This window comes from Schistocerca piceifrons, chromosome X (genome assembly GCF_021461385.2).
Source record: "Schistocerca piceifrons isolate TAMUIC-IGC-003096 chromosome X, iqSchPice1.1, whole genome shotgun sequence".
NCBI lineage: Eukaryota > Metazoa > Arthropoda > Insecta > Orthoptera > Acrididae > Schistocerca > Schistocerca piceifrons.
The window spans coordinates 846717504-846789592 of NC_060149.1; the positions used below are offsets into that span (position 1 = coordinate 846717504).

General features: G+C 42.6%; 1 protein-coding gene and 1 pseudogene across 1 annotated transcript; one reads left to right on the forward strand and one right to left on the reverse strand.

Annotated features, from left to right (window-relative positions):
- The first annotated feature begins 17302 nt into the window (after positions 1-17302).
- LOC124722074 lies at positions 17303-55934 on the forward strand. The gene is made up of 3 exons (XM_047247272.1): positions 17303-17577; positions 38569-38756; positions 53956-55934. Exons 1-3 carry the CDS (start codon positions 17433-17435, stop codon positions 54166-54168), a joined length of 546 nt encoding a protein of 181 aa, XP_047103228.1. The 5' UTR covers positions 17303-17432; the 3' UTR covers positions 54169-55934.
- Positions 55935-58472: 2538 nt separating this feature from the next.
- On the reverse strand, positions 58473-58591 carry LOC124723521 (annotated as a pseudogene).
- Positions 58592-72089: the final 13498 nt, after the last annotated feature.

Below are 72089 nucleotides of genomic sequence, written 5' to 3' on the forward strand. Positions count from 1 at the left end.
ACACAGAAGGCGATGATCTCTGGCGCGCGAATGTTCACTATGCGTGTGCGAGTCCGGGGACCTGCCGAGAGAGGAGGAGGAGTAAGGGGAGTGGGAGAGCGAGAGGGGAGATCAGAGATGCCACGGGCAGGGGAGATAGGGGGGAGGGAGGAAGGGGGAGAGGAAGCCCGGGGGAAGAGGGGGGAGGGAGGGGACGGGGAAAAGGATAAAGAAGGGAAGAGAAGAGAAGGGAGGGAGGATGCCGAAAGGAAAGGACACCGGAAGTGGGGGGCAAGGCAGGGTCAAAGTTGATAGGAGGGGTAGATGGAGGGGACGAGGACAACATCAGGGAGAGGGAGCTGGCGGAAGCCACCTTGGGAGAGGGTAAGGAGGGTGGAGAGATGGAGACCGGGCGGGACGTGGGAATACAGGCGCGGCAGCGGGCGGGGGTGGGAGAGGATCGGGGATACGAGTGGGTGAGGAGGATCAAGTTTACGGGAGGTGTACAGGATCTGTATCCTTTCAAGGAAAAGGAGGAGGTGGGGGAAGAGGATGAGATCATACAGGATCCGCGTGGGGGAGGGGAGACGGATGCGATAGGCAAGGCGGAGAGCATGGCGTTCAAGGATTTGGAGGGATTTATAAAAGGTAGGGGGGGCGGAGATCCAGGCTGGATGGGCGTAACAAAGGATAGGGCAGATGAGGGATGTACAGGTGTGGAGGAGAGTGGAGGGGTCCAGACCCCGCATACGGCCGGAAACGAGCTTGAGGAGACGGAGTCGGGAACGTGCCTTGGCTTGGATTGTCAGGAGATGGGGAGTCCAGGAGAGGCGACGGTCGAGGGTGACACCAAGGTACTTAAGGGTGGGAGTGAGGGCGATGGGACAGCCATAGACGGTGAGATAGAAATCAAGGAGGCGGAAGGAAGGGGTGGTTTTGCCTACAATGATCGCCTGGGTTTTGGAAGGATTGACCTTGAGCAACCACTGGTTGCACCAAGCGGTGAACCGGTCATGATGGGATTGGAGAAGGTGTTGGGAGCATTGCAGGGTGGGGGCAAGGGCAAGGAAGGCGGTGTCATCGGCAAACTGGAGAAGGTGGACGGGGGGGGGGGGTGACAGCGGCGGCATGTCCGCCGTGTACAAAAGGTACAGAAGGGGGGAGAGGACGGAGCCTTGGGGCACACCGGCGGAGGGGAAAAAGGTGTAGGAATCTGTGTTATGGATGGTGACATAGGAAGGACGGCGGGAGAGAAAGGAACCGATCAGACGGACGTAGTTAATGGGAAGGGTGTAGGTTTGGAGCTTGAAGAGGAGACCGGAATGCCATATGCGGTCATAAGCGCGTTCGAGGTCAAGAGAGAGGAAGATTGCGAGGCGACGGGAATTGAGCTGTTCAGAAAGGAGATGAGTGAGGTGAAGGAGAAGATCGTCGGAAGAGAAGGACGGCCGAAAGCCACACTGGGTAATGGGAAGGAGGCGGTGCTGGCGGAGATGCCGGTGGATGCGTCGGGTGAGGATAGATTCCAGGACCTTGCTGAAGACCGAGGTAAGGCTGATGAGACGGTAGGAGGAGACGGCGGACGGCTGGTTTGCCAGGTTTAAGGAACATCAGGATACGGGAGGTTTTCCACAGGTCGGGGTAGTAACCGGTGGACAGGACTACATTGTAGAGCCTGGCCAGGGTGGCGAGAAAAGAGACAGGAGCTTCACGAAGGTGACGGTAGGTGACACGATCGTGACCAGGAGCGGTGTTGCGTTTTGTGCGGAGTGTAGCAATGAGATCCCGTGTAGTGATAGGAGTATTGAGGTCCGTGTGTGTGACATTGTCCAAGTACTGGAAACCAGGAGCGAGGGAAGGGAGAGAGGTGTCAGTTCGATCACGGATATCCGGGAAGAGGGAGTAATCGAACTGGGGATCATCGGGGATAGAAAACACATCGGACAGGTAGGAGGCAAAGTGATTGGCCTTACTAAGGGCGTCATGGAAGGGGTGATCATCATGGAGAAGAGGATAGTAGGGGGAGGGCTTAGTTCCGGTAAGGCGACGGAAGGCGGACCAGAACTTGGACGAGTTTATAGGGAGGGTAGCATTTAAACGGGTGCATGTCTGTCGCCAGTCCTGGCGTTTCTTAGCCGCGAGTAAATTACGAATGTGTCGCTGGAGTTGCCGGCGGCGTCGTAGGGTGTCCGGGTCACGCGTGCGGAGAAAGGCACGGTAGAGACGGCGGGATTCACGGAGGAGGAGGACGGCCTGTGGGGGTAAGGTAGGACGGTGGGGGTGGATGGCAACAGTAGGGATGTGGGCCTCCACGGCCTCACACAAGGTATGCTGGAGAAAGGAGGCGGCATGGGTGACATCATCGGGATGGTGGTAGGTGAGATGGTGGCTATCGACCTGGGTGGAGAGGGTATCCCGGTAGGCATTCCAGTTGGCACGGGAATAGTCATGGATGTACTTAGGGGGAGGGTCATTACGAGGGTCGGGGCGGGGGCGACGACCGTCTGAAACGGTGAGGAGGACAGGGAGATGGTCGCTACCAATAGGCTCCAGGACATCCACTGTAATGCGACCAAGGAGGTTGGGGGAGGAGAGAATAACATCGGGAGTGGAGTTGGATTCGGGACGGATGTGCTGGGGGATGGGGATGAGGTCGCCTTGAAGGGAGGAGAGGAACCGATGCCACCACCGTAACTGGGCAGCGGAGCGACTATGGATGTTGAGGTCGGCGGCGATCACGTAGGAGGAGAAGGTACGGTCGATGTGGGAGAGGAAGTCGAAAGGAAGAGGGGCGTTGGGGCGGACATAGATGGTGGCACAGGTAATGGTAAGGCCGGGGAAGAAGAGACTAAGGATCAGGTGTTCGGTGGGGTCGGGAAGGAGAGGTTGGAGCCGAACGGGGATCTGGCGGTGGTGACCAATGGAAACTCCGCCACGCGCAGCTGGGAGGGGATTATCGGAGCGGTGGAGGAGATAGGGGAAGGTGTGGATGGAGTGGTGGGGTTGGAGGAAGGTTTCATTGAGGAGGAAGGCATCCACATGGTGGGTAGCAAGGGTGTGCAGGAAGAGGTTCTTGTTGGCGGGAAGGGAGCAGATATTGTTGAAAAGGATACGGTGCTGTCGCACCATGACAGGGATTTAGATGAGAGTGTCAAGACGGGAGAAGGTGAAATGGGCCTGGTTGTTGGAATAGGTGGCATACATTTTAAGGTGGAAAATGGAACAGGCGGCGAGGGAGATCTGTTGGAGGGTGTGGGGGCGCTGAAAGGGATGAACATTCTGGAGGACGATGGTGAGGAACCTGATGATGTCCTCAGCGGTGGGGGGGGGGGGGGGGGAGGACGAAGGGAATTGCCAGGAGGGGTGGGGGCGTCCAGAGGACGGACAGGTACGGTGAGTTCAGGAGTGGTTGGAGGGGGTCGGGCTTTACACTTTTGGGAGTAGGTGGGATGGGGGAGATTGCAGGTATTACAGGAGGGAGGGGATTGAAGGTTAGGGCACTGCCAGAGGAAGTGCGCTTGCCAACAATGCGGGCAGGTGGGGGCCTCGCGGCACTCAGCTGTTGGGTGCGCATTATAGCGCAGACACCTCTGGCAGCGCAGGGATTGAGGAGGGGAATGGGAGGGGTCGACCTTGTACCGCTGGTTGAAGAGGAGGGCACCCTCCTTCAGGAGACGGTCAATGGAGGGGGTGTCCTCAGAGAAAACCCGTATAAGGCGGGTGGGGCCGCCCGAGTTGAAAATGCGGCAGACCGCCCGCACCTCCAGCGTGGCATGGGCCTTGAGCTCCGCCAACACCTCCTCCTCTGTGATCGATGGACTGAGCCGAGTGATCATGGAGGTGAGGGTCGGCGGGTGACGCGGGGGTTGGGGTTGGTGGGTAGGAGATGGAGAAGGAGCAGGGGTAAGGGAGGCGTTGGGGCCAAAACGGGTGATGGGGAGGCGGGAGAGGATGTCAGTATGGAGGGTTGGGCTGGGGGAGGAGATGAGAACAGAATCCCGTCTGGGAGTAAGGAGAGAGATGGGGGCACCAGGGAAGTGTTGGCGGAGGAGGAGGGAGAGATTCCGGGCCTCGAGAAAGGAAGGATCGGGATGGGACACGAGATATTTGTATAAACAGGGGGGGGGGGGAGGAGGAGGAGGAGGAGGAGGGAGCAGGGCCAGGTGGGGAGACATCCATGGCACCCTGGGGGGGGATGGAGGTCGGGGCGGGGCCTTTTTGGGAGCGGAGGAGGTGGGGGTGCCACAATGGGGGGGGGACGGCGGCAGAAGGGCGGGTGGTGATATGAGGGACAGGAGCTATAGGGAGGTGGCGGGAAGGGACAGGTCCCGGCGCGGACGCAGCAGTCGGCGCCGGAGATGGTGACGGTGACGGTGAAGGCGAAGGTGAAGGCGACGGTGACGGCGACGATGATGACGGTGGTGGCGGTGATGGCGAAGGCGACGGGGAGAGCTGGGCGTGGACAGTGGCCCGACGGGCCACCACCCTAGCCGGAGCTGCAGTGACAGGCTGGGGGAGTGGGGGGAAAGGATCAGAACGAGAGGAGCGAGAGGAAGAAGCGGGAGAGGGGGCGACAAAGAGCGAGGGCGAAGGGAGAGTGAGGAGAGGTGGGATGGAAGGAGGGGGGGTGTGACTGGGCACACCAAGTTATAGTGGTGAAGGCGGCGGAAGGGGATGTATAGACGATGGCGGTGGTGGTAGTGGTGGCGGTGGTGGTGGGGGCGGACATGACGACAGAGAGAAAAATCGCACAGCACGAAAAGGAAAGGACACAAACTGGGAACAGACGAAGACGCAGACGGACGAAGACCAGGGTCGGACGGCGACGGCGACGGCGACGGCGACGGCGACGGCGACGGCGACGGCGGGGTGGCAGGAACGCCGCTGCTGCTGCTGCCGCGGACGGGGCCGGGGCTGCTGCTGCTGCTGCTGCTGCTGCTGGCTGGACCGCTGCTACTGCTACTGCTGCTGCTGCTGCTGCTGCCACAGGAGGAGGACTGGCTGGCTGCTGCCGGTGGGACCGTTGCTGCAGGCCGGGAACGGGACCGGGACCGGGACCGGGACCGCCGCTGCTGCTGCTGCTGCTGCTGCTGGACCGCTGCGGCTCTGCTGGGCTGGCTGGCTGGGTGGCTGGCTGGCTGGCACCTGTAACACCTAGCACTTCGATGAGCGCTGGAATCGCACTATCGAAGGGCGGTAACCTTTCGGTGTACCGCCGGAGAAGCGACTCACCTAATCGAAAGCAGAATAGTTTTATAAGTGGTTAAAATGTCAATGCTGCCGGGAACGTGATCTGCTACCAGTGAGTGTACGACACTTCTTTGTCGTCATGGTGCCTTGCACGAGCTCCACTTGTCTCGTGGATGCCCATGTGAAAGTTCTCTAAAGCACGCTCATCCAAGAGTTGCGCCCAGCGGGCGCAAGGCAGTGTAGTTCAGCGCCCCGTCCGCGTCCGTGTGTTGCTAGTGTCGCCATAGGAGCGAGAGAGACAGCTGAGGAGCGAGTGAGACCGCACAGCTCTGCTCTGCGCTGGACTGTCCCGCGGTCAGATCTAACGTAAACAAAATATTCTATTTTAGAATTAATTTTATGTAAGGGATATAGAGTCTCATTCTTACTGTTAGTAGTTACAAGTAAGTATATTTTGTTATACTTCGTGCTACAATTTTTTGTATCCCTTTTCAGAGTTTAGAAATCGGATCCTTAGTTTGCTGTTTTGTACGTAATCGTTTTAACTGAACAAGTTTGAAAACCTATTAAAATAGAATTAAGGTTATAAAGCTCTTCAATTCTTACAGGCAACATTGTTAAAGAAGACAATTAACATTGTACATGTTTTTCTTTTTCGAGGAAACGATTTTGTCTAGGTTTGGTACAATATTCCGTGAGACTGCTAACCTCAAAGAATTGGTCAAATTTTTATCGCCAAGGAACGACCGGTTCTTAGTTTTAGAAAGCTTTAAAAGAGAGAAAAAGCGCTCACAAATATATGTGGAACCAAACAATGAGAAAACTTTGGCCGCGTGCTTGTGCAAAAGAGGATATTTCTCTCATGGAAGACAGCTGTTAAAGTCATCCAAAGTTTTACACATAAGAAAGCGGTCCTTCAGGCGGATATGGCACTGTACGTCAATCAGTTCTAGTTGTAGCATTTGTGAGACGTCCTCTGCCCGAAGGGAAAACGGGCGATCAAATATATCTATCGGCTGGCGTTTGGGCGGTCCACACGGCCTGCTAAGCGGCACAGCTCGGCCGCTGCAGCAACATACGAATTCGCCCGGGGCGCTGGCCGCGGGCGATCGCGGGCGCTAGCACCCAGGGGCACAGTTTGGACGAGCCTGCTCTAGAGCATAAAACTGCAGCCGGTAGCTTGTCACCGTCCCGCAGTATAGGTGTCAAGGAGCTGTTCCCCTGAAAGGCAACGGATTCACGCCCTCCCATCGGCATGATGAAGAAGGTATCGGGATTCATAAGACCATGCAACCCTCTACCACTGCGTGAACGTACAGTGCCGATGGCCACGTGCCCATTTCAGCATTATACAGGGTGTTACAAAAAGGTACGGCCAAACTTCCAGGAAACATTCCTCACACACAAAGAAAGAAAATACGTTATGTGGACATGTGTCCGGAAACGCTTCCGTGTTAGAGCTCATTTTAGTTCCGTCAGTATGTACTGTACTTCCTCGATTCACCGCCAGTTGGCCCAATTGAAGGAAGGTAATATTGACTTCGGTGCTTGTGTTGACATGCGACTCACTGCTCTACAGTACTAGCATCAAGCACATCAGTACGTAGCATCGACAGGTTAGTGTTCATCACGAACGTGGTTCTGCATTCAGTGCAATGTTTACAAATGCGGAGTTGGCAGATGCCCATTTGATGTATGGATTAGCACGGGGCAATAGCCGTGGCGCGGTACGTTTGTATCGAGACAGATTTCCAGAACTAAGGTGTCTCGACAGGAAGACGTTCGAAGCAATTGATCGGCGTCTTAGGGAGCACAGAACATTCCAGCCTATGACTCGAGATCGGGGAAGACCTAGAACGACGAGGACACCTCAATGGACGAGGCAATTCTTCGCGCAGTTGACGATAACCCTAATGTCAGCGTCAGAGAAGTTGCTGCTGTACAAGGTAACGTTGGCCACGTCACTGTATGGAGAGTGCTACGGGAGAACCAGTTGTTTCTGTACCATGTACAGCGTGTGCAGGCACTATCAGCAGCTGATTGGCCTCCATGGGTACACTTCTGCGAATGGTTCATCCAACAATGTGTCAATCCTCATTTCAGTGCAAATGTTCTCTTTACAAATGAGGCTTCATTCCAACGTGATCAAATTGTAAATTTTCACGATCAAAATGTGTGGGCTGACGAGAATCCGAATACAATTGTGCAATCACGTCATCAACACAGATTTTCTGTGAACGTTTGGGCAGGATTTGTTGGTGATGTCTTGATTGGGCCCCATGTTCTTCCACCTACGCTCAATGGAGCACGTTATCATGATTTCATACGCGATACTCTACCTGTGCCGGCCGTTGTGCACGAGCGGTTCTTGCCGCTACACTATGGATCCGCGCGACCGCTACGGTCGCACGTTTGAATCCTGCCTCGGGCATGGATGTGTGTGATGTCCTTAGGTTAGTTAGGTTTAAGTAGTTCTAAGTTCTAGGGGACTGATGACCTCAGCAGTTAAGTCCCATAGTGCTCAGAGCCATTTGAACTCTACCTGTGCTGCTAGAACATGTGCCTTTGCAAGCACGACACAACATGTGGATCATGAACGATGGAGCTCCTGCACATTTCAGTCGAAGTGTTCGCACGCTTCTCAACAACAGATTCGGTGACCGATGGATTGGTAGAGGCGGACCAATTCCATGGCCTCCACGCTCTCCTGACCTCAACCCTCTTGACTTTCATTTATGGAGGCATTTGAAAGCTCTTGTCTACGCAACCCCGGTACCAAATGTAGAGATTCTTCGTGCTCGTATTGTGGACGGCTGTGATACAATACGCCGTTCTCCAGGGCTGCATCAGCGCATCAGGGATTCCATGCGACGGAGGGTGGATGCATGTATCCTCGCTAACGGAGGACATTTTGAACATTTCCTGTAACAAAGTGGTTGAAGTCACACTGGTACGTTCTGTTGCTGTGTGTTTCCATTCCATGATTAATGTGATTTGAAGAGAAGTAATAAAATGAGCTCTAATATGGAAAGTAAGCGTTTCCGGACACATGTCCACGTAACATATTTTCTTTCTTTGTGTGTGAGGAATGTTTCCTGAAAGTTTGGCCGTACCTTTTTGCAACACCCTGTAGATTGATGTTAGTTCCACCACTGTTCGCCGCCTGTCCTATTTTACCCACAACATCCGAAATGTGTAATTACGCTTGGCTTCCCAACCCCACGACGTCTGGACTTGGTTTCGCCAAGTGTTGAAGACACTCACCACAGCACTGCTCGAACACCCGACAATTCGTGCATTTCGCGAAATGCTGTTTCCGAACCTCTGGGCCATCACAATCTGCCCTCGGTCAAACTCAGGTATATCGCACGCCTTCCCCATTCTCCACACGCACAGCATGCTTACTGATACTACATGCAACGTGCGTGTGTTTCACTACCAGTCACTCCTCGCCAGGAGACGCTGCTATCGCTTTGACGGGTTTATATCGATAGTAGGTCGGTGGTCATAATGTTCTGACTGACCAGTGTATATTCTATGAAAAGAAGTTCGTCGACTATCCGCTTTTCGTATGGTTTTTTATTTCCGATACATACTTCAGAGCGAACGCTGCATCGTCACAATTTCGAAATCACCTGTGGCTTTCGTCATGACGTGGTGAAACATTCGCGGTAGGTCACTACGGAAACTCTGACGATGGAGCTTTCACTCCGAATTACGTATCGGAAAGAAATGAAATACAGACAGTAGAAGTATCTTTATTTATTAAATGTAGAGGATGGTCAGAAACTGTCTGAAAAGGATGTAAGTGTGTTGCGGGGTAAGTTGTGCTGAGAAAGAATTGTAACGAAAAAATTCGATACGTTCCGGCATTTCCGAGTTAATTAACACTGAAATTATCCAATCAGTCCGTTGTACGCCTAAACTCAAGAGGCCCGGCAGATAAAATTAGTGTCACTTCTTCTCATAGCGTAGATGATAGCGCACAATACTGATCAGCCTTTGCTCGGGTTCGATTCTTACTGCCGTCCCACGTCCAATTTTTGTATCGCTGCCGGCCGCGGTGGTCTAGCGGTTCTAGGCGCGCAGTCCGGAACCGCGCGACTGCTGCGGTCGCAGGTTCGAATCCTGCCTCGGGCATGGATGTGTGTGATGTCCTTAGGTTAGTTAGGTTTAAGTAGTTCTAAGTTCTAGGGGACTGATGACCACAGTAGTTAAGTCCCATAGTGCTCAGAGCCATTTTTTTTTGTATCGCTCTCTTGTTTCTTTTATGAATCAAGACGAAGCACACGTTTGGCAACACTGTCACTGGCGAGCCATTTGAATGTGCTAGTGCAACGGCCTGATTGGTAAACGTAATTAACTCGGAAATGGCGGAACGCATCGAATTTTCTTCTGAACAATTGTACGTAGACTTTCAAATAAATGGAAGTGCATTCTAACTTTTCTAAATCACTTTTTATTGCGATAAATCTCTAATCTCTCGTTCAACAATGGGGGTCTAACCAAAGCTCCACCTAACCATATAACTAGTTCTCTCATGATAAGAATCGTAATTAATATTCTACTGCATGATCCTACCTGAGAGGATTTTCATTCGAGAAGACAGAGAACATTGACGCACAACTCAAAAAATATTTCGTGCAGAGTACAACTTAGATAGAGGGTTCACCTTAAGTACTAAATTGTAATAAAAAGTCCATATTTTAGATAAATTATTGCTTTGCCTTCCGCAAAAATTGTAAGTCTGCCGTGACGAGTTGACAATTTCCAAGGTAAACTTCCATATGCCTATTCTAAAAGACGTGTAGGAGAGTACGTGATGTATTTTTTTCCTTATTATTTCATTCATGGTTGATGAGTCGGAAAGAAGACTGGCGCTGCCGCTATGGGTCGTCTATGTTGTCCTTGTGCTTATAAAGGTTGGTGTGATATGAAGGAAGTAATATATTTCGTTGCTTGCCTTAGCTCCTGACGCCGTAGTGTTTCGACACTAAGGCACTACGTGATACACGGACCCTTTCTTGTAGCTTTTTCCGTTGTAATTTATTGAGTTTTTTTGCGACGCACTAGCTCTAACTAAACAAATATATGACGACGCGCACAGCTCCTCCTTCAGTCTTTCTTTTCTCTCTCTCTCTCTCTCTCTCGCTCTCTCTCTCTCTCTCTCTCTCTCTCTCTCTCTCTCTCTCTGTGTGTGTGTGTCTCCCCCTCCCCTTCTCTGTCTCTCTCTCTCTCTCTCTCTCTCTCTCTCCCCACTATCTATCTTTCTATCTATCTATCCATCTGGTAGTGCCCCTGAGTCAGCCTCTTAAATGTTAGAAGGTTACTATTGATTTCAGTTCCTCCCGTTTGTATTACGTATAACTTCAATGTTTTTCCTCATTTATATTATAGTAACTACAGCAACTACTTTTTTTTTTCATTTGCAAATCCGTTCAGAGTTATAAGTCTTATTCAAGCAGCTTCGCGTTAGTGTTCTTGGCATACGAGATAAGTTGTGGCTGAGGGTTTTGACGTCATGGAACAGCGCAGATGAAACTTGAAAGAATTCTTTCTTCCAGCCACGATCCTCGCGCGACCTGGAAACATGTCCCACAGACATGTACTAGATAGCGTGATGCGTGGGACACAGTTTTGCTTGACCTCGTCTCTTATCGGTGTTGAAGCAATAATGAGAGCTTGTTCCATTTGGCCCGCTAATGTCTTTTAGAATGTTCCGGCCCGTATCTAGCGCTTCCTGTTATATTTCTAAAGCGATCTCCCACTAAATGTAAAGCCTCTGACTTCGTGTGGCCTAATTTCTGAGCCGAACTGATGGTAATGTCAAGTTGATGTTGTTGGAGAAACTTCTTTTCCGCCAGATATTCGTACCTAACAAATGCAAAGGTGTCGTGAGTTACAGAATCTGATCTAGTCATCAGTGCTAACCGTAGTTTCCACTACTTTAACATCCGTGAACTGTGTAACTGAACTTGGGATGATAAAACAAAAATTAGGCCTACGAACGTTAGAGCTTGCAATACCAATACCGATAATTATATTTACGCTAGTTGTGCTTATGCTGTCTCGTTACTGTAACTGCAGCGAGGTGGAGCAGTGCCACATGTCGTTCAAGAAGGTCCCTTGTGTGCTTTCTCCGGATCACTGGAAGACCTGCCAATGGAGAAGTCTATCAGTTAGAAGGCCTCGACGCTAACTGCTTTTGTTTATTTACATTTTTATCGACAGTGTACCAGAGCTGTATATTTGTTTGATATTTACCAACAGGATCACACTGTAAGTAGAGAAATATTAAATTTAGAATAATATTCGAACTTTATTATGAAACCGTTAACACAACGTCGCGGGAAAACTCTTAATGTGCCTGCTATACAGTTCTGGATAACAGAGTGTGGTAACACGAAAGTTTACACCATTTGTTTTGAGAAATTCTGGCAGTATATTTACTGTTTGCAACTTTTTGATGTTAATAACGATATTTAAATACCTCTTCAGTACAAGCCAGAGTTCTCCTTCTCCATGAACGTAGGCACAAACCTGTTCGACAAAATAATGGATTGTTGGTAGTAATGAGCCACAAAGAATATGTAATAATTAGGATGGAAACACGAAACGAACAATCAATTCTGATGAATGGTGACATGTGAACTGGAGAAACAGTAGTCTGTGGGACAGTACAGAGCTTATTCACGTTGAAATTTAAAATAAACCAAGAGTTGTCTTATCTTCTTACTGTCAGATACTAGTTAGAGCATTACTTCCTTTACATGCATCTAATATTCAAGTACAGTTGTGAAGTTTTTGATTCGTTGAACTGCATAGGGAAATTCTACTGTGGTGTCTTCTAACATACGACTCACGTTTTCAGGTAAGGCCTTACAGTTTTTTATGTATCTTTGTGGCTGTGGAAGATCATATATCAGTGGAAATTTAAATGATAAAAAACATTATTAGTAATTCTGCAGTTAATATGTAAACTGACAGAATTATAGGACAGTAGAGAATTTGTTAATCTATTGAATACGACTAAAGCAAATCGGACACAATATCATACCACAAACTGACAATTCTACCTCGCGACACTTCCGGCAACGTATGGGACAGAAACGTCAGTTAATGATCGATACGTTTACTGATAAATTACAGACTGTTACCCTTACCTCAAAATACGGTTTTCCTGCGCGACACTTACAACAGTGTAGTACGACATACACTTAATGAACTGATGGATACGTAATTGCGTGTTGTATTATTGCTATACAACTCTGTATATTGTGTTGTAGAGGAGATTTTACCAAACTCAGTTTTAACGAAACCATTTTTATTATTTCTTAATTTTCCTATGGACGTTTAGTCACATGTTTGACGTAGCTACATCTTTACCAAAGGGAGGTAGACTCCCTCTGTCTACATTCAACCTCGCCTAAATTAACTTACAGGATGTATCTTATATAAAAATCTAAAAGATTAGCTACCGACTTAGCGCTATCGAACTATTAATACATTTTGAACTGCAATGGGGTCACAAGGGCATAACTGTTTACACTCTAAATCGTAATACACTTAGGAAACAACCTTAAAGCTAGAATCTCCAATTCAGGACGTTCACAATGCTATATTGCCACAAGAGAAATAGTATATTGTTGCGACACAGTTGTAAGCATCACTTTAACTTAGCTCGTCAGTAGGAAGAGATTATACAACAGCTTCTGTCGATCCTTATTGTCTTGCGCATTATTTTAAGAAAATTTTCTGAAGTGAAATGTTCCGTCAAAATCGGTACGGAATGACTGGCTTATTTAGTATCAGAGTTCTACTTCAAAACTAGTCTTCGGCCAGTTTCAAACCTTTAATTGTAAATAATGCTGCTCCAGCTTAACAATGCACAACGGTCGGTCTTTCGAATCCTTTACTTTTTTTTTTAAAAAAAAGGGTACCAATGGAGTCAGCAACAGGAAGTTCCAGGGAAAGCTATTTCATCCACTACATAAATAATCAATTCACGTTTTTGTCATTCCTACGGACACAACTTCCTGACATAGTGCAGATACGATATAAAAAGAACTCAATATTTTTGCACATGTATTACTGAAGATTTTTAAACTAGAGCTTCTAAAACTATTAAACGGAAACTTTGAGACACATAGAACTAAGTCCCTTTTTCAAATAAAAAATTCCGGGAAGAGGAATATAAAGTAAACTAAATTCAACTTTGTTTTTATTTGTGCCTTGAAGAGAAAGTGTGTCGTAAAATATGTAGCGTATTTTTATTGTCCTACGTGGCACACAGAATTAGCATCAACAGACAAACACCTGAGTTCTTCGAGAATGAGATATGCTACGTTAGAAACGTGCGGAAGCCTCTTGTTTCTATGTGCCGTCGTACAAACTTCAGTGCGGACGAATTCCCAAACGCCTGTAAGTGTACTCCAGTAGGTACGTCTTCTCCGGCTTGTTACTACACGGGTAATGCGGTTAGTAAAATTCGGTGGCACATTATTTTCTAGACGAAGAGAATCCCATTTCTGGTAGTTTGAAAACGGTAGCTGAATATAATTCATAAGACTAGTGTCAAAAGTTCATCACGTTTGTTCGGAGATTTACTCATGATTTTAGTTCATTTGCTAAAAATGTTTGTTCTCATTGAAAAACTATAGGCACGAGGAAGGAAGAAAAATGTGTAAAATATATGCTTGCAGTAATGGACATGCGTCTCACGAAAATTTTGATGGTGTGAATATTTTCACACAGAATATTTCTGGTTTAATACAAATTGTAAGTAAGTAGCACTCTTTAAGGCTACTGAATAAAAATTTCGTTTTAAAATAAAGATTTTTTTTTCACTTCGCCTGCGTAGATCCGAAAAAGTGGAAGGAAAATGATTCTGACATAAAGCAGGTCTTCCATCCAAATGTTTTAAACGCAGTATCAAACACGTGTGATGAGCCGTAAATAAAAAAGAGCACTCTGAAAGGTAAGCCGACGGATGTAGAACTACGGTCCTTTTGGGGGGCGAATAATCTTGAGACCCACTTTACACGTTCTCCCTAGCATAGCAGCAAAAACGCGTGGTATCGTGTGTAGCTGCCTGTTTGTTATCAGTAAAGCACCGGCCTCCTTGCAGGGCTAACACACTGGATGAAGCCTCCTTGTTCCTCTGCGGCCCACGGTTATTTCGTTTCGTATTACCCTCCGTGTTCATCTTTACTGACAACATGTTACTCCTTGTTTATTGAAATATTGTGCAAAAGGTAAATTTTACAAAGAGTATTATCCAAACGGGATTGTACCTGGTACTTGAAGTAAAAAAAAGGTCGTTTCTAAGATAAGACATTTCTTCTTCCTGTTATTATTCTCACTATTATTGGAACTTTTTAGGGCGATCTTTGTTACATGGTTTTGCCGTTTTAAACTATGGTTAAGAAGTTGAACAAACGCGTGCGATGTACGCTAACATAAAATAGATATTGTCTGTTATGTTGTATCACATAAGCGATCCGAAACCTATAGAGCTCAAGAGTTCTTTTGGATAAAACGTTATTCATTGGCTATTATGCTGATATTGAAATAAGCTGGTACCGTATGTTTCCTGTGCTGGTAACCTTTTCTTCTGAACGCTGTCACCTTACTTGGCGAATTGTTTATTTCATCGGTAGACCGGAACACTGATAGATGAATGCTTAGATAACACTTTGTCAAACCAATCCAGCGAGGTCGTGATGGCGTGTTGAGCGGAAGTCTCTGGATACAATGTCGCTGCTGTACAAAGATGATATAGTACCTCCTAGCCGTAGGGCCGTCATCGTGTTTGGGGTTATGTCAGTCCGTGACAAGAAAACAATTGATTGCTGCACATAACGTTTCATAAAGACAACGTAATCCTGTTGCTGTCTTCCATTGCGGTCGAAGTTATACAGTGATTACAAATGGAGGTGGTCAATGTAAAAAAAAAAAAAAAAAAAAAAAAAAAAAATGTAACACAACAAAAACAATGAAAAATGTAATACAACATATAATAGGCAATATCTTTTTTATGTTAGCGTACATCGCACAGGTTTGTTCAACTCGTTAACCTTAGTTTAAAAGGGCAAAACCTATGTAACAAAGATTACCATAGAAAAGTTCCGCTAATAGTAACAATAATAACAGGACGAAGAATAGAAACGCAAACATTATTCTGTTAAAAAATTCAAGAAATTGAAACTGCTCTCATCGAAATTACATGCTGGGTTTCATTCTCACTTCTTGGTCGTATTAAAATCACAGCAGCGAATGGTTGATTTCACCATAATTACACACCACTGAAAAAATACAGTGTTACACCCGGTTTATTATTATACGATTCCATAAACAAAAATCACTGTAAGAGAAACGAAGACTATACAACGGGCGCGTTTTAAGCATTATCACGGAAAATTTCATAGAAGTTATTGGCGTAACGAAGATGGTTGTTTACAGTTAAACAGAAAATTCCAAACATATTTGATTAACATTTAAAACATTTTTTGCAGATTAATTCTTGTCCGTTTATTCGTCATAGAGGACTGTCTCGTGTATGTTTCCTGCAAGTATTTGTTAATGTGTACTATACGATGTTCCGTGTCACTTTCTGTCATGTTGCCTGGTTTCGACTGAAATTTTGGAAGTTTTCCGAAGGTTGTTTTCAAAACAGTGTGGATAGAAACATAATTGGACTTAAGACGAGATTTTAGTTCCGGGTTTTACTTGTCTTGGGAATCGATCCAAACATAATGCAGATGGAACACGTATTGCGCGACATTGCTGGCCATAAGTGGAACCTAAATAATCTCATAATACGCCGGAGTGGTCTCATTTTGCGTAATGCTGTCCGGGAAACTAAAGTGAGAATTAATCTTACCGTTCTAGCTTATATTCTCTGACGATATGTGTAGTTTGCTGGACCACTAGATGAGTTGTGTCACGTTATGTTACCTCAGACTGATGCAGATACAGCATTTTATCCTATACGTAATACTACTTTCGCTTCTTACAATATCTTGTGTTTAAATAAAAATACGAAGTTGCACCGCATTGTCAGATGAAACTATATGCTCTTCCATTACTTTTGGGCTAAGACAACTGATACGTGACAAACCAGTACTTACAGTCATTCAGTGGCGATCGAACCAACATGTGGGTTAGTGACTACTTTCTCTTGCCTTGGATTGGTGTGAAGTTAAATAACATTTGGTTTCTCGAAGAATGAACCTGTTGTTTCGTGATGAAATAAACGAATTCTTAAGTTAAAGTTGAAGATAAATATTTTAGCTTAGTGTAAAATTCACTTCAACAGTTCTGCGCTATCACTTAGGCTAATTCTACGCACGTGCAGCTGTGTACATTGACTTCAATATTTGTTCGCATCAGCTGACGAATAAAATAGTGTCAACCTATGAAGATCAAAATGCAAGCGTTTCGAAATTTTTTTTTTATTTTGACTTAAATCAAAATCATTTTACAATTTATTGCGAACCACACAGAGCTAAATATCAAGTAGGTATCCGATAATGATAGCGCTTCCCTTTATCTTAACATACAAAACTCGGCAGCAGTTAAAAATGAGGAAGTGGACTAGCTGTCAACCAATCAGTGACCTTTGTCAGAACTTCTATATGGGAGTAAACTGTACGTGACAAGCTCATACAGTTCGTTGTCAGTCACTTATATCTCATCTCGCGACGGCAGTGATATCATGATGCCCTGTAATGACTGCCGCAAACAGAAATGTTAGCTGACTAATAACAAATATCTTCAACTGCGAGATACTGAGATACGGAGTTAGGTGCATCCCACATTTAGTTTTGTGTCCGAGGACTGATAACCTACTCGTCGATGTCGACCACACACCGCCGTAGGTTGCAAGCACATGCAAGTGCCACTTGTAAGCACGCTCTATCTGCGTTTTTCTTCCGTTCTCGCTGAACTGACAACCTAGCGTCGCGTAGCTTCTGCCACGTTACGTCACTCCTGGCGCGGCGGAGCGGCGCGCGGCGATTGGCGCGTGCGGGCGCCGGTGGTGGGGGTGTGCCAGCGTTGGTGTCGTGGGTAGGGGAAGGGGGCGGCCAGCTTAGAGGCTGCAGCGCGGCGCGCCTCTCAGTAGCATCGCCGCCTGCCAACTGGGTACACCTTCCAGCTGAGAGCCACGTGCTGCAGCAGACATCTCGCCGACGTGCAGGGACCAGCAACTTCAACTGTCAGCTTCGCGCAGCGCGAGAGACGTCACGCCTCTCCCAGAGAAGATGGCCCGGCCGTTCTTTGTACCACCTACTGATGAGGACATAATCGAATATTATCGCATCCTAGACCAGCTGCTTAGCGATCTCATGGACATCCTGAACGTGATATTCAGAGGACGCCGTCGCCTATCCGAGCCAACAATCAGACGTAAGTAGCTCTCTGATAGCCATTATTTTGCTTTTGTGTTTTGGCTTCAAACATTTCTGTCCTCGTCATCTTTGTTGCGATTGAGTTTGGGTGGGTGGCAGCACGTATTGTCTTGGGCCAATAGTGATTTGCTTTCTTTTGTGTCGTCACGGCTAATTCTCTGTCACTGGTATTTTTTTCCTTGGCCAATGTAAGTTTTATGACGACGACGTGTGCCGCTCCTGTCGACAACACCCCCCGGTGCAACAGATGAAAGGGGAAGTCTGGGCGCAAAGCCAGTGCGGCGGACTTGTTGAACAGGACCCAACTTGCACAGATCCACTTGTTGCAGTCGACGCGCCTTGTTGCTTCTGCACTCCAATAGGAAACACAGAGCAGTCGATTCTACAAATTCGAAATTAGATGGACACTCTTTACTTTTTGTCATCAGTGCACCTGATGTTTGCAAGAACAACTATCACCATAATTTTAAACTCATCCTCGATTAGTAGAATGTGGGTACCTATGACAAAAGTTAAGAGATTTCTTTGTTCAGTGTTATTGGACGCAAAGACTCGTTGAGCGTTTTCTTGGTGCCGTGTAGAAATCTTTTGTAATAATATGTTACATTTTTTTCTTGAGCTCCAGTCTACGTGCCACATAAGTTAATAATGTGTTTATACACCACTTTTTAAGCGCCCACTACCTAACAACTAGAGTACCTTTTTACGAATAAGGAAATATACGCAGGTGATCATTGTTTCTGCCGATTTCATGTACCAGCACCAGTGCCGACTGTCGTTTTAGTCCACGTGAAGCGAAAGAAGCAAACATTTTCGTAGCTCTTTTTCTGTCCCAGGTCACATAACTGTCTACAATGGTAAGAAGCAACAGTGTAGTCGTTACGAATATCGACTCAACAGTTTCCCTGTAAGACTATTGTTGAACCGACTAATCGCGATATAGTCTTCGTGTTTTGAATTTTCCTCTTGTTTGGCTGTTGTGAATGAGGTGAAGTGGCCACAAATTGTCAAACGAGAGCGCGTTTTTGAACTGTTAGCTTTCAATGGAACGAGCACGCCTAAGGTGTCAAGCTCATAATGTGTTAGCGCGTCACAGCGTCGTATCCCAACGAAGGAACAAATTTTGTTTCATGTATTCAAATAGGAAGTAATTATTTCGAGGGAATTGAGGCAGCTATAAATTGCTTAGGCAGTGGCTAGTCAAGGGAAAGATAAAGATGCATTGGTCTTTCCTGTAGAGTACTAATTCCTTGTGTTTCTGTGTAAACTGCGCTTCACAGTGAAGCCATCAAAAAGACCCCGTAAAAATCTCTCTCTCTCTCTCTCTCTCTTTCTCTTTCTCTGCTTGTACGTATTTCGATTTTGCTTGTCTCTGATGCCTCTTGTCTGTGTGTGTATGCCCGCTTTTCCGCCTTATACCTCAGAAATGTGAGCCAGCATGTGTACGGTATTTTATCGAAGACATGGGCGTTTTTTAGTTGTACAGTATACATCATATCCATATGCGTGCAGTTAATATTGCCGCCTGCATATCTCTGCTCGTGCCATGCGCTGTTATCAGTAATTGCACTCCTCTGGCATCAGAACTTAGTATCAGTATGGGTCCTCAGCGAGGTGCCCAACACACACTCATGATGTCGTATGTCGAAGAAAGACGTGATAAAAATCGTTACATGCATTGTGTTCGGTATGTCTTGAAGTGGAGAGGCAAAGTATGCACTCCCAATATAGTCATATAAGATCTGCAGCGACCGACATAGCCCTTCGGAAGTCCGGTGTGAGACTAAATCACTGAATTACTATTATTACAGAAACGGATATTTCTGACCGTTGCATCATGGGTAGTCCTCTTGAGTCAGGGGTCACTGACCGGGTGGCGTCAAGCGAGGCGCTAAGCAAACAGCAGGATGCGTGTTAGTAAGCTGTGGCCTTTCCGATCCGAGCCTTGACGCTGCAGGTTTGAATCACGAATAGCGGCACCGCGGCTTCTGTGCGCAAACAGAAGCGACTGTCCAATAGCTACACTTCACAGGACTGTCTTCGCAGGAACACTGTTTCGCCACGAAGCACTATGACGGATTCAGATCCTTCCTGAAAAGTGCAGCGATTTACGTCATCGCCACCATTGTCGATTGTCTTGTCGTTTCTTTGGCGTCGTCGCATCTAAAAGCGTGTGTGTGTGTGTAAGATCGTTGAGAGGAATTCAACATCTAGAACTTGAAATAATTTTATACGTCTGTGCGGTATAATTATTAGTTGATGTTCGTTCGAACATGTTCAGTCTCTATTTTATGTTGGAATTCGATGTATTTACGGTTCGCCCCTCTCAGCCAGCCAGTAAATGTGACATTTCTCATAACCTTAGCCATCTCAATGTATTGAAATTCGTCATTGACTTCCTTTATGAAGAGACATTTTTGTTGGTTGCCTGTTGTGCACATTGATACTCATATTTCAGACACATATCACTCCAGTTTCTGTAGTGTCCACCTACTGCTGCCATCGTTTTTAAAGGTAAAAATTTCATTAGAAAGGCGAGTTACGATATGAAAGTGGACAAAGTACCTATGTTTCTTGAGAGTTTTCAAGATTCTATGGGACGGCATTCTTCTGCGTCACCGCGTTCGACAACGAGTGAGTTCGTTGGTTGCGCTCACATTCTTGTCCAAAGTTAGCGTTCTAAACTGAATCCTATACGATATGTTAGATATGTGCCTGGAGACAGAGAAACAGAGAGAGATATATTTTGGTCTAACGGATAATTGTGAAGTACAAAGGAACAGAGTTAAAATTATAATTAATTAACATAATCATTAAAAACCTTCTTTTGAAATAAAATTATATGGTCCTTTTTGGTTCGCTTGTAAAACTGTGTACTAGCAAACATTTATAATCGATCGTTACGGAAATGTCTGCAACAAGTTCGCTACCAGGAAAGATTGCGTAGATCGCAGGAAGCTTCAAGTATAAATTTTATAAGGCAAAACTGCTGGCAGTTTAATTTTTTTCTCTGTGTTATGAGAACTTCAGCGTTATCCGCTTAGTTAGGGTCATCAGTATGTCTTTTGTCTGCTCGAAGTTCTAGTAGATGAGCAGTATTTTGTTTTTATAGAGTTTTGCCGTAATGTGGTACACTGACGCAACACTGAATTGCAGGTTCATTTTGAGGTGAACGCTGAGAGTGTGAATCCCGTCTTTGAATGTTGTTCATCGCGTGACAGGAGTGGTGTGGAACTCCGCTGACCTGAAACGTGAAGAGGCCAGAAAAACAGCGTAAATGGTCCAGCGCTAGAAGCAGATGCGCTGTAACCGGCCAGGCAGGAATGGTCCTTGAGAGTGGATCTTGTGGCCGCAGCCGGGGATGTTGATGCCCGGGGCACAGGTGGCGCGCATGTTGTAACACGCTCGCCGGCCGCCTCCGTCGTGGCCGCGCGCGGCCGATGTTGCCGGGGTCGCGCTATGGGTGCGCTCTTCCTCGGGATCCAAGCATTTTGTTTCGTACAGAAATCCTGAGCGGGTGATAATCCGCACTGGACGCGCCAGGGGAACCCATTACAGAGAAACTGGTAGTTTTGCCGGAAGAGTGGCAACTTTGTCTCTGCCTTCGTAAACCAGAAAATGCGGGGGTAGGTGCAAGAACCGATGGATATTATCCCACTAAACATAAGATTCTTAATGAGTGATTATCGGCGAGGTGAGTCAGTGACGCAGGTGATAAGACATAGTAATTTAACAGACCAGATTGTCGTTATTTATCAGCCGGCTGTATATCTCAGCACCGGCCATCCAAATTTAAGTTTCCCGATTTTTTAAAATCGCTTATTGGAAATATTTCCTGTAAAAACAGTATTAATGATTTCTTTCTCTAGCCTTGGTCAGTCTCTAATTATCCTGTCGTCGACAGAACTTAAAAGCCTAATGTTCCTCTCATCCATCGAATTCCCGTTTTATGTATTTGATGTCAGAGGTATAATCACCAGAAAGATTAATATTATGAGACACTGTTCCCACTGCCACCGCGTGTTGTGAATCATTTGGTTCTCTCGCTTCCTTCCGGTCACGCCACTGTCTTATTCTCGACAGCGCGACACTGCAGGCGCACTAGTGCCAGTGTAACGTGTTACACGTTGTGTTCCTAAAATCTGTTAGATCGGCTGCTTGTCACATGTGAGACAGATGGCCCCGTAAATTTAGAATAAATGAGCATTTACCAACAAAAAGTATAACGTAGAGTTTTGCAGTCTCGCTAAGAGCTGGTGTAGCGGCGCTGTGGCTGTATGTTAAATATATGTAATTTTTTGTTTACGTGAGAAATTCTCCGAGCAAATATAATTTGTCTTTTCTGTTTAATTTCACGCAACAATGTCATTGCCAGTTTCAGGCTCTGCCGCATCACCTTCAGAAGGCTGACAGTACATGGCTGCATCATATGAAGCTCGGTAATACCCAGAAGAGCGACAAATCGTTTCAGACTTTTTTCATTTTTAATAACGTATTTACTTACAAATATTCCTCTAGAAAATATTTGTGTGGAACTAAGCACGTATTACCAGCCAGTAAACTGACATTATCGAAAATGTAACCGTCGTCAGCTTCCAGAATGTGAAACCCGTAGTAGTAATATTGTATTATACAGTAAAGACAAACTGTCGTTGGTTCCCCTGTATACTTTGAAAATATTAAATTAGCAAGAAAACGTTCAGTTTGTGTTGTGATTAGAAACGTCATGCAGTCCAAACGCGAGTTTCTACCACTGGCCATGGTGCACTTATTGTCCATGTGCTAAAGCACGCCGAGAATTCCTCAATTAGTATTTCGGAGTACTACATTAGAGCGCGGATGTTAATCAGGGTATTACCGACAGCTTTCCGGTAGGGCTGGTCTGTGACACACTTCCCAAATTCGGAGGCGATAAATGACACCGCTGTTTCTCTGTGTTTTCTAAATCATCACGTGCCAGTTCCAAAGCATCGTGTTCCGGTAACAGACATCCTGTTTCCGGAATGCAGTGCGACTACTTCGCTCCGTTTCCGCGCAGACTCATTTGTGGTGAACGTGCAATTGAACTTCAACGTAAATGCGGTGGCGCTTTTTAGAGTGTTCTTCGGCAGAATTCTGTACAAAATTCCAGCATCTGTGAAATAATGTGCAAATTCAGCAGTACCGTTATGAACGCCGAAATTTCTCTGCGGAAAGCTCTTTGTCTTCCCCTTTGGCGACTAGGTGTTAGATGTATTTTCCTCTTCCGCAAGAGAATAGGAAACACTTTAAAGAGAGGGGAAAGAAACAATCAGCTTAATTTCCTTGTCAGTTGATGTCTATCTCCGAGATAGAAACGAAAACACAAAAACGCTAGAGAAAGCACCGTCCACCGATGGCGCGGCAAATGCATTGGAATATTGGTTAATCTACAATGCATGAGCATTTCTAAGATATTTTAGTATCGATGAAAGATACCCCAGTGTAGTATATCAAATGATAACTGTGATTTATGAATATTTTACTTACGTCTTTGGATTCGATGGAGAAATTGACACTTTTTCGTTTTTTTTTATTTCTCTCAGAAAATCCTCTGAAAAATCGCATATCATGAAAGAGTTTATTTCAGAATAGCGTAGGAAATACTAAAAGCCTGGAATATAATTATTCAAGTTATTTGACAATCACAAGTATCTAGATAATGCTATTTTAAAGATTTAGCGCCCTTTTTAAGACAGCAGGTTATGTAAATCTACAATACGTATGAATGTGTCCCTGCACACCTTGATGGTGAGTGAATTTCAAGAAGAAATCATTAAACTTTATCATCAGTCTGTGTGTTTCTACATACGTTTCAGTCACTGCTTTTATAATTTGAGTGAAGGTAATCTCGTGCACTTCCGGCTAAATTTCAGTTTAAGAGTTAACTTCGAATACTCACTAGGTCTGGGCTTGACAAAGCAGAGTTCCCCGATGAAACTCTCGCTGAATGCTCAGGTAACAGGCAGAAGTGCCAGTTACGTACATAGTGCACATTCTGAACTGTAATTTCACAGAAAATCCTGGAGTTCGGTTTTCTTGTCACAGTTTCATCTTACTGTGTCTGAGATAATGAAACTGAAAAATTTTAAAAAGAAATATTTCATTCCAGAAATAAATTAACTTTGTCTCATATTTCAATGGGAAAGCTGACAATTGCAAATATTTTATTGTAAAGTAAGTAATTAGTTTATTGAAATGGTGTTCTTCGTTCCATTCTGCATGAACTGTTTTTAGAACATATGCAAGTGGCTGAAGTGTACTCTCCCGAATCTATTGTCGACCAGTAGTAATAGGCCGCCAGAAAAGGTGTTATATTTTTACTTGAATTCGCCTAGTCTCCGAAACTCGTATTTCCGTCAGTAAAACGGAGTTTGCAGAAAAAATCTGAGATATCCGCAAATAAACTGTTGAAGCTAAAGTCCAAGCTAATTTCCATTCCCGTGCGGCTGACTGTCGTAAATTTAACAAATATGCCGTAATTTTGATAGACTTTACGTCATCAATTATTTGGTGTTATAGCTCGTCCATTTTCTTGCACGCTAGAGTCTGAAAGGGTGACAGCAATTCTTGTGCATTTATTCCGATGAAGCTGTAATAAAGGAACTTCCTTTTTTTGAACTAACGTTGACATTTTGCATTTTATGTTTTCACTAATACTGGATCCTCGAAAATGGGCTCTCGACTCGCTACAATGGCGCTAGCTTTTCCAAAGAACTGTACTACACACCGGGATGAGGATCTCTCAGGTGACGGTTTTCGTAGTAAGCAAGCAAGTAACAACGTATAAGGTGGTGAATACTTCGTGCTCACTGTAATAAGACAGAGCCTCAGTTTCTTTTACGGAAGCACTATCACATAGTCGGCCTGAATTTCTTTCATGGACAATTATGTCATAATAAATATGCTATCTTTTAGCATCAACACATAAAATTAAAAGACTTTATAATTTTGGTCATTTCTATGACGATCATTGGATGTTTGCCGCTCGAAATCTCTTGTAAGTAAATTGTTTAATTTATGGTCATAGATGACATGTGTTACTGGGCGAGTTCCCGTTTCCTACGCTGACGGACATTTTCTTGTGAGATGGTATCGCTACATTTTTTGGGAAACTACTACGCGAAAGATTTAAAATAAATTGTTGTTACGGTGTTGGGATATGTTCCTCTTTTGTGCCCTCCATTACGTATTTTAATATCATACAAACAAAAGATGTTTTAATCAAATTATTCTTTGCGTACGGTACTTAGAGAATGCTTACTCAGAAACGCTGAGATAAATTTCCCACCGCTGCACGAATTTATTTTGTTGTGAATAAATAACTCCAGATAATTCTTAGTTCATTTTTTTCCACCGCTTACTCAGCTTCCGTGAATATTCTGTATTCGCGAGATAACCACATTTTGTCGGGTTTTTATTTTCAAACTCATTTGATATTTAGAACTGAATATATGTTTACCCGCCTTCAAAATCACGTCAGTGACCTTCTCTGTTTATAAAAAAGGTTGATTATGTCAAGAGGTTGTTTAACAACAATTATATGCGATGAGAATGCAACAAAGATTTTCAGAACTGGATTAAAATTCGAATTTTAGGACATAAATCGTTACCAACAATAACACACTACAGTGAAATGGCTGTGGCTACATTGTCGTTCTTACGACCCACGTTGTATGTGTAAATTATTACCTTGTTTTTAATAAATTGGTACCTGTAACTTCTAAGTAGTATTTGTTGAAAAGGGCAAAATACTATTAATTATCATCAGACCCTTACTTTTCTCGTCTCTGTACAACATATTATAACGACACATTTATTTCGCTAAACCTTGCAGTTGGTTGACCTGATATACTACACTGGGTACTATCGTAGCTGACTGGCGAAAGCCGCAAACCGTTGCAATAATTAAGCGTCTCTGGATAAAACACCATCCACCAAGAAACGAGAGAGTGTTGCGTTTGCATGCAAATCTGAATGTAGCTGTATGAATTTTAGCGATGAGACTAAATGTATGGTCGGTAGCAATAAGACCTCCCAGAAATTATTTAAGGTGAGACTACACTTGTACATGTGTTGCAATACAGGAGTTAAAGTTATGTTCTGGCTTATAACAAAACGAGTAAGAAACATACTTCTACACTGTATCTGTGACTGAGTAAACTGTGTATGAAAATAACAATGGGACTGCCTAAAAGTCATTTAGCACGGCAGTAGTGTTTGCTTTATAGTAGCGTAGCATGTCGCTAGAAGTGATAAGAATGAGGCGACACTGACAAATAACTTCCGGGGAAGGTTTATGTTCCTTTATTGCGTTGTTTGGTAATTTATCACAAACCAAAATACATATAGTTTCACAAATCAGTCAATGGCAGTAATTGGGAGTGGGTCCGTAATTAACCATTCAATAACTATGATAAAAATACAATAACAACTGAGTAGAAAAACAGGCGAAAGACTAAACAAAAGGGAAGGAGACAATAAATATCATGCATTAGATTTTCTAAGAAATAGTCAGTCGGTCCGATCAGCGGCTCTATGGGACTATGAAGACTTAGATACAGTTGTGTAATATAATACAAAATTATATTATTTTGGAAAGGTATCAACTGTGCAACTTCTTTGACGTTACGAAGCAAAACTAATTAATTTTGCATGTAGGTGGAGAATACGCCAAAATTGAAATTAGCCTTCGTATGTGTTTAGTCCGGTTTATAACTTTTCTTTTCTGTATACTCTGAATGGTATCTCGAATAAATTTTTACTGCTCACTCTTGGAAACATTATCTTCTCTCATGTTGTAATATTACGTTTGGCCGTTTTCCGCGTAGTATATGAAAAATGTAATACACCAGCTCTACACCTCTGATACATCTCTGATGCTGTACAAAGTGTGGCCCACTAGAGCATGAATTTTTAGCAACAGTCAGTGTCTCACGGACTTTTAATGATGCGAGCTTATCGAGGTACCGGTACAGATGTGTTTGGTGATTTATGTTTGCGTTACTGCTGATATTCTTTGAGCCGTCACACTCATAACTACAAAATATTATGTATTTTTAGTTTTAACTGACAAATCTGTTGTGTAGCTACCTTTAAATTTCGGAGCAAATCTTTCTCCTGCAAATTGGGCGTGTTTTCGAAGCGAACTGCAGTTTAGTAACGTTTACAGCTTTTGAACGTTTACGCGGTTGATTTCTATATTCCAAAAGAGTATCGATAACGTTTTTAGAATAAGTCTTTGGCTGTGTTGATTTTGGTAACTAATCAGTGCAATCAATGAAAATATATGGCGTGGACTGTAAGCCAGAGTCATATTTTTGACACCTCAAATATAAGTATGTACTCGCAAATATACGACTGTCCGTAATGTGCATTATATCAGACTTAAGGTAGTGTAACATTACATTTGAGTTTACCTTTGGATAAGATGATTGTTCTAATACTCTGCTTCGGGTATCATAACTTTACAGAATACGAAGAGATCGAAGAGATGTTAGTGCCATTTCGTTGGGAATAGCAGGTGACGACGACTAAACAATCGCAAGACAAATGCTCATTTATTATCTTTCCTGATCCAAGGATGACAAAGCGCGGTTCCGTGATCCGTTTGAAAGTTATATAGTTTTGATGAAGTTTTACCATATTAAGCTGATAAATACGCATATTTTATCATGTAACGTCAACAGCATTAATATTTCATCAATGGTTGAAGATATGAGGACATGGTTTGCAAAAAGCGACAGCACTCACGGGACTGTTCATTTCAAAGTATAGTTAGAACCACTAAACTGTGTTTTAAATGTAACGTTAAAACAGCTGTGGATAATTTAAACGGAACGCTACTTGTCTTTTAGCGTCATTCGAGAGTTTCTGAAAAAAGGAAATACAGAGTTAACACGCTCGTTAGCGTATACGGCGACTCTCTTTGTAAAAACAAGGATTAATTGCGGTGAATATGACGTACAAGGTCGGCGACACAGCGCGCTTTCACCTCTTTAACACTGCGTAACTGGTCTTTTCCCGATTCTTCGGCTCTCGTACTTAAAACAATTTCTCGCTCTTTTTCTCTCGAAAATTTCATTGAAAATGTTCTCTAGTTTTGTATTAATGTACTACTCCTTCTACAAAACAAAGAATGCCGTTGATAAGAAACTTCGCTAAATTTGAAAGAAACAGTTACTTCTGTGGCCCAGTAGATTAAAATGGACGACTGTTAACCAAACAATAAAATTTCCTTTCGCGTACTATCAGAAACGTATTGCGAACTGTGTGTGTGAAATACAAAGGTTGTCAAGATTTCCTGAGACTCCTTGCGTTGAGTTCCAAGATGGAAACTTATCGGTCTTGTAATAGAAGACTGCGTTTTGCGTAAGAAAAAGGCACGAGTTGTCTGTTTGATCAATGACTTTTCTCCATCGTTTTTTCAGTGAGTACATTTCATCATTAATGTGATTCTAGTACGCGGAGGACGACCTACGACTGTTACTGAACTCAAATAATTTTCTTCCGGCCACAAATCTCTTTATATACAGAAGCAGATGAAAATTATGGTGAACAGAGTGTAAGCGCTAACAGTTACGTCAGTTTGCCAATTTCCTAAACATCATTGTTCAAAAATTCGTTCAAATGGCTCTGAGCACTATGGGACTTCACATCTGAGGTCATCAGTCCCCTAGAACTTAAAACTACTTAAACCTAACTAACTTAAGGACGTCACACACATCAATGCCCGAGGCAGTCGCGCGGTTCCGGACTGAAGTGCCTAGAACCGCTCGGCCACCGGGGCCGGCAACACCATTGTGAGGAGCTGAATTTTCTTAAGGAAATAAGATTTATTCTTTGAATATCGACGCCTCGTCACTCGTATTTTCCATCCGCTTAATCCAGAAACTAGCATTCACTAATTGATGTTTTAGTAAGGTGATCTGTAGGATGAACACCTTCCGAATCCCAGAAACTCTGACCGCACACTTTCCAGGAAATGAAATCGATGTGATTCGTTACCGACCCGAAGTCGAGTCCACATTTACAAATCAGCGTGCTAAATCAGTTGGATTCTTACGGTTTAAATACCGCGGAGAAATTGGTTATAGCATTTGACTGCTTCATTCGCCCAGCTTTCTGTCTTCGTGTACGAGGCGGAATTGTGTATTGGCACAATATTTGCCTATAAGCGCAAAAGGCTTCCGAACAGCACAATTAGACGACGCACACGGTGTATTGCAAATGGGAGCCTGAGGGCAGTGGCGGCGTGGTGTATGTTTACTGGCGGCTTTTTATAACGCGGAAGTAGCGCGCTGCGGCGCTGGGAGGTGGTGCCTGCTCAAGGACGCCCCCCGGCCGGGCCCGCTGCACACAAGGCCGCCGCTGCAGCTTTGTCTGCACTCGCTTACCCACGTGCGCTCTGCTCCTAACCTACCCTAACCTGGCCGCTTCTTCATATTGCTGCTTTGTGGCCTACTGCTTGGCACCATCACGTCCCGGGCTCTATTTCCGGCCCGCACTTCGCAGTTTAATGGCGTGGGAAAGCTTGAAACCGTATCCACTCGGCCTCGCTTGGTCAAATGAGGAGCTTCTTTTTTATCTACTTGCCACATTGTATTTAAGGCAAGATATAAAAACTCAACAGTTTAGGTATAATTGTCAAATAAATGTTGTCTCTTTGTTTTTGCGGTTTCTCGCCACACTCCCAGATTACAAGTAAGATCAGAGTTATTCCGTCTTTTGCGACTATAAAAATCTTATTTGGAGCGGAAGTTCGCGGGATCGAATCCCGGTAGGACCAAAGAAATTTTCAGTGTGCATTTAATCTAGCACACACCTCTCAGCGACGTGAGAGGTTGCCAAGAACAAAACGTGGTTAGGATTCCACGTTAAAATGTAGGTCCCCTTTCCTAAGCCGGCCGGGGTGGCCGAGCGGTTCTAGGCGCTACAGTCTGGAACCGCGCGACCGCTACGGTCGCAGGTTCGAATCCTGCCTCGGGTATGGATGTGTGGGATGTCCTTAGGTTAGTTAGGTTTAACTAGTTCTAAGTTCTAGGGGACTGATGACATGAGAAGTCAAGTCCCATAGTGCTCAGAGCCAATTGAACCGTTTTAACCCTTTCCTAACTTGGCTAACTGGGGTAGGTTAACGACACGCAACGCGCAGAACTGACGTCCACATGTATGAAATTAACACGGCCATTGATTCACACCATATTATTAGTGGTAGTTGTCAGTTTCTGTGGTACTTATTTCATTTCCATAGGTTCTTCTATACAAAGCCTTAGGATCTGAATCACACCGTGCTGGCACAAAGTACACGAGGTGTATGTGGATGTATAAAAACATATAAACGAGAACATATTGTGTATCAGTGCAGTGTAGTGTGCCACAAATCGAACACCTATTTGTAGAAGAACGCGTGTAAATAATGTAGGAACCAAAAAACTGACTACTAAAGACGCTTTGAGCAAAGCAAAACGAATTGAGTCCAGAGAAGATACCGCACAGCCGCAACAGTCACAGCAGTTGACATGCGTTCATTTCATTCCCTGTCTACTGGATTTACGTGGATGTTGGCGAGCCACCCATGCAAATATGCAAGACCGAAGGTAGAAGATAGGAACGTGGAAGCATGAGGTATCCCTGCATGGGTACTCCTGTTCCAGTTATACTTACTGAACCTGCAACTGTCAACCACGCCGATCTCTTAGCTACACATTTTAGGCATTATGAAGCTCCCTAAGTAATAAGCACAAACGTCGATATACATCCTGCCGTCTCGGCCTTAAGTAATGTAGCTTGCAACAGGCTCCGTGCCACAGTACGACCGCATGGCTATTTGTATTCACGTATTATGACGATGAAAGAAATTATATTTCTTGTTAAGCTAATATCTCATGGTACGGGTAGTGTGAGAAGCGTTTATGATGCGTTTATATGCTATTCCTTTCTCCCAAGTGTCGTCTTTGTTACATACGAATGTTCAAGTACCTTGCGTGAAGCATACGCAGGAGATATGTAAGAAAATCATAAGGGTGATTTGTCAATATCTGTTAATATTTTTTAAATATAAACAGAAAGATGAAATGATAAGGCAACTTATCGATACATCGGCAAAATAAATAATGAAAGTTTAATCAGTTTCAGTAAAGTCAACTTCACGTCTAGAGTGTCATTTTTGTTTTTATGAAATAATATAGACATCGTCTCGTGCCAGCCGGGCGCACTATTGAAGTGGTCTAGTTCTTACATAATTGTTGCATAAAGAGGAGGATGATCAAATCTAGAGAAACTGTTATTCAAGGTAACAGAATTTTTCACCAGCCTTTACATACATTTGTTATTCTGCATTATACAATTAAAGTAAGAAAATTTGGCCAGCATTTATAATGGGAACTCTTTTTCAGAGAAAGGAACCACCGATGAATAAAGAAGTAACACGGGAACACAACAATAAATGGAAATGAAACAGTCGCAATAGAAGACTGCGAATAAGGGAAGTTTTACGCTTTTCATTTGATGTGTTATACACATGTATACAAAAACAAGAGAGGAGATGAAATGTGATATAAAGAGGAAGAATGAGAACAGATGAGAATAACAATCTTGTCGAAGAGCCTTGATGACGGAATAGACGTGTCGTAATGCATCTACCTAACATTATAGCAGAGAATGAAGCAGAGGTTACGAACAGTACGAAGTTTGTGTAAAGTATTAAGTTGTCATTAGACTCGAACAAGACGGAAAGAAATGCGAATTGCAGGACAGTATAGAAAAATACCAAGATACTCCTGTGACAGAATAAAATATCACCGTTGCGCTATTTCGCGCTTTCATTTAAGCTACCTCCCTGCCCATCTGGCAGTTGCAGTGACACGAAGCTCGTTCTACGTTGCAAGTGGGCGAGTAACGGAAGGCTGCGATGGTGGCGCGTCGTTGCCACACGATCAAGGCCTCGGCCGGCCGCACGTGACGGAAATATCGAACGCACACTCCTCTCTCCCCTGTGGACAAATCCTTGCCTTTAGAACAGGATGCTGCGCTCTTCAGCCGATCAACCTTGTCGCAGTTTGTTGTAGTGAACTGAGCCTGTGCCAACTTGTAGACTGAGGTGTTGTGGCGGCAAAACACTGAATTCGTATTCGGCATGATGTTAGTACAGATATTTACTCCTTCCTGGTTTCCACAAATTACGATGGTTAGTCATAAAGTTCTAATTACCACCTGAAAATAAGTTACCTAATTATTGATGAAGCGGAAACAGGCTGCGCCATTTTGTTTAGGCTCCTCTGGCAGCTTGCTGCGGTACGGTGGCGTGGGAGTACTACACACGTTTACCTGCAAATTATTTGCGTAACTTTTTTTTTCAAAGCTATAATTAAAACTTGATAACTACCCATCGCATTAGTGGCGCTCGCCGACACCATTTCTTCAGTGAATACCAAGCCAATTGAGAAAACCCTTTCAGAATCGGCTGACATTTCGCTCTACAACTTAACCACCAAGACAGTGTAACATGGAGGACGAAATGTTTGCAAGCAAGGAAAGTTGAGGTTCGACGACTCGCCAATATCGTATTCATCAGAGAAATGGAAAATTGGTATAATTGGAGAGGGAGAATAGTTTTGATCGGATAAGGATATAGATGGAAATACTTCAAAACAAGCATACCTTCATTAGCACTACGTGATGAAAGGAAACCACAACACACCTAAATCAGCGTGGTAGGACGGGAGTTAGAAGCTGGCTACTCGCCAATGCGAAGCGAGTCTCAGAAGCACTGCACCACCTCGTTCGTTCCAAAGTTATTATAACCCATAGTCATTAGCTCATATAGACAAGGATTACGCTAGGATGAAACCATTTTGGCATTCGTCTCAAGTATTTTAGGAAAGCCAAAAGAAATCTAAATAAAGACGTGACAGGAGAGGGTCTTCAGTCTTGCCAAGCAAGCAAGACGCCCGTTGTTTAGGATGTGTGCTCTTGTTAATAACAGTTTTCTCTAGACACTAATGTCAATTGCCTAGTCTTTCATGATAACAAAACGTACATCAAAATTTTTTTTCTCATTTTCATGATAAAACTTTCGATTTGAGCTGTCCACTTAAAGCGACATATGATGAATATTTGTGCCTCAAGAACTACAGCTTTCCTTTGTATAACAATACTCTTAAAAGCATTTCAAGCTTTAAATTTCCGATACCATCGTACTCATTTGACGTTTAAGCCTTCAGTGATCTTCTCAGTCTAGCATATGTTAGGTACATCTTATTACTGTCGTCAGTACTACATGTGTTAATCGAGACGGTGAGCTTACCGTATTAACACTTCATCTTTCATTACTGATGGTTGAAGATCTGTTGCGTAAAGAATACAAAATTCATATTTGACCAACAACTTTTGGCTCTAATTAGAACTACACGCAACAGTGACGGCTGCAGCTATGCCAAAACAAAAAAAAAAAAACAAAAACAAAACAAAAAAAAACTAATACCTGTAAACGTGCATTGCTTTTCTGAACACAGCTGTAGTTAAGGCACACCGATACACAGGTACTAATAATAGGAACAGTAATTTCAATACTAGTAGCTTTATAGGTACTTTTAACTTTCTCCACAGACTAATGAGAAACAGTTTCAAGACTCAAGAGCAAGCTAATGTATAGCAACAGCAATGTAAATATTTTCGCACGTCGTTCTCGCTTTATGGCACGCTTACGGAAAGATCCGTTTTCCTCTGGTTGTTTTAGAGTAACAGTTTTCTAAATTATATAACAGCATTACCAGTTATTCATCTTAGCTTTATCATGCATGTACGGTCTATTTTTCTATGATTTTTGTGTTTAGTGCCGTATTACGGCATTTATTCGGTTACTTGTTTATAGCGTGTATGATTGTGTTATGTTGTTATGGGCTTGAATTGAGTTTGATTCGTATTTTATATAGACTTACAGAGGTAAAGATCAAAAATGTAATTACGTGGACAATGTGCTACTACATTTTTTGGAAACGGGTGTCTGAGAACCGAAGTGTGCAAGAATGATGCTGTGTATCTAACTCGTCAACAGAGTTATTAAGCTATTCAGAATTTATGTGTTTCGAGATTCGTAGTGTACATGAAGGATAGCCTGTAAATATAACGAGTCACATTTCTGACTACAACATAATTTCTATATTAATAAACAGAGTCGAGTCGTCTATAACAAATATTTATTTTCACAAACCCATTCTGAGAATTCACATCATCGTTATTAGAGCGCCGTAAATACCTCAGCGCCTGTCTGTGCTTCTAAACCAACTCAGCGATTTACCTACATATATGCAACACCATATTTACGTCGTTGTTTGATTACATGATATTCCATTACCTGCAATGTGTACGGTACACGTCAGTTACATAATAATTGAATCTCCCACAATAAGGTTATGGATTAAATATGACATCTCATGAACATGATCACATTTCATGTAAGTGAGATATGGGTTATTAATCTTTTTGATGTTGTTTCCTAATTCTTTGCTGAAGAATGCGACTTTTTTATGAGCATCTCGTTTAAAATTGTACTGCAGGTAAATTAAATGGGTGGGTTGTTAATTCGTATTTTTAAGAGAATATACTAAATAATTCGTAATTTTTTCGCTTCATTTCAGCTCTGGATGTTGCAATGTGTTTTAGTTTTTGAACTGTCCATGTGCAGTGCTCTTAATGATCGTAGCTTCCACTTTTGGTCCATTAGTTCACCGATGATGAATATGTAGGCACTTATACACATTTTTATTAACAACTGATAGTGGCTTCTGGATTATATTTAATCGTGATTGCGAAATCTGTGGAAAAGCAAACGCTTAAAGATGCAGTTCAGGTTTCTACTGGTGCACAGACACTCTCCGCTGTTATTGCCAGTTGCCGTTACATTAAACTTTCTTTACATGATGGCCGTTTCTGTAACCTTTGGTCGGCAGGTGCGTTCTGAATAAGGAACTCTTAGGAAAACTAAAATAAATCCTTTTTTGAATCATCACAATATTTTTTAGTTAAATCAGCCGATTTCGGTCCTGTATGTCCATTTGCAAGTGACTTACTTCAAAATCTTATAATCGTGAAGCATCGCGCGTACACATTTTCTGTCCTTGACGTATTACTTTGTGATCTACAATTGATCTGAAGATCGTTGCAAACGGCCGAAGCGGCTCATTACAATGAGAAAAATTAAAACAACAGTAAAATAAAAAATAAAATTATGTAATCTTACACTGAAATAACATTGTTTGCAAATAAATATATTTCGTCTGCTTCACTTCTCAGTAAATTTTTAAGTAAAAACTCCTGCACTCGCGGCTGTGAACAAAAATATTCTTCTCATTCCAATGTGTTGGCTGTCCGCCTGTTCAGGACACAAAAGAAGTTGTTGCCCACGTTTCCCTGGACTGCCAGTTTCTCTTCTATCATCCGGTCTATATCACAAAACTTGTTTCGCTAAGCGCTCTTCTTGTATTTTATTTAGCTGTTAGAGCATATTCTTTGTTTCTTCAATTCCTAACTTTTATTTCAAAAATATTAAGGTCTCAACGCATCGCCATTTTTAAAAGTGTCCATTCTCGTGCAGCTTTCCACCGATCCAGTTATTCATTGTTGCTGATCCCTGTATCTTAGCAAAATCCTGCGCTGTAAAGCAAAACTGTCACAGCTATCCCTTTTTAAAATTTTATTTGTTTTTCTTTTCTCGTTTTCCTAGACAATGTTCTCCAGAATGACTCAATTTTTTTCTGGTAGTTGTTCATCTTGTGATCGATCTGAAGATCATCCTCATAAGCTATGTCATAGCCGAGGTATTTGTACAGGCCTATTTGGGCTGTTATTTAGGATTATATCTGTTCGGGCTGAATATTTACCTTCAGTTTGTGAATAATTACCTGATCATGACTAAACAACATTTTATTTAAGTGTATTTGTTCTTTTATTTTAACTCCTCGGCATGCTCTGAGCTTGTCTTGTATAATAATACCATATGTGTAAGTATTAAAATTTTTAAGGTTGGAAAGCAAACGAACTGCGTTTTTGCTGTACTAATATTGGTTTATTTCGAACCACATTCCGCCATATTGGGACATCATGAAGAAACAACTGACTAGCGTTCACAAGACACATTAGTGTGTAGGAGATCGAACATGAGGAATAAAGACATACGAACTTCACATATTCGTTGGTCATAACATTCGGTGAGAGGTATCGAATGGAGCATTGGGAACTCGTTCAACCGTGTTAAATTGCAACTTACAAAATAGAATGAACCGCAGTGCATAACGAAACCACACTGTGTATGAGACCATCCATTCCGTAAATTGTAATTTGGCATTGTTCTCTAACATGTTTAGTGCGTAAAACGAGTAGTCACATTTCTGACGTAATGTTATGACCAAAAATTCTGCATGAGTAGATAGTGTATTTGTATCCAGTGTCTGGTTTTCTGCTCATTATTATTTCCCGTGGACGCTAGCCCAACAAATATTAGTAGAACAAAAGCGCAGTGTCTTTGGTTTCCAACGTTAAATATGAAAATGCCCTAGCGAGAGCTGACGGAAGAGTCCATAAATATAAATGTAAATATATTTATTTATTTATTTATTTTGCGTATGGCAATACAGCGACAATATTATATATAAGTACAAAAATATGTAAACGAAATGTATAAAACAAAACAATGTGTAAATAGTACATGTGTAAAAAACAAGCAATATCAAAATGGCTCTGAGCACTATGGGACTTAACTTCGGAGGTCATCAGTCCCCTAGAACTTAGAACTACTTAAACCTAACTAACCTAAGGACATCACACACATCCATGCCCGAGGCAGGATTCGAAACTGCGACCGTAGCGGCCGCGCGGTTCCAGACTGTAGCGCCTAAAACCGCTCGGCCACTCCGGCCGGCAAGCAACAGGACAAAAGGATAAAGTACAAACACTCAAGACAAAATAACTACACATTAAAAGCTTGGCAAGCCAGACTAGAAACTCATTCATATATTTAAAGCTCAACATCTAGAGTGCACAGCCACTCCAAAGCAGAGGGTTTCGCATATACACTCCTGGAAATGGAAAAAAGAACACATTGACACCGGTGTGTCAGACCCACCATACTTGCTCCGGACACTGCGAGAGGGCTGTACAAGCAATGATCACACGCACGGCACAGCGGACACACCAGGAACCGCGGTGTTGGCCGTCGAATGGCGCTAGCTGCGCAGCATTTGTGCACCGCCGCCGTCAGTGTCAGCCAGTTTGCCGTGGCATACGGAGCTCCATCGCAGTCTTTAACACTGGTAGCATGCCGCGACAGCGTGGACGTGAACCGTATGTGCAGTTGACGGACTTTGAGCGAGGGCGTATAGTGGGCATGCGGGAGGCCGGGTGGACGTACCGCCGAATTGCTCAACACGTGGGGCGTGAGGTCTCCACAGTACATCGATGTTGACGCCAGTGGTCGGCGAAAGGTGCACGTGCCCGTCGACCTGGGACCGGACCGCAGCGACGCACGGATGCACGCCAAGACCGTAGGATCCTACGCAGTCCCGTAGGGGACCGCACCGCCACTTCCCAGCAAATTAAGGACACTGTTACTCCTGGGGTATCGGCGAGGACCATTCGCAACCGTCTCCATGAAGCTGGGCTACGGTCCCGCACACCGTTAGGCCGTCTTCCGCTCACGCCCCAACATCGTGCAACCCGCCTCCAGTGGTGTCGCGACAGGCGTGAATGGAGGGACGAATGGAGACGTGTCGTCTTCAGCGATGAGATTCGCTTCTGCCTTGGTGCCAATGATGGTCGTATGCGTGTTTGGCGCCGTGCAGGTGAGCGCCACAATCAGGACTGCATACGACCGAGGCACACAGGGCCAACACCCGGCATCATGGTGTGGGGAGCGATCTCCTACACTGGCCGTACACCACTGGTGATCGTCGAGGGGACACTGAATAGTGCACGGTACATCCAAACCGTCATCGAACCCATCGTTCTACCATTCCTAGACCGGCAAGGGAACTTGCTGTTCCAACAGGACAATGCACGTCCGCATGTATCCCGTGCCACCCAACGTGCTCTAGAAGGTGTAAGTCAACTACCCTGGCCAGCAAGATCTCCGGATCTGTCCCCCATTGAGCATGTTTGGGACTGGATGAAGCGTCGTCTCACGCGGTCTGCACGTCCAGCACGAACGCTGGTCCAACTGAGGCGCCAGGTGGAAATGGCATGGCAAGCCGTTCCACAGGACTACATCCAGCATCTCTACGATCGTCTCCATGGGAGAATAGCAGCCTGCATTGCTGCGAAAGGTGGATATACACTGTACTAGTGCCGACATTGTGCATGCTCTGTTGCCTGTGTCTATGTGCCTGTGGTTCTGTCAGTGTGATCATGTGATGTATCTGACCCCAGGAATGTGTCAATAAAGTTTCCCCTTCCTGGGACAATGAATTCACGGTGTTCTTATTTCAATTTCCAGGAGTGTATAACCTCAGAGACATGTCCGCCGTATCTTCTTAAGGGGCATTCCTCAATAATATAGTGGACGTTCGATTCTGGTGCTCCACAGTCACAGGCTGGTGAGTCGCAAAGACCCCACTTGAACTTATATGCATTGCATCTTGCATGGCCCATTCTGATACGGTTTCATTTAGTCCAGGTACATCTCTTCAGGTCAAAGCCCGGTAATTCCAGAGTAGGATCTCGGATACCTTGTTTATTAATTCCACAATCATTCCAAAAGTGCCGCCATTGCTCCTCGATACGGGATAAGCTTGAGCCCTGCGGTACTCCTCGGTTCGTATAATTTTTTTTTTCAGATGGTAGATTTTCTGTCTGGGTATAAGCGTTACTTACAGTTTAGAAGTTTAGTGCGAAGATGTCCGACGAAAGGTGTATTGGCGAAGAAGGAAGACGGAGTGGAGTAGAAGTGTGAGCGAGCGCCGGTGTGTGGGTGTGGCAGGTGGCGGTCGCTGGCTGCGGCAGCCGGCTGGCCTGCCGGACGTGGTGGCCGACGCGGTGCGCGCCGTTCACCAGCCCGGGGACGCGCGCCTCTGCCGCCGCGTCGTGCAGTCCGTCGACAAGCTGTCCTCCTGCTACTACGACGTCAGCCTCCAGCTGCACCTCATTGCAGAGTCCTTCCGCTGCAGGGTGAGCTCCACCTCTCCACTACTGTACTGCTTGCTTGTGCTAGAAACTCGGTTCTATGTAAGAGCGCGAGGTGAAAAGTAGTCTGACAGTGGAAAACTTTGTTATCTGGAAGTGAAATAAACTGTTTTTACACAATCTGTAGATGAAGAGAATGTTTTTCTCAAAGTTGTGTGGTTTGCAGTATTTCCAGCTTTTGAAAACCTTTAATTTTCCATTTCACTTTAAGGGCGGTAGGACGTCAAACGGGCCAACTTAGAGCAGGAGAGGCATCACAGGACATTTTAATTTCCACTGTCTATACTTTTACAAATAAATTCATAAAACTTTGTCAGCATGACCAGGAAGGATTCAGAATTTACACTCACAGCAGTGGAAGTTCGAAAACATAACAAAATAAATTTTTTCTACATGTGAAATTTCATCATTTTTTTTTTCACTTACTAATGGCAGCATTTGTTGCTATAGGTACACTTTTCTTCATAAGTAAGAGAGATTCTTCGATTAATTTTGCACAGCATACAAACCATACTCAAAGGTGTATGAAACTCTAGAATTCTCTAAACATGAAGTTTAAAATATAACAGCTCATTCGATTTTTCATAAATGAAATAAATTCTAGAGTTTCATACACCTGTAAGTATGGTTTGTATGCTGTGCAAAATTCATCGAAAAATCTGTCTAACATATGAAGAAAAGTGTACCTATAGCAACAAATGCAGCCATTTGTAAGTGAAAAAATGATGAAATTTCGCAAGTAAAAAATTTATTTTGTTATTTTTTAGAACTTCCACTGCAATGGGTGTGAATCCCGAATCCTTCCGGGTGATGCTGACAAGGTTTTATGAATTTATTTGTAAAAGTATAGACACTGGAAAATAAAATGTCCTGAGATGCCTCTCCTGCTCCAAGTTGGCCCGTTTGACGTCCTATCCCCAATAAACGCGATCTTTGCTAGAAGTGCGGAAATTGATTCACCAGAGGTTTTTTCGCACTGACAATGCTCAGTAGTTGATGTAGGAGCTGGGTTCAAATACCAGTTCGGCGGTCCTCACGTAGACTTCCACGATTCTCTTAAATTTGTTCATATTTGCGCTGTAACGGTTCTTTTAAGAACCGTATTAACAATGTGCTAAGCCACAACTGACCTCGATGTCGTCTAGACTTTACGTTGTCCCTCATCAGTGTCGGTTTGCTCATCTTAAATTTACCTGTATTCCACTGGTGCTGCTAATTATCTTGCTCTTCAGTTATTTTAATGTTGAGCTCAGTCTTGAGATTACTTGTACACCAACAATGTGAATATACAACATCTCAATAGAGTGATACCACTGCATTCAGACTAATACTGTCGAGCAGTGTATTATTAATACGTGATTAAGATTATCGATAGAGGCTATATACGTAGGTCAAGCTGATTGGAAAACACTCTTCGAAATTTGAAAGTGGCAGAGATAAAATACAGGGAGCGAAACGTTATGTACTACTCGTAGAGGAACGATGGTGCAGTTATAAGAGCCAACGGACATGAAAGGGAAGCAGTAGTTACAAGGTAGCGAGACAAGTCCGTAGCCTATGTCCCATTTTACACTAAGCAAGGGAAATGTGGAACCAAGGAGAAATTTGTATCAGGAATTAAAATTCGGGGACAATAAATAAAATTTTGAGGTTTGACGAAGACATTTTAATTCTGTCTGAAACGGGAAAGGACTTGGAAGATCAGTTGAACGGGATCTATAGTGCCCTGAAAAGAGATTTTAGGATAAATATCACCAAAAGTAAAGCGAGGGTAACTGAATGTGGCCTGAACAGACGATGTAGAGAAAATTAGAGAAGTGAATGAGACACTGAAATAGTATATGCGTTTTATAATTTAATGAGCAATATAACTAACGAAGTAAATATTACATAAAATTCAGACTGGCAATTGCAAAAATACGGAAGATTAGATAAGTACATCATATGACAAATGAGGAGATACTCAATCGAATTCGGGAGCTAAGAAATTCAAACTGTAAGTTGACTAGAAAAAGGTATTACTTGTTACGTCACATCGAGACGCATCTAGGAATCATCAGTTCAGTAATGGAGGGAAGTGTGTGTGTGTGTGTGTGTGGGGGGGGGGGGGGTATTGTAGATGTATTGACTACAGTAATCTAGTTCAAATGGTTGTAGGTTGTAATAGTTATGCAGAGTTGAAGCGGCTTGCGCGAGCTAGAATAGCGTGGAGAGCTGCATCAAAACAGTCTTCAAAGTTAAGACCACATATTTTAATGATCAGATCATATTTCAGATCTATGAAATGTTTGTCTATGACTGGCATGACCTATACGTTTTCTAGTCCAAATTTCTTTAGATGTGGGATACCTCGAAGTCAACTACTGTCAAAACTGGTGAATAGAGTGGATGTTCTAGTAATTCACACTTCGAATCCCTCACTTTCCTATGTATTCAATCACGTTAACGGATTAAAGGAAGACATCGAAGCAATTCAGAGGCGGGGTGCTACGTTTGTTACTGATAGGTTCGAATAACGCAGAATTGTTAGGGACATGCTTCAGGAACTCAAACAGGAATCCCTGGAGGGCGACCACATTCTTTTCGAGGAACGCTACTGAGAAAATTTAGAGAACCATCGTTTGAAGTTGACTGCAGAACGGTTCTTCTGCCTCCAACATACATTGCACATAAGGACCACGAAGATAAAATTCGGGACATTAGGGCCCATACTGAGGCGTGTAGACTGTTGTTTTTCCCTCGCTGTATTTGTGTGTGGAACATGAGTGGAAATGACTAGTAGAGTTAGGGGTACCTTACGCAATGCGCCGTACGGTGGATTGCAGAGTATCTATATAGAGGTAGGTGTAGATGTTGTCCAATGTCCTGACGCAACACGATTTTTTGGTAACTCAAGACTCTTTTCCCGTATTCCTTCATCCAGTTAATCCAGAAGGTATATGTAATTTTTTCTAGTTATTCCTTGCCTATTTGCAACGTATTCAGTGAGAGTAGTTAGCTTTCAACATATGAAATCGACTTCCCTGATTTTGATTCAGTGTCAGTTGTATCAAACTACTGCTTCAATTGTTCTTTGGTTTCTGGTGTGAACTGTTCAATTCATGAATCATCTACAGAAACAAATCGACGCATAAAATTCCATTCTGAAACGTTTGAAACATTGATGAGGAATTCGCTTTCATAATTTCATTCGTTCAGCATTCAACAAGTGCAATAGTTTTATTTGCACAATGCTTTCCGATAGTTCATTGTACATCTACAATGTTCCGAACTTTTCTCTTGTATGTCCTTACGCATTTAATTAAATTTCAGTCACCCACATACCAGTACCATATTGTGCATTTTTCATCGTTTTGATGGGTAGTTGCAGCTCTAGGACCTCCACTTACAAACTTAGTTGCCCACTGCACAACAACTGAAAATGAAGAGCAGAATCCGTCTCTGTTTTTTGGTGAATTTAAGTTGTCAATCAATTCTCCAAAGAAAAGATCTGTATGACTGCGCGGTCTTCCAATTTATCTGTTTAAACGCAAACAGTCACCACGACCACTTTAAAAAGCAGTAACATTTAATTATTTCGCATATCAAATTGTCTCTTGAGACAAAACTGCTTCTGTATCCACGCTACCACTGTGCTAGGCCTAGAAGCAGAATTTGTACGTTGTTGCATTATTTGACCAATCACTGCCTGTTACTCTCAGTAACTTTTCACCTTGCGCTCGTAGAATGTAAGGTACAGGTAAAAGGGAAAAATCACAATTGTAAATTATTGTAATGTTGGAACAATTAATGCTGTTATTGACATCTACGACGAATATCTTTCAGTCTTAATGATGTACCAATTATAAAATTAGAGAAACTGATGACAATAACAGTCGGTAACAGATGAGAACACAGATTCGTACTGGAAACTGACATATATCAGGAATTATTACCATGAACCTTTCTGAAGTGAAAACACCAATTAGACACACATTCCTTACCCAAATATTTCTGATATTCGGCTGTCTGAAGTTGTCAGGAGTGCGAAAGCTGCTTGGGTCAGTAAACTGATTGTTGTACTTTATTGTCAGTTTATGGGTACGGTTCACGTGCATAAACACTTTTGCCATCTTGTATGCATTTTGCAGCTCGTGTAGACAAATACTGTATAGCTAATCGTAACTGGTTATACATTTTTCTTTAATTAGCACACTACAATCCATAACGCAAATTAACAATTCCCACCTTGTTTTCACTCTTTCTCTGTTGAATTTGATTTTAAAGTAAACTACATAAACAACGATCTAGCACAGAAATGTCCTTTTTGATCCATAAACATCTTCGCCGCTAACAACAGCGGAATAGATTTAATAGAGACGCCATTCCACTGTTGGCCAATTCGGCCAGTAACGTCGAGGGGTTCACCCTGTTGCAAGTACGTTCCAGGTACCGTTGCCGAAGGAATGTCCACATACAGTTCAAGTTTTTATGTGCCCAACATGATAAACGTCATGATAGATATATCTCCGTAACGCTGACAACAGTCTTTATATGAAAATTTTTCCTTCATAATGTTTCAGTACTATCACCTTTTGAAGCATTTCCGTTTCCTTCTAAAAAACAGCCTTTAACACAACATTTAACTTCATGGAAACATATGATAAATTTCCCGGCTTCACTCCCTATACGGAGCTGAACACAGTTTGATTTCGATATTCCATAACAGGCTGCAGATGTTTATCTGATTATGTAAATTTACTAACATCAATCATAGGAAATGATGTGCTATTAGTGAATAAGTAAACCTGTGCTACTGGATATAGTATAGTATCTGTATGGTTAGTTTTTGGTTCTATGGTGCCATTTTATCTTTGTATTAGCTATAATACCGTAGAGGATATACTACTGTATCAGTGATTATATTATCTTGGCACAGTGATACAAGGTGTAAAATGAAGCATGTGCATGTTGTAGAAAGCTTAGACCCACAGTATTTGAAACGTTGCTTGCATGTTTGACAATACTATTTTTTGTAGTTGAAGACTGCATTTTTGTGCGTATTACTTTGATAAATGTTTTGCTTATTAAGTAATATAACAGTATGTACTAAAACTGAATTTTTAAATAATTTGTGAAAATTTCTTGAATACATTCATTTTATAGTTCCAGAGAGTTAATAGTGTGCGTTGTGGCCTTGGTCTCTTTTTTACCCGTCTTACTTTACAATACATTGTGAGTGAAGGAACGCGCGTACGTCAGTTCGTTTGAGAACTTACATTTCTAAACACAAAAATTTGGCATGGTTCAGGAGTTGACAAGAATTCTCTCTACTGTGTATGCAAAACGTTGAGTTTTCTGTCGTGTTAGTTGGTGCTACGTTCAAAATGAGGAACATGATGCCTTCCTGTTCTAAGGGACAAAATAACAAGTCACGTGAAGTGCTGTACCTCATCCCACAGTTCCTGACATTGTTGTGAGTTTCACTTATTTGTCATCAATTTTACGATCATTTATCTTTGTGACCACCCTAGCAATGTTGCTTGTAACAACTGTTCTGTTATCTACCTCCAATGTGATGGCATTGACTAGCATTCTCCTAAACAAGCGCATTTTAACCACGTCAGACATCCAAAACAGTTTACATCGCACGAGTACATAGATTAAGATCGTCCATCATTACGGTAATTTTTGATTAGGCTTCAGTTGTACCACCACTGTTTTAACTGATCACAGGTCGGCAAAAAATTGTAACGAAATCATAAATTTTTTTTTTAATATTTTATGATTGTGTTCTGCAAAAATACAGGGTGATTCAAAATGAATACCACAACTTTAGGAATTTAAAACTCTGCAACAACAAAAGGCAGAGCTAAGCACTATCTGTCGGCGAATTAAGGGAGCTATAAAGTTTCATTTCGTTGTACATTTGTTCGCCATTTCAGCCAATAAAGTTTTTGGTCCCTTTTTCTTCGAAGGTGCTACTGTAACTGGACTACAGTATCTGGAGATGTTAGAGAATTGGCTGTTCCCTCAGCTCGAACAAGAAGCACAACAATTCATATTTCAGCAGGATGGAGCGCCACCACATTGGCACTTATCTGTCCGTAACTACCTGAACGTCAACTACCCGAGGCAATGGATCGGTCGCCAGGCAGCCCGTGACAGAGCACTTCATCACTGGCCTCCAAGAAGCCCTGATCTTACCCCCTGCGATTTTTTATTATGGGGGTATGTTAAGGATATGGTGTTTCGGCCACCTCTCCCAGCCACCATTGATGATTTGAAACGAGAAATAACAGCAGCTATCCAAACTGTTACGCCTGATATGCTACAGCGAGTGTGGAACGAGTTGGAGTATCGGGTTGATATTGGTCGTGTGTCTGGAGGGGGCCATATTGAACATCTCTGAACTTGTTTTTGAGTGAAAAAAAACCTTTTTAAATACTCTTTGTAATGATGTATAACAGAAGGTTATATTATGTTTCTTTCATTAAATACACATTTTTAAAGTTGTGGTATTCTTTTTGAATCACCCTGTATTTTGCTGGAAGCGTTACCAACACAAAGTGTATGAGCAACACTGTGCAAGGAGCTAAAACATGTATCACAGGTTATAGTTAATCTGTTATGCATCGTATTGTGTGAAGTGACACGTTTTAACCTGTTGGAACTCTTAAGATTTATTCGAGTAACGGGTTACCAAGAAGAAATGGTACGTCCCTAAGCACACAAAAATTTTCGCAAGAGTGTCATAAACAGTATAAATAAGTCGTTATACAGAAGATTTGCCATTGATTGCCAAACAATTTTTCTAAGTAGACAGTGAAATAAAATGCCTGAGTTTGTATTTAAAGTGATACTAGTACTGACTTGCAGCAGGGTTCGTGATTCCTTGGACAGTCTGGTCACGAAATGAAATACTTTGTACAGTTCGTTTTTTCTAAGGCGTATCATCAGTCCGTTGTTGTACGATCGTAGCTCTGAGATACTTAGTGAAATGTATATAAATGTCATTCTAAATTACAATCAACCTCGTTAAATACAACTTACAACTCGTGCAGGGAAACGGAAGATATGATGTTCCAGTACATTCCAACATATCGACTTCGTAACGCATGTTCTCGTCTTTCTCATTTGGGACTATTACGCAATTAATATGATTGCACAAACACGTAATAATATATCGAATGAAACGCATTGTCCCCAAGGACAAGAGATTTTCTTCAGCGAAGTGTCATCCCTGTGGGGTTCACGCTGCTACACGGCTGAGTGACCTGCAGTGCCGAGGGTCTAATTTGATTATTGGACTAGAGGAAAACGTGTTATCCTGCGAGACATTGGCGAGGGGACGCCCGGCTACAGATGCCGTCCAGTAGGCAATCCCATTACTTCCGACACTCAATTCATTATATCGGATCACCCCGGCCACTGCGTCCCGCACCCAGCGCGCTCTTCGGATAAACCTCTCACATCTCGTTCCCGGAATCATATTCTTACTTTTCGCTCCGATTACTTGAACTGACTTGCAGTTCTCGGACATCTCTAAGCATTTTATGATACGACTTCGCTAAGTCTTCTTAATATATGGCAAGGCCACATTGCGACATTAACTTTTTTCGTCACCATTGCCAGTGAACTGTCAATTGGAGGGATTATGTCCCATACAGTGTACCGAATACAGTGTTGTACAGTCTTGTAATCTAAAAGTGAATCATTTAGTGACGGATTCCACTACGTTGATAGACAACCGCCTGCAAGTGGGTGCGCCCGTTATTTTGCTTCTCAGATCGTTTCGTACAAACCAACACTATACAGGCAAAAAGAACATACTCCTCTTAAAATACTAACCTTCATAGACCCAAAAACAATTTCGAAATTTTTGATACCAGTTTTTACCAATCGCTGAAACACATTTAACTTTCTCGTAGTTGGTTTCAAAATATTCCATGTTAGATTTAAACAGTGTTTAAGTGAAAATCTTCAGTGTAATGATGCTCCATTCTGTTATTCATTTTCCTGCTATGTTGTGCCATAGTAGGAGAGAGTGTAGTTCCTTGGAACACCTCATACTTTCGCCTCTAGCCTACCCTGTGATAGAAATTTAGAAAATTCTCGTATTCTGTTTTTAAATGATGGCATCCAATTTTTATGTCCTGCAGTCTCGTTCTGGAATTACAAAGATTACTCCGGAAAATTAAGGTTTTTTCTAAATATGAGGACATATTCAAGATACAACATGATGATGTACCTACAAACAAATATTCGACTGAAACATAAATGCGTTAGAATCGAGAACGTTTTGTGAGTATTGTATTCAGTAGTCTATCTGTCACGTTAATACTCCACTACACACCTATAATCAGAAAGTGAAATCAAATTAAGGGGAAGAATTGTCAAAAACGAGTTCTTAAAACATTAAAGAAACTCATTTGATTTGGAAGTATCACGTGTCCAACTCTGAATGCTGCACGGCCGAAGAAGTATAGCTTAGCTGTCCACACGTTATAAAAGTAGTTCTAAAAATATATAGCATTTTACTCACCTGTACCTGAAGAATAAACTATTTTAATATGATATACAGCCCTAGGATGTAATGAAGCGAAATATTTACAAATTCTACGCAATACTACGTAATACACAACGTCATGTCGAACAATAACAAAAACTATAGAAATCATTTGGTGGATAGGGCGAGTAGCTATTTACGGTTGTTTGCTGTGTACGGCAAGGTGTCTAAGTTGAGTGACTGTAGGAGGATACAAGACGACTTAGACAAAATTCTAGATAGTGTGATGAATGGCAACTAGCTCCAAATGTAGAAAAATATAAGTTAATGAGAATTTCTAGCAAAACCAAACCCGTAATGTTGGGACACAGAATTAGTAGTGTCCTGCTACACAGTCACGTCGTTTAAATAGCTGGGCGTAACACTGCAAAGCAATATGAAATGCGACGAGCATATTAGGATTTGGTAGGTAAGGCTAATGGTCGACTTCGGCTTGTTGGTAGAATTATAGGAAAGTGTGGTTTATATGTAAAGAATACCGCTTATGGGACGCTAGTGCGACCAATTCTTGAGTGCTGCTCGAGTGTTTGAGATCTGTATCAGGCTAGATTAAAGGAAGACATCGAAGAAAATCTGAGGTGGTCTGATAGAGTTATTACCAGTAGGTCCAAACAACAGGCAATTATTATGGATATGCTTTGGAAGCTCAAATGGAAATCCCTGGAGTGTAGCCGACGTTCTTTTCGTAGAATACTATTGACAAAATTTAGAGAACCGGCAACTGAAGCTGACAGCAGAACGATTCTACTGCTTCCAACAAGGACCGCGAATATAAGAGAAATCAGAGGTCATACGGGGGCATATAGACAGTCGTTTCTCCCTTGCTCTGTTCGCTGGTGTAACAGGAAAAGAAATGACTTGTAATTGTACAAGGTACCTTCCGCCACTCGCCATACGGTGGCAGTAGGTGTGTAGATGTAGAAAACTGCAGAGACTGTTTATGGCGGTCTCGAGTGCGCGTTGTTTCGTATAATTCTAAAGTCGGGCACTAAATTAAGTATCGACCAAAAAACATCGCGTGATCCTAGGTACACCTTCCTCTATGTACAACACTCTATCCCACTATACTAATTTAAATTTAACCATTGAAACATACTGCCTTTCCTCATTTCGCGGACATATACTTTCCGAAATTGTGCTTTGTTGTGAAACTTACTTAAGGGACAGTTCTATGATTTAGAAAAGTCTGTCTTTGTAATCACAGATATCGTCACCATTCAAATGACAGCGAGAAAAAAATCCCTTGGAAGGCTATTCCTAGTAACCGTTACGGTATAATGAACAAGTCATCTCAATGGTATGGTTTTCATATCATAGACCATTTACTCAGTGCATTCCTGTGAACGACACCGTGTGTACAAAGTAGGGCACTATGAATCGAATTGTGGCTCCTGGAGCTGCTTTTCTGGTACAACACTTGTCTTTGTCTCTCGCTCCTTCTAGTACTGAATGCTTTCAGAAACTTCGAGTGCTAGGTCACTGCACTATCCGGAGTAGACACACATATGAATGATTTTTTTTTAAATTTCTGGTGAGTTCCCCGTAGCTGTGTTGGAATTACTAATGCTCAAGCGTCTCAGTGATCAAGTGTCCACAACTGAGAACGACTTTCATCCGTCAGTTACTACTGCTTGTATTTGCAGACTGTTTTGAGTAACATATGCACATATTTCTGGCTCAATTAGCGTTTAGATTCCTTTTAGTCATGTTACTCATTCAGTTGTTCATGGTATTAGGAAAGTAAGTAATGTATTGGCGTTGATTATAAAAATAAAAATCTCTAATAAGAGGAAGTAAAACAAATTCATATTGGTATTGAGGTGAAAGAAAGGAAACAGAACTCAGTTATAAAACTTGCTTAAGGCGTAGGAGGTTTGGAGATTCCCCAGGGTTATCAACCCGGTCGTAACGGAATAATAGCTGCAAGAACAGACCACTCGCTATCTTAGGTTGTTGGTCTGAAAGCCTGACAATTAGTCGTAGTATAACGGCGGAATTCTCCATCTTCCTGGACTTGTAGCGGGCACCGTTGTCTTCGTGATGCGAGAACCGTAGCTCAGAAATGTAATGTAGCGCTTTTGACTTAACTACAGTATTTCACAAATATTTGTAGTAAGAGCCTCGTCCGTCAAAGGAAACGTGTGTTAGTAGACACAAGTCCATATTCGAATTCACAGTACAAGAGAGATGGAATACATAAATTCACACAGTCTGCTACAAGCAGGCCAGTACAACTGTAAATGTAGGCTCGAACTAGTGGGATTTCGACTGCGCGCCTGGTTTGGTGGCAGCCCGCCCGCCGTGATACCGACACGGGTTGTACGCGCCACAGGCGCCAACGCCCAGATAGGGCTGTCGGCGCTCCCCCGAGCGGTTATCTCGTTACGCGAAACGCTGGCTCCTTCTCAAATAAAACACTCCCAGCCAGGCACGACTTCTTGCTTCCACGGTCCCCTTCCGCCTACCGTAATCAGGTTCGCCGCGGGCTGGAAATTGTGCGGTCGGCAGGCCATCTGTCATGCCGAGATAAAAGACGCGACGACGCCTTCTTCTCAGAGCTGTCTCTCAGGAAATAAACCTGCAATAGGCGATACATTTCAGGCTTTTGATTCTCCTACATTATTTCTGTAGACATTCGTTGATTGTAACGAAAGGAGAGAAACATTTTAACGCTTGAACAAATTGCAACAACCGGAAAGACTGTACTAAATGAATCCAAACTCGTAGGCCGTATAGCAGTTTGTGCTAGCATATGCCACTGGGAGTGCTAAAGACCTTGCGTACGCGTTAGTGCGGCAGGCCGTATGTGTGACCGTCAGAGTCATTGTTACGCCAAGATCAGTCACCGAAAAGCCGCCAAGCGTAGTGGAAACCTCTAAACAAGTGCCAAAATACTTCTTCCATGGCAAAGGGTGTAATATCAGCATGTGAGTAAATTTAAACTTGGAATAGTGGTGAATCTCTGTGAGATAGGGTTGTATTGCTGTGATATTTTGGGCTGTAGCAGTGACGTGGTGGAACGACACTGAAGCTAAAGTGTGTAGAAGAGCGATTGCTGCCCTGCACAGTGAGACGACAGAGCGACATGACTGCATATTGACAGCGTTGCCGTAACATACCGAACAGTGAGGTCTTGATTGAGCCAACGGGTCGACGCCGTCTGCTATATACTGTATGATGACTTGCACGTCATAGCATCTCATTCCCTCGTACTGAAATTGCTATCGTGTCACGCTACAATGGCAACATGAACACTTCTCCCCGCTTTCTGATCGCCAAAATGTACAGTTATCGAAGGCTAGAGTGGCCAAGCGGTTCTAGGCGCTACAGTCTGGAACCGCGCTACCGCTACGGTCGCAGGTTCGAATCCTGCCTCGGGCATGGATGTGTGTGATGTCCTTAGGTTAGTTAGGTTTAAGTAGTTCTACGTTCTAGGGGACTGATGACCTCAGATGTTAAGTCCCATAGTGCTAAGAGCCATTTGAACCATTTGTACAGTTATCGGTCGAGTACCACTGCAACCGTCCTAAAGTGATGGTCACAAATATATAAGGCACTACCGTGGTGACGGTGATCCGACACATATTGTTGGGTCTCAAAGCGGACGAACACTAAGTGTGATGGTTTGAACGTAATTATGGAATCTTCACAAAAGTTTGTGCAATTTAACGATGAAATCTTAAGAAATTATATTGCGCCTCAATTGATAAACGTCGTGGTTGCCACACAGAAAATGCCCGGAACTATACACAACACTTGTTTCAGTTTGAAACTAATCTATTTTCGCAGTGTTTAGATTTCCTCGTGTGGATTATTGAATGATTCACTGGCAAATGCGATGGTGTTTCATGCACTGATAACGACATTTCATGATAAAAAGTGTACCGACTTGTATAAAGTTATCATTGGTGTGATAGGAGTTTGCAGTATTCGATTTTTACATACTATCTGCATGACACTAATGATAAATTTTTAATATCTGATCAAACTCTCAAACCAAAGGGAACCTTTGCTCTGATGACACATTTTATTTTCATTCGATTACATTTTAATTATTATTTCTATCTAGAACTGTATAATATTTGGGGCAGCTGATACGAAGAGAAGAGTTCTTTTTCAGATAAAAAATGTGAAACCTCGTTGAAGGTGCAAGCTGTAATGTGCCAGCTGCTATCGTATCTTATCGGCCTGATACTGCGCCACTTACAGCCACCTGCTGCATGGAAGGTCGTCTGACTGTAGTGAAAAATTTCACAACAGTGCTCGCTACTACGACAGTTCTCTGTTCTGTATGTTTTACAACATTTGGCGGCTATATAATATGTGTAGTATTTTATATACTCTCCACTTTTCGAAGGAAGAGTGATATCGGAAATTACATTAACAGTACTCAACTGTTTTGTAATCACCGCTATTGTTTGTCACTGGTGTGCTGGCTGGTTACACCGGTCAAGCTAGGCATTGTCTGTGATCTATCGTCAGGCCTTCAACAGAAAATCACTTATCTCTTTCTTGAAAATATTCTATGTCTGCGCTATTCGGTCTCGCTTTACCACCAAATATTAAGTGATAACACGACAGCAAGGATATGGAAGATGATTAAATTGTTGTGACTACTTTGAGTTGGGTTGTTTTGTGGGAGGAGACCAAACAGCGAGGTCATCGGTACCATCGGATTAGGGAAGGATAGGGAAGGAAGTCGGCCGTGCCCTTCCAGAGGAACCATCCCGGCATTTGCCTCAAGCGATTTAGGGGAATCACGGAAAACCTTAATCATGATGGCCGGACGCTGGTTTGAACCGTCGTCCTCCCGAATGCGAGTCCAATGTGCTAACCACTGTGCCATCTCCATCGACAGGATTTCTTGATTTTGTCACACAGGTTCTCTGTTCGCCACCAAGTAGCAGTATGAGGTGCTGACGTAGTCAAACAATTACTTTTACTGCGTACACACGGTCAGTACGTAGCATACTTTCGCTCTTTTACTTAAAAAGCGAACAAAAGATTTTTGCACACAGTTCGTTGCAAGAAAGTATTGTGAAGAGAATAACTACTCATTACGTTAACAACTAAAATAACTGATAACGTTTTCAGACCATTCGATTCTCATTCCTTCTGTGAGTTTCCATTTTTTTCTCCTTTCTACACTTTTTTCCAATGTTTTCAGTTCAAACTGAAGATAAACTGGCTTGATTCATTCACAGCTATGTCATTATTAAGATCAACGTGTAGTATGATGCAACGGTTGGAGGCTTTGGGAGAGTAATTATTATGTTGTTAGACGAGGATAGCACAACTACTGGTACGTTTTAATGAAGACTGCGTTATAAAAGTTTCCTGGTATAGGACTAATCCAATCTCAGTTCATAACACTAATACATTGCACTCACCGTATTTATATGGATTCCCAAGACTTTTCTTTAAATACGTAACAACAAAATGTTATTTCGCAAGCTGATTATACCTCTCAAACTGATCTTTTAGAATACATCTCAATCATTTCCGTGATTAATAAATGCTGTAAATAATTTCAAGAAATATCTTGTTTCTGTAAGTTAGTCTTTGTTTTCTGCTTTGTTTTTTGCTGTACCTACGCCTTTACAGTGTGTTTTCCCTTTCAAGTCTGCTGTCGTGCCTTGCACTTTTATCTTCAAATTCGCATGTCGGTTGTGGTTGCTTCTGCTTAGCTTATATGTTTCTGATCACCTTTTGGTGTGGTCTGCCTCTCAGGTAGATAGAGTATAGAAATTTAAAATTTAGAGGTATGTAAGACTGATAATAACAAACAATCGATGAAACATATTATTGTAAAAGATACAAGACTAATTCCTGTTTTCCAAAATCTGGAACTGAATGTGTACTGTTTATTATATGTCTATAGATTTCATAATATCCTAACTCTAACGACAATAATGAAAAATTTGGCTGTTACATTTTATTGCTACTGTTGTTTTTTTTTCTTTCCACCACAGTTACTATGTTATTTGATTTATAGAACATTCATTACTTTTGACTGGTTAGCCAGCCATCTAGAGTAACATAAATTGTTTCAAGAAATTTGTACTAATGTTACTCTACAGAAGCTACTTACGGTTTTGGTCTATTTTATGCCCTTCATACACATGTCTGTCACGAGAAAACGAAGTGGTAAAGGTACTATATAAGACGTTTGCATAGGAGGTGCATGTGTATGAAGTATATAACATCAACAGAAGCTGTAAGCATTTACTATATTCTCTCATACAGATATAGTGATTGAGGTTTTTCGCCCACTTTCCAAATCTACGAAGTAATCGTGAATGGTAATCTCCTCAACAAAAATTAATTATTGTTCTACAATGCAAAAAATGTAGTAATTAATGCAAAACAGATAATCGTAGTTCTAAAAAGTTAAATGTTTCGGACTAATTTATTATCACCAACGTTATCATTCATGTATTTCAAAATTTAACGGTATCTGACCAAAGTAAGAACCAACTGATACTGACAAAGATTCGCGGAAACATGATTTTGTAAAAGAAACGAGAAGAATGTCTGTTTTGAGAGACTGGGAGGAAGCTATTCCTCAAAACCACCTGTTTCTGTTTGTATTAGAAGCATCTGTGTTATAGCGGCGACTCTTTCTGTGTGTTGCAGCTGCAGCAGGAGGCTGAGAAGACGCGTGAGCCGTCAGCAGTGGTCAGCGGCGGTCTGTCCGGCGGCAGCAGCATGGGCGGCGGGGGTGGGGGGGGTGTGAGCGTGGGCGGCGCCTCGCTGCTGGGGCGCCTGGTCCCCCCACAGTACGGCCGCCCCGTGTGCTGGACCGTCATCGCACTCTACGTGGGCTGGCGCATCATCTGCTCACGATGAGCCGCGCTGCGGGCCACCACTCTAGTCTTTAAGTTCTACTTTCTAAGTCTCATTTCATTTTAGTTCTTATCGTTATGAGTGGAGATGATCTCCTAACGTGTCTCCCTGAGACAGTTTCAGTGATTACTTGTTTGTTTCACGTATCTGTATTAGAGAACTATTCGTTCGATTTGTATCTGTAATTCCCAGTGATCTCCTTAGGTTAAGCTTTACGGGTCGTGTACTGAATCTCACGATAGTTTTGAGAAGTGGTTAAATGTGCTCCGAATTTTATACAATTATCACTTCTTGCATTCAGTGCATTGCTTACATAAATCGTAATTTTTTTGATTACAGTGTGTGTTTACATGTCTACTTATCGCTTAGCTGTAGGACAGATTTCTTTTTAGTGCTTAGATACGTTTTGTTTTGCAACTCTATTGTAATTATGGGTTATGACCGTATATAAAAGTATATAAATATATATAATAAATCGCAAGTAAATCTGTTCGATTACGTAAATGGAACATTGTATATTGTGTTGTGGAACATTCCTAATGTAAAACTGAATAATTATTGTGTATTTTTTTAATTGTGCAAAAAGGTTCCAATACCTTTTTTTAGAGTTTTCATATGATCTCTTACGCGTAGTTGTAGACATAGCTGCGTGTACAATGGGTGACGTTGTAGCAGTATCCCAAAGCATTGCAGCTCCGCTAGTTTGTAACTTATATTTTTGTGTGAGAGATAGTCTTCTCTTTTGTAAGTTGACCTCGGAGTAACACGTCACAGCAGAGGGCAGACATGAAATCTCAGAGGAATTTCGTCGTATTTTAAGCTATGCAGTTCATTTCTTCAAATTCCATTGCTCTAATTATTGTATATAGACAATTCAGTGAGAGAGTACTTTATGTGTAATCAAGGTTTTGAAACTGCACGTACAGGTACTGTTGTGTGAGGCAGCAAGACATTATGTTCTACACTAGATGTCCTATGTAAATTTTGTTGCTGAAGAAAACATATTCCTTCACCATTATGTTATCTATAAAAGTTGTAAGCACAGTACATAGAGCTCCATTTCATACTGACAGGACTATTTTCATTTTGGAATACACAAATTAATAGCCTTTAACTAATTTATTGAAATATTTGTGCCACATTATCCAGACCTCATCCAAAATTGTTTTTGCAAACAACTTTCCTCTTCTCTTCGTTTCTTTAATCTTTTCCATCTACCTTTATCCACCATTTACCTTACAGATTTGGTAACTCATATGAAATTGTCACCAGTAAATCCTGCAAAGATTGTAACTTATTTACTAAGTACTTGTGACACCGTGGTGCCAGTTACTGGAAACAATTGTAAAAGTTGTAACAGTACCATTTGCGACGCTATGTCTGAGCGTTCTCTGCTGTTAGACCTGTTTTGTCAAATGTGTGGCTTGTAAATAGCTTACCATTTTTTAAACAAACTAACAGTTGGTAGGTTTCACTGCTGTTGCAGGTTGATGGACAGTCTGTCAATTGGATCTGTGGCTTCAGAGAAACCTTCGCTTATCAAAGTGTCACTGTGATTACATATTTCTATAATCTGATGAATATATCATAGGTTATATTTGCATGTCGTAACATAGGAAGTATAAAAAATTAAGGCAAATGTATGGGAGAGAGCACTTGTGTTCTCTGACCTACACTCTGTTGCTACCAATGTCTTTCAGAACTGTACACTTTTTCACTTTTGTAAAACAATTGAATTTTGAAATAAATGTAAACATTCTGGTAATAAAGTTCAGTTTGTATCATTTTGTACACAAGTGTCTCATGTGCACAGAATGCTAATAGTTCATTTACCACCTTAGTACTCCATTTCAGTTCAAAACCTATTTCAGATTCTCACTTAAACCTGTTCTGTCGTATTGACTTCAACATTACAACTGTGATGCAAATTTTTGGGTTACTCTTTTCTAACAATTCTTCTACCACGTACAGTCATTACTCAATCACCCACTCCTTTTCTAAAAAGTTTTTCCTTATTGAACAAATCACAACTTACTGTTATTATTCTACTGAACAATGAAAACCTTTTGTTCCATCTTATGAATAGTAATTTTTGAATAGATTGGCATTATTACCAGCTTTTATGCTAATTTAGTAAGTGTAATTATTGAAGCAAAGTTATTTAGTAAATCTGACCACAAAACATCCCATCCAAAGACACAATTCGAGTCATTCAGCGACTGAATAATTGATTGGTGAGATGTATTTTATTACACCCATGTAATAGTTTCACATGTGCACTATTAAGACTTTGAAGAAACATTCACACTGGCCATTCACACTGTAAAACTTTCTATATCATAGTAATAAGTTCTTTTCTTCCATTGATGGTCCTACAAATATTTATTTTTTTAATGAAAAGAACACTGTTGCAAAATTCTTATGCTGAATGTATCCAAGTGAGTTCAAACAACTGATAAGGACTATAGAAGCACTTAGATCTTGGACAGAAATATTGTACATCTGTTTGCACACAGAAATGAAATATGTTTCTTCTAAATAATTGCTCCATAACATACATTCAAGTATTATTGTGCAACATACATGAGAACTCTGCAATGACAAATTTATTTGCAAGAATATCTGTTAGCCACACCTGAAAACACTACATTTTCTTAAAGTGATAGACCCTTACTAGAAACACATATCTACTAAAGAAATATTTGTGAAAAAGGATAAGACTAAAATACAATTAAAATTACAATAAAAATAAAATAACATCAAATGACTGAAAACTGATCTTAAGAGCAACTTCAAGAACTACTTTAATTAAAAGTTAGTGTACACTCCAACTATAGTGAAAAGGCTGTGTTTCTCTTTTTTCTAAGCAGGGTCTGAATTTCACAAACATAGTTTTTTTGGTCTACTTTATTTATACGAGTACTAGCAACTTGACAGTGTCATTTATTGTTCATGGGGAACTACCATACAGCATTCACTTGCTTTTTTTTGTACATGTATTAGAAATAGCAACGTATGACAACGACTCACTACATGCATATGTTTAAGAACGAATACCTGAGGTCATGATTGTAACTGACATAATCTCGAATTCTCGATAAAAGACTGATGTTCACAAAGCTGGATGGTACCATGAGGAGGGGCATTAACCTTCAAACAAAAGAGAATAATAAGCTACATCAGTGAAAGTTGAATAGCTTACAGCAGTTTTCTATCCCAAACATTATTGTGTTTAAGACTTTGGTGGTGACTGTAACAGAACTTGGCCTTGCACTGCCTCTTGTTTCATTTCAGATTATTATAATTTCTGAAACAAGGCAGCATGTAATCGGCCTCTTCTGAAGACTGCTTGCTTCGGCATCTGTAATGAAAAATTTCAATAAGTTATGGTAATTAGGGAAGATTTCAAATTGTGAACAATCTAGTTGGAGAATGACGCCATGCGAATAGGTGCCTGAAACTGAAACTCGTGTAAGATCGATGTTAACATATTTTCTGAACAAAACCTTGAACAGTCTTCGATCTCCTAGCAACTAACAGACACGAACTTTTCGACAGAATTGCTGTTTTGGAGGAAATCAGTGACCATAAGGCTGTTATTGTCTCATTTACCACAGACGTACACAGGTCGTGTTCTAGTGGTTGACTTCACTGCCTCTAGATCGCTGGTTCGATTCCCGCCGATGGGCAGATTTTCACCGCTCGGGGACTAGGTGTTCGTGTTGTTTTCATCGTTTTACCTCATCTTCATCGTCGCTTAAATCGCCACATTGGCGTCAAATAGAAAGATTTGCACCAAGTGGCGGAACAACCCCAGATACATAGCCAATAATACCATACGATTATTTCATTTCAGTTACGGCAGGTGTGAAAAGGGATATTAAGTGATAGGTAAACATAATTAGGAAGTAAGTATGACAAGGAAAAGATAGCAGACTATCTGAGCAGTAAGTACAAGGTTTTAAGTATCCAGAGATTTATGCGATATAATTTGGACCTCTATGTGTGGAAAAAGGATAAGAGGTATGGGAAATACCCACTTTACTTCAATAGGCAAGCTAGAACGTTTCTTAAAATAAAGAGAGCTTCATAAAAAACAAACACTGTCAGAACAAGACTTGAAGGCCCAAAGGACTGACCGGTCGCCGTGTTATCCTCAGCCCTAAGGGGTCTCCGGATGCGGATACGGAGTGTCATGCTGTTAACAGTCCGCTCTCCCGGTCGTTGTCATTTTTCGCGACCAGTGGCGCTACTTCTCACTCAAGTAGCTCCTCAATTGGCCTAACAGGGTCCGAATGCAGCCCACTTGCCAACAGCACTCGAGAGACCCGGCCGGTGACCCATCCAAGTGCTAGCCAAGCCCAACAGCGCTTAACTTCGATGATCTGACGGGAACCAGTGTTACCACTGCGGCAAGACCGTTGGATAAAGAGAGCTTAATACCAGATTAAAATTAAAAGGAAGTCTCGCTGACACACAAAAGCTGAACAAAGCCAAAACGGCCGTAAGCAGAGCAATAGCAATTTTAAAATAAAATTAAACGACCAATCTTATGTAAAATACTTAGACGTTTTAGTCTAATACAAAGTCAGTTAACGGACCAAAACCATCTATACGTCGCTCAGTAATCATATAGATCCTGAAACGGAAGATAAGAGATACAAATACTAAATGCTGAATTACGCCTTCCGAAATTGCTACACTATCTTAATCGCAGAAGAAAATTCGGTAGATTGCATCAGCAGCTCCATGCAAAATTTCGCAGGAGATTATGCTGCATGCAGGTTTTGCCGATAGATAATTGTAGAAAACTGCAGGAAGATCTTCGGAGGATCCACCTTTTTCTTCTGCTGGGACTCACAACTGACACTCAACAGTAATAAACGCAACGTATTGCGTGACCTACTATTGAACAATTACACTACTGTCAATATATCACTGTAAATAGGAACAAACGTAATTTGTCTCGCCGTATCCACCCGAACGGCCATGACGGGAGCGACAACTTACTCGTAGAACAGATAGCAGTAAAACCAGAAACTCGGAGGAGATTGATTCAAAGAATCGTCAAGAAATACAAGTCACACAGGAAAGAAGTTGCTAACTACATTGAGATATTTTTCGCTATTGCTCATCATTGTGGAACCTTTACCCAGTAGGATTAATAGAAGAGACAGAAAGAGACACAAAGAAAGGCGATACGTTTCGTGAAATGTTTGTTTAGTAAGATTGAAAGCGTTACGGAATGTTCATGAAGCTCCAGTGGTAGACAGTAAACGAGAGGCTTTGTTCATCACGGAAAAGTTTTCTGCTACAATTAAGATAATATACGAGTCAGACAACATATTACCTTGCCACGTATTTACGTCACCAGATGACTATGTCAGGAAGCACAGAATATTTAAGCTTATACCGAGTCTTACCAGACCGTCTTTTTTCCCGCATAATGTTCGTGGATGGGGCAGGAAATAGAGAGGGAGCCCAAGTATTATCCTATTTATGAATAAATGCACTTGTAGAACGACCTGAACGTATTATAGATGTGCAGAGAATACAAGAATAATCAGTCACGGTTTTGAACTTCAAATGTTCAAATGTGTGTGAAATCTTATGAGACTTAACTGCTGAGGTCATCAGTCCCTAAGCTTACACACTACTTAGCCTAAATTATCCTAAGGACAAACACACACACCCCTGTCAGAGGGAAGACTCGAACCTCCACCGAGATCAGTCACATAGTCCATGACTGCAGCGCCCTAGACCGCTCGGCTAAGGTTTTGAACTTAGTCCTACTAAATACAGGTATAACGACTTTAACATCTTTGGCAAACGAATATTGTCATAAACTATAGGAAACCAGTGGGGAACGAAGAAGGAACATTGTCATGAACTATAGAAAACCAGTAGGGAACGAAGAAGGAACACAAAGACATTACACAGAAACTTTATATTTATTTGGTGCCTTGATAGAGGGCAATGAAGACAACGATTCAAAGCGCAGTGCTGTGGCTTAAATATGATTCGTGGACAAATTGACTTGTTATTTACAGCGTGGTATTTAATTCATAGGTGCTTTCAACGTGCCCACACAGCGGCGTAGAACAAAGTTTAAGCAATTAACTAATGGTATGTGTCGCTTTGACTCTGCATGAGTAATAACGCTGTAACTTCACGGAAGTATCGTTTGATGGTCATCCAGGATCAGGACGACAGCCGAAGATGAGCTTATCCCTGGACCACCGTAGGCGACGAGTAGCTTTTACTGATTGCAAATCACATCAATGTTGCACGCAGCGTGCCACCTAGAAACATTAGAAAGGGTTTTCTGGATGTCAGACCCCGAACAAGGTTGCTGCCCTTCACGCTTCCTTTCACGCCTTATGACTATGTAACCAGTCTCGTATGGTGTTGATATAGTCGGAACTCGAGGGATGAATGATAAAATTTTGATTTTATAATAAGCACGCATTCTCCTTTGGACCCGGTGGCGGTCATACGTCTGGCAGCTGCGTGTTGGTTGGGGATTCCAACTTTAACAAAACTATCAATTCTGTGAGTAATAAATTATCTTATAATATCCATAACAATGATTCGTAAGCTCTTGAATTCTATTATCAGGGTTACCCCACAAAGTGTTTGGCTTCCGAGGCGGTCGTTCCCGTAGCAGAGTTCCATATCTCATATTGATACATTTGCCTGTCTCCATCATCCCTGGAAGTATGTATCATTATCATGAAAACAGCTTCTACAGTTAAACCATTTACACATCCTTAAATATCATTTTGTTTTGGTCTGAGAATTACGTCACTGTAAAGTTCAAAGGCTACGTTTACATCAGTTGCTCCCAGCGGCGCCGTTCAATTTCGCCTTTTCGATATTTTTTCAATAGTTTCCACTTGACTCAAGAAGGTCGACATGAAAAAAGCCTCAAATTATGTGATACGTATTGTCATGGATTAGCTTTAGAAGACATGGTCCAATTGAAAGTAGTATGTTCCCGTCTATGGCCTAAATAGTGGAAACTCAGAGTCTGGATGCATTTGTGCATGTCCTACTCCAGTGTATGGTGGAGCTTGTCTGAAAACAGCTCTGCATGCTACTCCAAAATACAAGGTGTTTGTTATGATTTTCGACGTTTAAGTATCTCGAAAACCATGCATTGTACGAAAAAATGTTCTAGGTGCAAAGTTAATGTTAGTTAGAGGACATCTGTCTATGCTACAACTGGCCACCTCCTAATCACCTCTATTGCGTGAGCAGGATCAACTTCAAATTGGAACTCCCCATTTGTATTACATGTTCGGATTCTACGCAAAAAATAAGTACGGTTTACTCGAGTCATTGTTTTCTATTCGTGGTAGATGGCGCTATAATCAAAAAATGCTTGTTTTTGCAATTAATAACCGATCCGTCAGATTCTACATTTCATTTGCGATCTAAATGTAAACCCTTCTCTTCTAATGAATGATATTAATGTCCGAAATTTACTTTAGTGTTGCAAATTTCATTGTACAGTAGAAGATGGTTAGCTGTTTCAATGTCTGATTAGAAACTACGTTTAGCCTGATCCAGGAACAACGACATGGATGTATTAGTTTTCTGTTCCCATCGGAATACTTGATTTCGGCGAGTCCCCTGCCTCCTGCCATCGAGGTGCATGATTTCGGAGAATATCCATGGCAGGTGTGCCTGCCTATCATCTAATGGACATTTTACCTTATTACAGTGGTTGTGATTTGTGTTCCGCCGGTAGCCGCGTAGTAGCCAAATCAAGAATTACGGCGGTTGGATGGAAACACATTTCGAAATCAGTCATCCTGATGGCGGGGTACGAGGGCAGCCACGAAAATCAAGCATTCCGACGGTATGTGGGGTTACCACAATCAATCCCATAGATACCAAAGAATGACTTTACCTTACAGATAGCTTATTTGCCAGGAATGTGAATGTCTAACGATGTTAATCTGTAATGTACAATCAGATCTTCAATGCTCAAATAACGTTTGAATATCAGTACCAACCATCAGAACACAAAGGTGCCATCTGCTACAATTGGGAAAATTTTTTTGTGCAAACCGTACGTATTTTTTTTTTTAATTTGTGGTAAGTTTCTATGGGATCAAACTGCTGTCATCGGTGCCTAGGCTTACACACTACTTAATGTAACTAAAACTAACTTGCGCTAAGAAAACACACACACCCATGTCCGAGGGAGGACTCGAACCTCCGAGGGGGGCAGCCGTGCGACCAGTGGCAAGGCCCCTCAGACCGCGCGCAACGTATTTTTTGACGTTTCTGACGTAGAATCCGAACATGAAAGAAAATGTTGGGATGTAACCATGTGTAGCACAGACAGATGTCTCCTTTACTAATATTGGCTTTTCACCTATAACATTTTTTTATACGATGTATCGTTTTCGAGATATTTAGTGTTAAAACGAACACACTGTATTCTTCATGGATAGTAGGTCTGGATACTGGAGGTGAGTGGTGGTTCGAAATCCAGTATAAATGTTCCTTACCCTGTGTATAAGGGAAAACACTTGTAATTTATGCGAGGAATCGTTTAACATGAATTGCTAGGTTGCACATTAGAATACATTCTGTTTGCAGGTAGGATGGAAAGAGTGATTCGTCATACAGTCAAGGGGATGCTGAAATCATCAAGTAGCTATACATAGATCATCCCAAATCTGTATCGATTGAAAGTTGAATATCGGGCTGCAGAGAGCGATGTAGTCCTGTCCATCCAGCCATGGAATGTCAGAACTCTTACATCGCCTTCCTGTAACACAGTACGAAGCAGTCTTTTTTCTAAAATTTGAGTACGTAAAGCGTAAAATCATGTAGTCTCCTGAATACATCTGAAAGCTGTGTCGTGTTACAGAGCGCTCCGATTGTGTTCGGAGCACACTGTTTAGCTGACAAAAGGCGAACATCCGTCTGCATACCTAACCGTATGACGTGGCGCCGATTGCTCTAGCCACGTAGGTGGAAGCAGCCTCTCTATATCGGTGTATTCGGGCGAAGTGTGACGTCATATGGTGCGGAGTGGAGGATCCTGGCGATATACGCTCTCACAAGAAAACATCAACAACTCGATCTCATATTTTAAGGAGAAAAACATAGCTGCAAGATATCAGCCCCTAGCAATCGATCCCGCGCGAAAATTTGAGCCATAATTCCGATAGGACGCAGTTATGACCATCTGAATGTAAAGCTTTTAAATTTCGCGCGCAACAGCTGTTTGTCACTCATTGTGCCCCACTGCAGCTGTCCAATGCCCGAGCGCGGTGTGACAACCCGAACCCTCCTATTAGTTGGATATTGAAGGCGGGGAAAGAAAGGAGCGAAGGTGGACACATCTGTGAAACGTGTTATGATGTTTTCTACGAGAACCCATGCTATTCTACGCGACAAGTAGGTAAGTAATGTGAATACAGTTCATAATACTTCAGCCTCACGATCATATACGTTGAATATTACTTAACAATATTTTCATATTGATATTCTGCAGGTGCATACACGCATCAAAAGCAAAATTAGTAAAACTAAGCAACTGAAGGATTATTATAACACAAGTTAATTGTTTTTTATTTACAATTCGATCACGTCAGTCATGCTGAAGAACAGCACATCCCCTGCTTCAGTTTTAAAATCCAAAGAAAGGTGGTGTTAATCATATGGAACCATGTGGTTGCAGAGTCCATTTCCAGTCTCAAATATCTATGATGTATATATGCAGACTGAAGTGACGAATGAAAATTATGCTGGCCTTGGAATAAATTTTCATTCTTCGTTTCAGTCTGCATGTGGATATCATAGTATTATTATCTCTCGCAATACCAATGTGTGTGTGTGTGGGGGGGGGGGGGGGGGGGGGAGGAAGCTACTTAATGCCTACCTTGTAATTTATGTTTTAAAATTCTGAAAAAATATTTATTGTTTTCAATGACTTCTTATAGCAGATTCCGCAATTGCTTTGAATTTTTCAGTAAAACGTAACCCAAAAATTTTAATGTTAGTAGTAAATGTGACTTTTTCAGTGACTGCCATATTCATATTTTCAAGTTATGGACCCTTCTTACACATTCACATATCTTTAAATAGGCTGTTGTTAATAAAACTCAACGACAGTTAACGAAATCTGTGTTTAAAAATGTTGTGGTCATAAAGCGCCTCTCCTCTCTGTGATTACATTACGGGAAAAGTTTTTGTACTGTTACGATTGGTTCAAATGGTTCAAATGGCTCTGAGCACTATGAAACTTAACTTCTGAGGGCATCAGTCCCCTAGAACTTAGAACTAATTAAACCTAACTAACCTAAGGACATCACACACATCCATGCCCGAGGCAGGATTCGGACCTGCGATCGTAGCGGTCGCGCGGTTCCAGCCTGTAGCGCCTTGAACCGCTCGGCCACCCTAGCCGGCTGTTAAGATTGTACTGAAAGATAGTTTCAGGCTCTGGATGCTGCTTATACATCAGTACCCATTTAAAAGTGAAGTTATTAATAAAAGTTAACAAAAGTTGATGGAATTTAAAATTTTTTTGTGATGGGCATTATGTACACCTTCGCCCCCCCCCCCCCCCCCAAAAAAATCACGATAAAAATGTGTTATGAAAAATACGTTGTTATTGCAATGGTTAATAATGAAATGGCGTTCCACTACTTCTTTAATGACACATTCATTCGTTTCATTCACATGAACTTCATTTCTGACTCATAACGCAAAAGTGCTCAGAGCAAAGAGTTCTCTGGCAGAAGGTACAGCACACTTTGACATAATGAACAAAGCATTTTACCAATGTCACAGATGTATTTCACAAAACTCTTATCCGTTCCAGTGTACAGTACTTCGCACGCTGTCATTAGGCGGCAACAGTGGGGCGAAGCGAGTGGCAAAGAAATGGTGAACGCGAAATTTAAAAGCTCTACGTTTGGAAGTTCATTATTACTGGTTGGTTTGGGGTGTAAGGGGACCAAACTACAGGGTCATCAGTCCCTTGTCGGCCAGAGTGGCCGAGCGGTTCTAGGCGCTTCAGTCTGGAACTGCGCGACCGCTACGGTCGCAGGTTCGAATCCTGCCTCGGGCATGGATGTCTGTGATGTCCTTAGGTTAGCTAGGTTTAAGTAGTTCTAAGTTCTAGGCGACTGATGACCTCAGATGTTAAGTCCCATAGCGCTCTGAGCCATCTGAGCCAGCCCATCAGTCCCTTTTTCCTCATGCAAACAAGTCGCACGTTTAAAAAAATCCCAAAAGGAGTCATGGAAAGGAAAAAGGTGTAATGTAACGGGGAGCAACACGGAAAGAGTAAACGAAAGAAGCTAACCAAAAGCAGAAAACGTACACTAAAAAGAAAACTAGTGGAGGGTACAACAATATTACAGCAGATGGCCTGGGCTGGCTGATCACAAGAATAAAAAGGGCGGAACCAGCCACTCTGCAACACACTAAAATCTTCAGCCTAAAACAAAAGGGGAGATGAACACACATAGGGAAAAGACGAACACCAAGGCTTAATTTGGGGGGAGGGTGGAAGCCTGGGGGGAAAGGCCAGACGTCCACTCTGAGATTCTGTGATAAAAACCCTCCTCACGAATAAAACGTAAAACTGAGCCATTGAGACTTTGTTGCCCAATACCGGAGACGTGGCGGCTAAAATTGGGCATTCCAGCAAGTTGTGGACGCCAGTGAAGGAGGAACCACAGCGAAACTCAGGCGGGTCCTCGCGACGGACGAGGTGACCACAGGTCAGCCAAGTATGGCCGATGTGGAGCTAGCAAAGGACACCAGTGTCCTACGAGTGGCTCGCATGGATGATTGACACACATTCGTTGTCTCCTCGATAACATGTACTTCATTTGGTGTGCTGATGGTGCGCCATTCAGTATCCCAGATCGCGAAAACTTTACGGTGAAAGAGCGATCGGAGATCAGTCTCTAGCAGTCCCATCTCCAGAGTTGGCTTACCGGTAGCCTGTTTGTCGAGGCTGTCAGCAAGTTCATTGCCCAGGAACCCGACATGCCCTATGGTCCAAGTGAAGGTCACTGAACGTCCACTGTTGCTGAGGGAATAAAGAAACTCCTGGATAGTAATTACCAAAGGATGTCGAGGGAAGCACTGGTCGAGAGCTTGTAGGCTGCTTAAGGAGTCACTACAGATGACGAAGGACTCACTGGTGCAGGAGCGGATGATATGCCCAAGAGCGAAAACACTGCAGCCATTCGGCAAGGAGCGCTTTTCAGTATGTCCAACGGGAGCGTAAGCGAAACCAACAAGACCGTCGACCATTGATCCATATGCGTAGACTATTTCTGAACTCTGGAAATCGCTGAGAATAGAAAAAAAAACTGCTGGCAGATGGCCTCTAGTGGAACTGAGCCTTTTGGTCTTCTAAAAGGTTCAGATGAACCTGTGACCAAGGCATGTACCATGGAGGTATTCATGAGTGGACTCGCAGGGAACGTGGTTGAGGGAAGGTTTCAAGTGCAGTAAGAAGCGTCCGGACACAGACTACAATTAGAATCCCCAGCCTGGGCCGCAGTCGCGGGAGATGGACCACCGTGTTAGGGAAAAGGACATGGTAATGTTTATGGTAAGGCGAACAATGAATGTGAGCAGTGTAGTTCGCAAGCAGTTGCTGTCGCCTAATCTACACTGGGGCAACGGCAACTTCCACGAGGTTACTGTTCACCGGGCTGGTTCAGAAAGCACCTGTCCCAAGCCAAACTCCACAGTGGTGTATAGGGTCCAGCAGCCACAACGCTGAGGGCGAGACGGAATCGTACACCACGCTCCCATAGTCAAGACGGGACTTAACAAGGGCTTTGTACAGCTGCAGTAGTGCAGGGAGATCGGCATCCCAGAAGGAGTGGATAAGGCATCAAATAACATTAAGATGCCACCAGCACTTTCCCTTAAGCCGACGAACACAGGAAAGACGAGTTAAGCAGGCGTCAAAGACCAGTCCCAATAAGCGGTGTGTCTCCATTACATTAAGTAGTTTGTCATCAAGATAAAGTTCTGGATGGAGTGGACAGGACGACGACGACAGAAGCGCATGAGGCAAGTTTTGGCCGCTGAAAACTGAAAGCCATGGGTGAGGGCCCATGACTGCGCCTTCTCTATGGCTTTCTGCAGTCGACGTTCAGCCACACCAGTAGAGGAGGTGCAGAAGGAAATACAAAAGCTGTCAACATATAGGAGGTGTGATACTGAGGTCGCCACTGCTAGTGCAAGACCATTAACGGCAATTCAACGGAGCGGGACGCTCAAGACAGAGCCCTGGAGGACACCATTCTCTTGCATGTGGGGTGAACTGTGTGAAGCACCGACTCGAACTCTGAGTGTGCGGAGCGACAAAAAGTTGCGTATAAAACTCGGGAGTGGGTCCCAGAGACTCCATTTGTGCAGAGTAACGAGGATGTTGTGTCGCTAAGCGGTATCATAGGCTTACGTCAAGTCAAAAAAGACGGTAATGAGGTGTTGACGCCGGGAAAAGGCGCTTCAGATGGCAGACCCTAGGTAGGCCAAGTTGTCAGTGGTCTAGCGACCTCGGCAAAAACTGCTCTGGGAGGGAGCCAAAAGGCCCTGAGACTCGAGGAGCCAACATAACCAGCAGTTTACCATACGTTCGAGCAGCTTGCACAGAACGTTGGTGAAGCGGATAGAACAATAGCTATCCATACTTAACGGGTTCTCACCAGGCTTTGGCACTGGAACGACAATATTTTCCCGACACTGAGACGAGAATTCGGCGTCGCTCCGTATATGGTTGAAGACGTCACGAAGTTGGCGCTGGTAGTCCTCTGACAGATGTCTAACCATTCGGGAATGGATTCTGTTTGGTGAAAGGGTTGTGTCAGGACAATCGGCAAGGGTACTGACAAATTACCATTCACTGAAGGGAGCATTATATGGCTGAGGGTGACGTGGAGCAATAGGTAGGTGTTCTTGTTCCACCTGCAGTTTTAGGAGACGAAAGGCAGGGCGATATTACACAGATGCAGAGGTGCGAGCATAATGCTTGGCAAGACATTCTGTGATTACATCTGGGTCGATGGATACAGCTCATATGTGGAAATTCCGTGTACACCTGCAGGAATCTCATATCCTTAGAGGCATTTGACATTGGTCCAAACCTGGGAAGGATAGGTTCGTGATCCAGTGGTGGAGACGTATCATTCCCAGCACTCCTGTTTCTATCGTTTGATGAGCTGATGTACCTCGACACGGTGCTGTTTGAAGGCAATGAGGTGTTCCAGGGACGGATGGTGCTTATGCTGTAGGATCTCCCATCTACTGTCCCTAATGGCCGCAGCAATTTCCTAAGAGCACCAAATCACCGACTTGTGCTGGGGGCAACACGAGGAACAAGGGATTGAAGATTTAGCTGCGGCAAGAATGGTATTAGTGGTGGTCTGGATCACCTCATCGCTGTTGCCATGCAACGGAGATTCAACGGTGGTAACGGTGATAGCAGAGGTGGAAGCATCCCAGTCAGCCCTGGTAAGAGTCCATTTGGCCAAGCAACCAGTGCACCCAATAGATGACACGGCACGTCACCATTTGGAGGATGGTAGATGTTACAGATGGTCTTTCCTGTGGTGTCCTCATCCCAACACGCACAGCTTCTAAAGGTGTTTGCAGGGGCGTAGGTTCGCTACAGACAGAGGTAAGGACACAGATGCAAACTCCTCCTGACAGTCTGTCACAGTCAGGACGGTTTTTGTAATACCCCCATAACCATAAAGGGCAGGGTATCGCATCACGGGAAACCAGATTTCATGAAGGGCAACGTGAAAAGGAGGTTTAAGGCTTAAAGGTTGACAGAACTCAGTCCAGTGGGGCAGAAAAAAATGGTTCAAATGGCTCTGAGCACTATTGGACTTAACTTCTGAGATCATCAGTCCCCTAGAACTTAGAACTACTTAAACCTAACTAACCTAAGGACATCACACACATCCATGCCCGAGGCAGGATTCGAACCTGTGACAGTAGCGGTCGCGCGATTCCAGACTGTAGCGCCTAGAACCGCTCGGCCACTAAGGCCGGCTCAAGTGGGAGAGAAAATCGCCGAAATTCCACTAGAGGATGACGCTGTCTGTCTTCTGGAAAGGCATGAAGGGACCAAGGAGACAGATTACACCTCAGGATCACCTACCGCCGCCTGTGGAGTATTTGCATTCATTTTTTGGAAGCTCATAACTGCGTACTATCAGAATTATGGGAAAAATTTTCGGGCGCGATCGATTGCTGGGCTGATGTCTTTTCCCTTTAAAATATGAGGTCGAGTTGACGATGTCTGATTGGCAGTTGAAGGAGGACAGTCGACGCTACTCTCACTGGCAGCCCTGGCTGTGGGTGACGGCCGAGCAGGTACTTTCGCGCAGACTTCACGGCGGCGGCGTTGCTGCCAGAAGGTGCTCCTCGGTTTTGTTTTAAATAAAGACGCAATTGTTCCTACTACACAACATAACAGTGACAACCACACAGCTTTAAAGTGATTTGGTCAACAGCTTGTTCAAACTGTGCCATCAGGAGTTGTGTAAACTTAGGGGAGAAGTGGGCTTACGACTTTTTTAATTGAAATAAAACGGTGCTATAAGACATATGTGCTGACCATTTGGAATTTCCGGCCAAACTTAAACTTATGGTGACAATAGTTTAAATAGGGATGTCACAGGGGAAAACCCAGGAATTCTATAAGTGAGTTGACTGCTATAAATAGCCTTACAAGCTTCTACAGGCCTGCGCACTTACTAGAAAACGTTAAATTGATCAGCACACCAATTATTTTCCTTTGTCCTAGACGCACTGGCGTATTTTCTCTAATAGACAGGCCTCGACCTGGAGGGGAAACAAACATCTTTTGTCTCAGATGAGTGAGATTAGGGGGAAAACCCAGTGGTCATTTTGAATTCTATATTTAGTACTAGTGACCTACTTTCACCAACATGACAATGCACCATCATGAATTCGCCCCAAATTTATACTTAGGACAATAGTTCTACTTCCACGGTGACATCAGTGGAAAACTCAGTGGCCATTCCTGAATTCTGTATTTGGCACAAGTGAACTTCTTCCATCAACAGATCAATGTGCCATCTAAGGTTCTTGAATTTCTCGCCAATTTATTCTTACAAGGGAACACCCCCATCGCACCCCCCTCAGATTTAGTTATAAGTTGGCACAGTGGATAGGCCTTGAAAAACTGAACACAGATCGATAGAGAAAACAGGAAGAAGTTGTGTGGAACTATGAAAAAATAACCGTAGCGGTCGCGCGGTTCCAGACTGTAGCGCCTAGTACCGCTCGGCCACTCCATCCATCCAGTTACAGTTAAAAGAGAAGTCAGGCAACTGAATTTTAAACCTGTGCTGGAGTAACTAACTTCCTACACCACGTGTTCAGGTTACACAAATCAAGGACCGGAAAGACTTACTAAATACAGAAAATATACTTGTGACTACACTCTGAAAAATACAAGGATTCGGCTACCGAACATAAAAACTGACTAGCAAATCAAACGTGTACATCAGAATAGCTACCCACTATCGCACATTAACACATTCACCAACGCCAAGTCACTATTAAGACAACCATCTTCACTTACCCAAGGTCCAGACCAGAGTACCGAGTGAACACTCTCCCTGCAACGAACTTTCCCCGTAGCCGGGAGAGACTAGGGGTTTCCTTTTCGCCACTAACTTAACCACTGTCGAATGACTTCCGAAAGGGTACAAATCTCTTTGCCTTGACTGAGAAAGCTACGCTGGCTACACTGTTGCTACCAGAGCAGGCAGCCAGATGCTGTACTGCTACCATATGTAAGACAAATGCAACATACACACTCACTCACTCATTCATACACATGATAAAGAGAGAAAGGAAATTTGGGACCACAAATGTAGGTAATGTACATAGGACTGGATGCTTACTGGAAAAATTGATACTTTAATGTAGTTGTGTACGACTGAATGGGGCCAAACACGAAGTACAAAACTAAATTAAAAGTAATTGAGCATGAGGTCACGAAATAGAAGTTAAATGATATGAAACGAATCAAACACAGACGTTCCAGCGCAACCTCATATCTTGTAAGTTTCCACTTAAACAACAACGAGTATTTGTTATCTCACCATCGTACATTTTTGCATTAATGGAATTAATTAAATATAATATGTTGGAGTTTGAGAGTAAAAGTGATCTTTCCAAATACAACACAAGAAGAAAAGCAATAACCACGACCTTCTACTGCATCTAATTTAGCATCACAAGAGAATGAGAAACAAAGTGAAACAATTTTTGAGAAACTTTTTGTAAATTCATATTAACGTTGTTTCAATTAGACACCTGATTTTTATCAAACACCCATTTTAATAGAAATGAGATTAGCAAATGAGAAATTCCTGTGCACATCCTCTATCAGAAATAAGATTAATGTTACATGTAAGTGAAGAACAAACGAAAAAGAACGCTCATATGGAGGAGTGGTGTGCCAAACCCGAGAAAACATTTAATTTTATTTTTTTCTAATTTCTATTTGTAATCTCTTTCTTGAAACAAGAGAAACATTTCCTCCTTCCAGCGGAAAGCGTCACATTGGAGCCTAGAGACCCATGGCGTACGACAGGGCTTCGTGCTGTCCTGTGGAAGCTAGTCTATCGGAGATCTTGGTTTCATGGTCTCAGCCAGAAAAATCGTTTTCTGCAATAATTTGTGCCATTCGCTCTCTACGACGATAGACTTCGTTTTTCAGCAGCCTATAACAATTTGTCACGCCTGAAGTTAACTCACCATTCTCCAGCTAATTTCTATCACCTCTCTACATCCTTATGGCTACCACATTCATCCCCTAAATTCTGGTTCGAGGGACCATACTTGATGTAGCTCCCTTTCGTTGGTAAGTGAAACTC

Excerpts from the sequence above, each read along its gene's own strand:
- LOC124722074 (XM_047247272.1), top strand. The coding sequence starts at position 17,433 with ATGGCCCGGCCGTTCTTTGTACCACCTACTGATGAGGACATAATCGAA. Across the intron at positions 17,578-38,568 it reads ATCCGAGCCAACAATCAGAC|GTGGCGGTCGCTGGCTGCGG; the intron begins GTAAGTAGCTCT and ends TGGGTGTGGCAG. Across the intron at positions 38,757-53,955 it reads CAGAGTCCTTCCGCTGCAGG|CTGCAGCAGGAGGCTGAGAA; the intron begins GTGAGCTCCACC and ends TGTGTGTTGCAG.